The sequence below is a fragment of the Teleopsis dalmanni genome, chromosome 1 (assembly GCF_002237135.1).
Source record: "Teleopsis dalmanni isolate 2A chromosome 1, ASM223713v2, whole genome shotgun sequence".
Taxonomy (NCBI): Eukaryota; Metazoa; Arthropoda; class Insecta; order Diptera; family Diopsidae; genus Teleopsis; species Teleopsis dalmanni.
In genome coordinates, this window is record NC_051846.1 from 170,989,020 (window position 1) to 171,052,054 (window position 63,035).

At 28.2% G+C, this 63,035-nt stretch overlaps 2 protein-coding genes across 2 annotated transcripts; both read right to left on the reverse strand.

Annotated features, from left to right (window-relative positions):
• Window positions 1-466: 466 nt before the first annotated feature.
• LOC119666705 lies at window positions 467-3,744 on the reverse strand. The gene is made up of 7 exons (XM_038075986.1): window positions 3,537-3,744; window positions 3,361-3,482; window positions 3,192-3,302; window positions 2,892-3,104; window positions 1,284-1,616; window positions 994-1,168; window positions 467-933 (listed from the first exon to the last, which is right to left on the reverse strand). The coding sequence occupies exons 1-7, from the start codon at window positions 3,700-3,702 to the stop codon at window positions 467-469; spliced, it is 1,587 nt and encodes a 528-aa protein (XP_037931914.1). The 5' UTR covers window positions 3,703-3,744.
• Window positions 3,745-9,634: 5,890 nt separating this feature from the next.
• LOC119666706 lies at window positions 9,635-50,550 on the reverse strand. Its single transcript, XM_038075989.1, has 8 exons — window positions 50,462-50,550; window positions 49,912-50,112; window positions 48,494-48,630; window positions 44,227-44,396; window positions 41,188-41,335; window positions 36,270-36,799; window positions 35,786-35,962; window positions 9,635-10,813 (listed from the first exon to the last, which is right to left on the reverse strand). The coding sequence occupies exons 1-8, from the start codon at window positions 50,548-50,550 to the stop codon at window positions 9,752-9,754; spliced, it is 2,514 nt and encodes an 837-aa protein (XP_037931917.1). The 3' UTR covers window positions 9,635-9,751.
• Window positions 50,551-63,035: the final 12,485 nt, after the last annotated feature.

A 63,035-nucleotide genomic window follows, 5' to 3' on the forward strand; every position in this document is an offset into this window, starting at 1 on the left:
AATCATAAATTGTACTTTCTGTAGCTGTACAGAATACTGCAATACCTTTTAAAGTTGGTTACCTTATTTCATCCTATCGAAAATCCAACCGTTTGTCTTAATTTCTCAAATCAGATTTCTTCTAAAGTAGTTAGTTGAATATACTTTATGCCTGCTGGGGTCTTCTGAAATTGCGCACATTATGTGTTACAACAACAACAACAAGAGTAAATGAAAAATAAATCATATTAAAGATAACTAAAATTCCGCTATGTTGCTAAAGCAAAATTATATAGTAAGAGTCATATATAAAAGTAATAAAAATATTTATTATACAAAAGAATGAAAGAAGTAATTATTTTACATTAAATGGTAGTTTAAAAAATATGAAGGAATTCGAATACTATGAAATTAAGAATATTTAACGTTAGGAGTATCTGTACTTCACTTGATGTTCAAGTAAAAATCTTCAAGAAAATAGTTTCTGTCACTCCAAATATTTTAATAATTTGGATAATTTATCCGATTTAGCATCAAGATCATTTTCAATATTGTAAAAATATTGTTGTAAGAAAATCCAAGGATTTTCGCATGCTGGAGGATATCGTAGCTTGAAGACTTGATAAATTTTGAAACAAATATCAAGCGATACCAGAAAATAATCAAATTTATATAAACTGTCGTTAAAATAAATATAAAATGATTCCAATTGTTGTATATTGGAGCCAATAACCATTAAAAATGGTTGGATGGTTAATCCAGACGAAAAATACTTATTTTTAATATCAAGTATTCGTTTTTTATAGTCATTAATGTTCAATAAAAACATAATAAAACTTTCTTGTGAATCATCAATTGTTGCTTTCTTAGTTCTACTGCCATTTTGACTTCTAAATCTCTGAGTCGGCGGAAGAATTCCACAAAGCAGTAAGGTAATGAAGACATTTGCGGTATCTGTTAAAATAAATGAGTTAACTCAAACGTCATAAAAATTTTATTTAATGTTAATTTTACCATAGGAAATAATGGACTTGTTACCTTCTTCTTTGAGTAATTGCATAAACATTTTACAATTGCTATTATATACATTTTTTTTATAATATTCTTTAATTTTAATACTAAAATGACACCATTTAGAAAATAATTGGTCACTTTTTCCCGGATGAAGCATACCAAAATCACTTTGAATCTACAAAAAAAAAAAAATAAAAATAAAGAATTATACTTAAAGGAACAAAATTGAAAAACATATATTATTATATATCTCGTTATTATATATCTCTTTCGAAATTATAAACTCTTACCAAACTAACCGCTTTAGGAGTAGCGTAGATTGCCCAATTACCGAAAATTTTATCTGAAAAATTTAATTCTGCTAAATGCTTTCCACGGCATTGAAATGTTTCACGGCCAGTATCTTTCTCTTCGTTCCATGAATGATCGGATTTTCTTAAAGACTCCTTAGAGGCATTGCGTAAACTGTTATCTTTAATTTTGATGCTCATTTCAGACATATGTATGAATTTGTTCGATTTCTGCACGTTTAGTTTCATTTTCTTACTTCTCATATTTGAGTATTTAAGGTACAACTTTCCAGATGGATTTCTTTTACTGCTGCGAGAAATATAATAGTAATCCTAGAAAAATGATCAAGAATTTATAAATATATATAATTTTTCTTAAATAATAACTGCCATTAATGACTGCTATATTTATTTACTCAATGTATTCAATTGATTTAAAAAAAGGATTGTGAGAAAAATTACTTATTAAATTAGATGTATATGAATTTTTGTATATATATATAGTATTCGCAGCTCTAACATGCACGAATAGCTTGAAGATTTTTGAACATTTAAAGTTTTCGAAATAAGTTTTCGAAATCGAAGAACGAATTCACCAATACATCTTATTAATTTTAGTTTTGCTCATGATGATGTTGAGCTCAATTCATGACTCGAGGTTTGGACACCAAATTAAAATTGATGAAATATAATAACAAAAAATTTGATTTTGGTTTTGTCTTATGAATGACCTTATGTCTTTAAAGACTACTTAGAAACAATTAACTCTTACTCTTATGTTGTTGTTGTTGTAGCCTGCAAGGATTTATAAAGTAAATAAAATGAAAGGAATCACAAAGACGAATATATCAATCAGGATGTGGATGAGTAATAGTAGTGTGAGAGGATCATTTAGGAGTAAGAATATATTAGGGATAATGGCGAAGGGCGAATAAATCTACTAACTTTAATGGTGTAAATACAGAAATCGGGGTACAGTTGGGGTTTACATTTATGTATGATAAGTATCTTGATCTCAATTGAGCTAGGACAATTCTGCTATACAGGGAAGGTGTCGTTCTTTTTGGGAGATATTAGTTAAGGGCTCAATTGAGAACTCCGTCGCAGTGTAACCATCGTATAGAAGAGGAAATTGCAGCTGTGTAGATCGTTGTTAATTCACTTTTATATTCGACCACACAAATGTTAACACTATTGCAATAGGTATCAATTTAATCATGATATGAAAAAAGGGATACACATATCTCAACTTCAGTCTTGAAAGAGTACTCTGAGCTATATATGTTTTGATATAAAGTTTGAAATCAAAACAAAATAAAGTTAAATTTTTTTGTCTATTTTTTCAGTTGGGATCCTCTTACCGTTGAGAGCTATTATTAAAAAATGTTTGAGTCTCTGAAATCTTGTATAACAATATAATATTTAAAACAGTCAGTTACAGTTGTAATTATGCTATCATCGATCAGTTTCGTTATTATATGAGGGATAGATAAATACTCAAATATTATTTAAAAATTTTTTTGAAAAAAGGATATTTCCCTTATTGGTGAGTGAGTTCACAGTTAGCTTCATCTATAGTTATACAATTATACTATTAATAATAATTACCCTATACATTGTTTCAGTTTTGAAAACTGACACTATTTCATCAATTAAGGCTGCATAGTCTTGTGGTTTTAAGTTGATGTCATGTGTAATTAAATCCTCCACTATAATCTTGATTAATGTCTCTCTTTTTTTATAATTTAATCCTTGGTTCTCACAATAGGATAAAATAAGTGCTTTACCTTCTGGACTGTTGTTAAGTAAATCTCTTAAAGGCTGTAGGACAACAAAAAATAAATAATAATTTTAATGCTTTTAGTTTAATGTCGGTGGTGAAACCATGCGAAGGAATAAAATACTGACCTTACTCAATATGTCTCGTAATGGTGTAGAGGATATAGCTGTGCTTAACGAAAATGAAGTAGAAGTTTCACTACTTGTATTCTCATTCATCCCATCATTGTTTGACTGATACTAAATTGTGACAAAAAAAAATTTGTAAATTTAATTAATCTTGTACAAATAGACCTACTTCTCCATTTTTCCAGGAGAGCAATTTTTCCCTGAATTCCATACGTAAGCCAAGAGGTGGTATTGCTTCTTTCATATCATCATAATTCATGTATTTTAAACTACGATAAGTCACCTTTGCAGCTGAAGTGCAGAGTGTGATGAAGAAAAAATAATGGGTATATATAAACGTCTTACCTTTTAGATAGCGTAAGACTTCAACTAAATTAAATTTTTGGAGTAAAACAAGCAGCTGCTTCTCATCATCATCATGAGAGGATGTGCAGACGTCATCATTAATTATTTGATTGTCAGCCTGCTGTTTACTTAGTCCACTTTGTAAATATTTATTTGCGCTATTCATAATGTATATGAATGATCTTCTGTAAAAAAACAAATTGTTTCTCTTTAGTCTTTTCTTCTAATGTAATTTACAAAGACAAATTTTTGACACGGCAAAAACGAAAATTTGAACGAACAATTTTGTTCAAACGTTCGTGCCGGCTCATTCAAAAATTACAAGGTTACCATATTTTTTATAAATATAGACATTCAAAATTTAAGACAATAAATAAATATAATGTGATACGTTCATTTTATTATTACTTATTCTACATATAATGTATTTACTTAATAATTAATATGTTAAGAGCAAAGAAAAAATTATTTTAAAGAGACTTCAAATCCCGCAAAAGGTTATTAAAATTTTAACATGTAGCAAACTTATCATCATTATTATTAGTGGCGCAGCGATCCTAGTTGAATCTTGGCCTCCCTTTGATAGTTCCTCCACATATCTCTGTCGTTTGTAATCATTCTTCAGTTTCTTCTTTCAAGTTGTTGCGCTGTTCGGTCCACATTGTCTATCCAGCGTAAACTCAGAGGTCCTCGAATGCTCATTCTTCATTCATTCTGTCCAGCGCATTGTAATTGCTTTAGTTTTACTCTCTTGCTTATTGCTGGTTATCCTAGCTCTTTTTTGTGACATTCGTTATTAAATCTCAGCCCGATAGGTGCCGTCTTCTTCTCTAATTGGACCAATCTTACGTTCGAAGATATCTAGCTTATTTTCATCAAAATAAGTCCCTGGACCATTCATTAAGATTGGAGATGCCTTGGAGTTAGCGTTTTATATATTCTTAATTTTGATTTTTTAGTAAGCATATTTGAACCTAGTGCTTTATATAGTCTACCAAAGCTTTTATTTGCTGCTTTTATTCTTTCATTTATTTTCTGATTGCAGTTATTGGTTGGGTTAATTACTGGTCTAAGATATTTGAAGGATTCATCTTGCTCGAAACTGTTATCACCTAGTTGAATTAGCTGATTTGAGGATTGACGATGACTTAAGCATTTCGTTTTTCCATTTCATCTACATATATTTTAATTTATATTATCGGATTTAAATTTCTTTTATTTTCTTACCTGAAATAATTTTTGACTAGAGCAAAAAGATAAATAAGTAAGAAGTAATATAAATGATTCTTATGACAAAAGCATTTCTATCAAACACTATATAATACGGTCTTTGTTTCTGTTAAATAAATTTCAATATAAAGTACAAAATGGCAAAGACCGTATGTGTACGGTATATGTTAAAAATTTGTTGAAATTCGCACGAAAGCTATTAAAAGCTTTAGAGCTTGTGTATCTCCGAACTTAGATTTTATGGTAAAAAAGTTGCTAAAAAAAGCTGCATAAATTAAATATTTTGACTTTAAAATTTTTTTGATTTATTAAATGAATTTATTTTAATTGCGTTTATGAAAATTGTTTCATATTGTCATATCTTATTTTAGTTTCATCTATATATGTATTCAGCTTTCTAGTTGTTATAAACTGTTCTAAAATGTTGACCATTCACAATAGCATAAACACACAATTTTTTGATTTAAGCTTTACCTAGTCGGTACGTACGGTAAAAACTTAAGCGAACTTAAGCCAAACCGAAATGCACAACGAACGATATCTAAGTATTTCGCTTTAACTAATTGAACTATTACTGTTGTGACTGTTTTTTAAAATTTTAAATAAAAAGTCATTTTCGTTCGTTTCTGTATATATTCGAATTGTGATATTGACTTGAATTTCAAACAGAGTATGTCGAAGAAATCGAGCGATCAAAATTACAATCGCTATCATGATTACTTATGTTGTGTGAATAAACTATAAGTTAATTATAATAAGTCCAATTGTATTTGTTTTAATATGATAGAATTTTCACGAAAAGAGCAAATTTGATATGGGAAATCCGATTAAAATTAAATATTGCAAAATTGAAATGAACATTTGTTCATATATCTATTGCTCATGTATTTCACTTAAATACAATAATATGTATATATACAGATAAATATATACAATGTTTGTTATTGCATGAATATTCGTTAATATTGCAAAGAATTATGCATTGTGACAATTGACTTGACTCAGTGACTTGTAACTCGAGACATTTTCAAAATCCATCTTACCGCCTTGACTAGATAATTGTTTATCACTTCATCAGACTAAGCAATAATTGACCTCAGATCTGCATACCTCCCCGAGGAGCCTGTAACCATTCTGAGATTTGATAACGCGGTGTTGGTAAGTCTGTCAGTTTTCGCAAATAATTTCAGGGTTCTATCCTTTATGTATTTTTTGATTGAATCAATCTTGAGATCCCTGAGGATGTCATTTGTTCTAATGTATCATGGTACTTTAAAAAGTCTTCTCAGAGCCTGGCTTTGTGCAATTTCTAGCTGGCGAATAGTAGTGTTTGAAGCTCTGCTAAACGCTACACATCCATATAGAAGTGACGGACGAATTATTTAGTTATATATCAGTCTCCTGTTCTTAGCATTGAGATTTTTATTTCTGAATAGCGGTTGGAGGTAAAACCACTTTTCACAGCATTAATCCTACTATGAAACCCTTCTAAGTAAAATCCCTATACAGGGCTCTGTTGTCTCTGCTACAATTATTGGATATATTCCAAAATGGACTCACGCAAGCATTTTGCATAAATGCATGTATGAATCAGAAATATATATTTAATATATATATATAATAAATTTCTCTGATATTAAGGTATTTGCTTTTTTCATATAAAACGAGGAAAATAGCATAAAAACTTTGTTGTTGTTGTTACGAATATTCAGTCATTAGTTTACTCATTTAATAGACTATTATTAGTATTAGTTAAACCACTTTATTCTTATATATATATATTTTAATTAAGTAGACATTTACTTCTTACTTATTTAAGTCCACATTTATTCAACTTATTTATTTATTATAACTTAAAAACAGTTTTTAATAGTACAATAATCGTTAAAGTGCTTAATAATATCAACATGCACGCCAAAAAATACCTTTTTTATTTTTTGATTGTTTACGTACTAAACAGCGATATATTTGTTTTAATTGAGTCCAGCTCTATACAAACATATATTTATATTTTTATATATATATCTACATTATTTATATTGTATATATTAATTACAATTAAGCTAAAATTATAAAAATGCATCACAAGAAATTTACAGAACAGTTTTTCATAATAATAGTTACATATATTTTCAGTTTCACATATCAAGCAAATCTAATATAAATAACATTTTTCTTTATAAGTTATGATTTTATTGTAGTTTACTAATTTAATTTTATTTTATTATATTATATATAATTGTTCTAATATATTTTAATTATTTTATTATATTACTAAAATATATTAATTCAAATTTTTTATATCATATATTTTTACTTTATTATTGTATTTAAATAAATTTATTTTTATTTTATTTTATTTTTATTAGTATATTTTTATTTTACCTTATGATATAAGATTTTTTTAATATTAGCTTAAATATTTATATCAATACTTAGGACGTGTGCGAGTTAGGCTAAGTTGATGCTAAACCAAATGGGAGATTTTTTTTGGGATTTTTTGCACTGCACACATTTAGCCATTTATCAACACGTATCGACACATCACTACATTATCGGAACAACTTAGAATTTTCCTCATTTATAACGCAACTAAGGGCGTGTGCGAGTTAGGCTAAGTTGATGCTAAACCAAATGGGAGATTTTTTGGGATTTTTTATACTGCACATATTTAGCCATTTATCAACACATCACTACATTATCGGCTCAACTTAGAATTTCCCTCATTTAGAACGCAACTTAGCCTAACTCGCACACGTTCTTAGACTTAATCGCACACGTCCTTATATAGTATTTATAAAAACATGTAAATTTATGTTCTCAATATTTGCATTAAGTTTGTAATAAATGCCTTATAGAAAGAATTTAAAACTGATTGTGAAAAATTTTAAATTATTAAAATATATAGAAGAATTAAATAATTTCTAATTTTTTTGCTGTGACATTTATTTATTTAAAATACAACAAAAAAACTGTGCTATGTTCCAGAACCATGAAGTATTTATCACTACGTTTATGCCAGAATCAAAAGGTCTTTAAACATTTTTAAAATCGGTTTTGATCTCGCGTAGAAACCTTTCATATGTCAATTCATATAAAACAGCTGTTCAGGGTAATTTCAGGGTAATTTTGTTAGCAAAGAAAATCTTCTTTACTTGTTATAGTATGTTTCCACCAGTATTGTATGTTAGACCAGTTAACTTACTTAAGATTGCTTGAATTACTTGAATCTCCAGTAAGTTAACTGGACTAACAAAGCCAGTGAAAACATACTATTAGTCAGCCAAAATATTTAGAGTGCTATTAATGGATCTCGAGTGTTATCAATCGGGATTTTCGTTCGAAATTTACCAATCGAAAAAGAAAACTGCATTAAAAATGAAAAATTGAAAAAGCTCTTGTGGATGATTTACCAATTGAAAACGGCAAAAAACGATGTTTGTTTTTAAGCATTGCGTAAACATCTTAAAAATAGTTTTATAGTATGTTTCCACTGCTTACATGTTAAGTTTAACGTACTAAGCAAGTTTCACCTAAAAGCAATTTTACATGAAATAAGTATGTTAATGTAAACGACAAAACCTTAAAATTACTTAAGCAACTTATTAAGTAAGCTGTGGAAACATGGTAATAAAACAGATTATAATACTCACGTTAATATTGGACGGTATTTGGTTATAGATTTTTAAGCACTAGGATTTCACCAAGGACATATTTGATACAGTTTTTATAAAATTATATGTAAATTTATTTATAAGAAGTATTGTAGAATAGAATTCATATAATTCAATTACTAAATAAAATTAACAACAATTAAAACTTTAAAAATGCATTCAGTAAGAAATTGATATTCAGTTTATGAGGATATTTTGAAGCTTTTATCTACAAAATATTATTAACAAATTTTTTGATTTTTTTTATAACAATTACATATTATAATGTAATATATGGTATATAATATTATACAATAATCAACGTACACCTCTACATATTAACATACATCTTAAAATATAAATTTTGTTATGTATATAATATACCTATTTCTTTATAATCATAAATAAAGTGTTATACATATGTATTATTTAGTACATTTTGTATTGTATATATAAATATGCATATATACATATATATGAACATGAATCTGTAGTTTAGTTAGTAGGAATACTGTAATTCATATCCTGCATACCGCAGGCTTAGTTATTTAATTTTTTTTTGCACAACTTATGCAGTTGCTATGGATATTCATGTATTTTCAATTAGACTTAGACGCATATTTAATTTCAAAACCTTTATTTTAACAATGCTTAGATATGTGCTGAATGTTTTAGTAAAACCTTTTAATTAGTAGTCAGTATTGAAACCTTAGTAATTAGACAAATAACATCTTTTTTTTGCCTTAGTATAATATTTGCCTATTATACTTATATATACATAAGCACACGAATTAGTTTTATAAGCCATTCAAAATAAAATATCATAGAATTCTATGTTTTCGTTCTAAACTACGATGCATTAAAACCGTTTTTATATTTGTTTTATTTTAAATCAGTTCTAATTTGGAACAAAACAATAACCATTTCAAATAATATGATTTATATTTTGTGAATAAAATTATTTATCTTAATTTATCTATAATTAATTTTTCTACTTTAATTACTTCTAATTTACATAAATTCAACAAATATATAGATATTATACTTTATATTTATAAATTTTTTTTGTTATTATTTGCGCCTTTTGAAATTTTTATTATTTCATTTATTTTTATTCAATATTTCAATATTTTTTACTTTGTTTCCTGTTGAGGTTTTGAACTATTTTATAATAAACTTTTACCGTGACAAGATTTCATTTATGGTATTACGGAATCTTTACTAGGTTACTATAAGTGTTTGAGTCTGAAAATCTAATTGTGGTAACAATTGTTTCCTGAAAAATATTTAATTAATTTTTCTTTTATGAAAAATATGTTTAATAAATGAGAATCACACATTATTGACTTCCTCAAGTATATTTGCATCATCAGCAACACTATCTTCGTTCATATTATGCACCTGTGCTGCAGCAACAACCACTTCCGCATCCGCAGATAGATTACCATTCGTCTCTGTCTCAACCGCAGCTGTTGTGTGTACCTGTACTATGTGTACATTTTCCATTTCTAAACTACTTGAAAAATGTGAGTCCTGTTTCTCAAGACTTGTTTCAGCAGTGGTTGGGTTTGTAATTTCATCCAATTCTTCCGCTTGCAGCTGATTTTCAGTTTCTTCATCCAAATCTTTTGCAATAGTTTCACTACGAACCAGTCGTCGTTTGTTGGTTGAGTTTTTATGTACACCACCAACAGCAGCCGCTGTTGTTGGTACTGGTATAGTGAAATCATCATCAATCGATTCAATAGGATCTAATGTGTGCGTTGTTTTATATTCACGATCTATTGTAGTTTTGCTGAGAAGTTTGTTTTTATTACCATTCTTTCGATTAAGTGGCACATCATCTAATGCTAATTTCTCTATTTTCATATCACTTAATTTATGCGCATAATGGTGACTCTCATCAACATGCACCAACATGAAAGGTAATTTCAACGACAATTCACCTCCCATGCCGCTGAGTGTAAGTTTTACTTTTACATAGTATGAAACATATATGGCAAATACATTGCGATCATCAGCTACATTTCCACTACCCGTGTTATGGTGCCCATGTACTTGAGATTGTATAGCATGTGGTATACCAACTGCTGGACTTGGACATGGATTTGGTGAATGTCCAGGTGGTAAAAATAAATTTGGTGAACGTACTGCTGAAGCTGCTATGGCACCTGTAATCTCATCGGGTTCCGTGCTGCGTTGTAAAGTATCTTCAAGCGCAATCCAATTTTTTGTTGGACCTCGCTGAGGTTTTAATATGACTGTTGCATTTAAAGTAGCTCCTGGCGCTACTGTGCGATCTACTGTGGGTGAATGTGAGTCAGAATCGGCAACGACATTTTTAAATTTACCATTATTGAACATGCACACATCTACGTGTTGAATGGCACAGACCTATGGAACATAATAAAAGGTTTTAATTAATTAAAAACCATTGACAGAATATTGCAAATATTGTTTATAAGGGTTTCTTCTAGTCAATATATATTATATGATTCGTATTAAAATATGAGCATCTCAATGACATGCTAGAACTGAATATATCGAAAATAGATAATAAGAAGTGGGTTTCCAATTCATATTTGATTTTATTATTTTAAAAATAGTTTATTATTTAAATATATTCATTATAATATTTTTTTGTTGTGGTTCCAACATTACAAGAAGAATAGTTTTTTAGACATCAGTTAATCCAAAAATGAGAGGTATTTATTAGAATAAAATGATTGTTACATATAAAAGATATAGTTTTAAGTATTTGAGGACAAAAATCAAACAAATAGTAGGTAAGATATTTTCAATGTTTCATTTTTATAAATAAAATATATAATTTATATGCAAAAATATATAAATAAGATTATATATCAAATATATATTTGATGTCATTGTATAATATCAATTATTAATTAGCAAAAAATATTAACATTTCAGTTGGATATTAACTGAAATGTAAACAAACAAAAGCTCTCCTAGAACTTCCATGCAACTTTCTGACACATTAAAGGTCTTTCACATGTATACATTAACTTATGCCAAAGGAAACGATCAAATCTTAATTTGATTAACATAAATGGATTTAGCTGCAGTGGAAACATGTAATATAAGCTTTGACATTCATTTAAAATTTCTAATCTCATGTAAGTTTCAAAGATTTAATTTCTTCCTGTTACTCTCCAAATTTTTTTTATATATGCTTAAATGTTTATTGATATATTTCGTATTTCGATCAATGATTAGTGCTGTTGATCTTCTATAATATTTGAATTCACCATAATAGATTCGGTTCATACTAACATTATATTTAGTAACATTACAAAGAGGTTCAGTGTCCAGCGTACTATATCTTTTTGACAGCCTCGTAAAAATAAATACTTATGTCATATGTAGAATGTAATTGGTAATTATTGACGCACTTGTAAGAGTGATAGCTGTATGAAGTTCAAGGAGGATAACCTTCAATTAACTAATGGCGTTTTTGATTGGTAAATCTGGATTCAATCTAGATTTACTCTTGATTTGTGATATTTTGTTGTTCAATTGAAAACTTTTATAGTAATTTAAGATTTTTTTAGTCGTGTTAGTAGATATTTTCATTTTTCACAAATACATATGTATATCGATTTAAATTACAAATTATCTGTTAAATCATATAAAACAGCTGTAATCTTGTTACTCTGGCAAAATATTTAGTGTGTTATAAATTAATCGTGAATGTTACACATTTTGTCCCAGATTTACGAATCGAAAATAAAATTGCATTAAAAGTGCATTAAAAGAACTTCTCGATTGAAAAAATTACCCCGGATTTATCAATCGAAAACGCCATAAGAAAGTCATTTTGATTACATATTTTTTGTAATTGTGGGAAGAAAATTAGAACCAATCAGAGACATTGCTATATACAAGTATCTGGCTAAGTATCTATTGGACACATCGCTGAGTGTATTAAAAAATGTAGCGAACTAAAGAATAGTGATCTTCTGGGTGAAACTACTTTCTTATTCCTTGTTACACCATTGATGCTATTTGTAATATTGCCAAATTGATTAATTAGGTGTTCAGTTTTTCTAGATCTACTATAATCGTGCTGTATTAGAACTAGTGACAGTCAATGCTAACATGCTTTTTGAATTAACGTAAAATTGATTCAACCAGTGTGGAGTTGTAGGTGGTTCACTATTATCGCATGTTAGTATAACTACAACATTTTGTGTGATTGTACCAGTTTCCATTCCACCTGCACTACGTCCATGCTTTCTGGCTTAGATAACTCAAATCTTCTCGCTCATATCTATATCCACTGTTTACTGGAATGAAGATTCCACATTGCTGTGGAAATCTTCTCCAATCATTCCTAACAGGTGTTTTCAGTTGGTTCAAGTCTCACACTGTGGTTTTCAATGCTTTACACTTACCGGAGGAAAAAAAATAAAAAATTCTGTCAGTTTTCTAATAACCCTTGACCACCTTTATCAACTCACTCATCATATTTGCAATTTTATATGTGCAAACATTAGTATCTAATTTGATTTTATAATATTTTAATATATGAAACCAAAACTACTTATAGGATATTTAAATTATTTTGGGTGAAATTGCTGAATCATTTCAAATATTATATTTTAATATGAAACAATTTCATTATGAAATAAGGATACTCACATATCATCGTACGTACACATATGTGTGAACATTTGTATATTGAATTCCTGTCAGGTAAATTCTGTTAGTTGAACCTTTTCTAATAAAAGCAATAAATTCTGAAGATTTTTCGAGGGCAGGTTAAAAGGTTTTATATTCTGCATTATTAAGTATGTGCTTTAGTTTTCTTTATGTGTTGTTTTATGGTCGATTTAGGCATGTTTACGAGATTATTAAGAGCACTTTAAGTGGTCCTTCATATAAAATTCTGATGTTATTTTTATGCTTACTTGAGTAGGTTTTAATATCTCAACTGCATTTTGACTGACTTCATTTGCTCACAATGTGCGTATTGTTTTCCTCTACCTCCTGCCTTTGTAAAGTTTTTTATCATCTTCACATTAGGCATTGTCAAGGATATTTCAAGTACACTTTCTAAGGTAGCTTCGGTAAGCAATTTCCCTTCACAATTTATCTCACAAATAAATGTATAAACTCCTCTTACGCTTAACGCGATGTTTATAATGCATGAGTTTTATGACACAATGTCACAAATACATTCACATAAATTCACACACAAATACTATACATACAAATTTACATATAATTGATACACCAGAATTTGGCTACAGTAAATTGGGCTCGATTTCCGAAACATTGATTTCAACTAACATTTTGAATATATTTCAAGAATTGTATTGTGTGATTTGCCTTGCCATTGTGTGTATGTGTATGTGTATGTGTGCGTGTATCTGTGTGACATTAGCTTTCGAATTGGCAATCTGAACAATTTTATGTAAGTCAAGCCACAAATCAAACAAAATCAAATCAAACCAAAATCATAAAAGTATTTTATGTACATAAGTACGAGAATGTGTGCATATATATATATATATATATATATATATATACATATATATGGACACGGGTACAAGGATACGATATTTTCCCTTTCTTCACAGGTTGGTTTGCTTTTTATGCGATTTTGCGATGTTAGCGGAGCTCTGCTTTATGACTTCCATTCGTTTTTTATTACTTGACGTCCTTTCCTATTGTTGTTTAGGGATCCATCTATTTTTCCTCATTTATGCATGTATATTTTTTTAGTTTAATGTTAGTTATGCCATTTACGACCAAAATACAGTAATCGAATACAATCAAGTTTGGCAAGTCAATAAATCTGATTACGATTATTAGTTGCGTACAAGAAAATTGCAACAAATTGACCAAAGTCTCATTATTTTTACAATAATAGTAGACAATTAGGAGCAAAATACTTTCTTTTTCTATTCTTAAATATTTAAAGCAGTGGTTCCCAACTGGTCGTCTACCTGTCGTTAATGGTCCGTAAATCAAATTTAACATTATGGATATAGTATAGTTTGTCCATTGAGACCTCACTTATTAGAAAACAATTACAAAAAATTTCCAACTATGTAATTATATATCTATTTTATAAGCTATATAATGTACCTATGCACTTATACAATTCATAATACATTACACCACAGATACATAAAGTATCTTAAAACATTCATACAGTATATTATTCTTAAACTTTGTGCTCCCTATTAAACAGAAAAATATCATAGTGGTACTTGGTCAAAAAAAGGTTGGGAGTTAATGATTTAAAGGAATAAATATTTCATTAATATTATAACAAAAAACTTGACATTTATTTATCTCCACTTTGATATTAATTTCCTTATAGTATATAATAAACTTTCTTTATTCATATAAAGCACAGTTATATCTTCTGCTCAAAAAGTACTCGGATTTTGTAAATAAAACATGCAACTTTAAATTTTATTCCAAATTTTATTTTATCTCCCTTATCTCCTTATCGATACACATATGCCAACGCTTAACCCAATCTTCCATACACTTATCGTAGGTCCGTGAAGGTATGGCATTTAGTTCCTTCAGCGAATTCTCTTTTACCGATTCAATCGACTCAAAACGCTTACCACGAACGGGCAATATGAGTTTCGGGAACAGGAAAAAGTCGCACCGATCCAGATCTGACGAATATGGTGCCTGAGCGATGACTGTGGTGCCGTGTTTGGTCAAAAAATCGCGTACAACAAGAATTTTCCATAGTACAAATCGCTAAATGCACTTGAGGTAGTCTCACATTAACATCTGCTGTAAATAAACTAATTGGCGCTCAAATTTGTACCATATGTCAATAAAGGGTGTACCAACATAACAAAAAAATTTTTGAAAAAGTTCTATTACTTAAGGAATAGTTAACAAACAACAAAATCCGGATACTTTTTGAGCAGAAAGTAGTTGTTATAGTTGTTGGTCGAAAGACTGCTCTACATCCCAATTGCCTACTGAGCCCATAGTAGCACCTATTGGCAATAGTTAACAAATTCATCGTCTGATCTTCACGTTAGCATCAGTATGGTTCTTTACGACAATGTCAAGATAACGTATATGCGATTTTTGACAGTTTCGAGAGTATAGTCGCTTTAAGTCAATTAGAGGTAATAAAACTTCTTAAGAACTGCAATGTAGATTTACTATTTCCTATAAGTTATTTGTATATTTAAAGGCATATTTCAAGGTTGTTGCAGTCTATATTCATCAAGGAGTGTTCTTGCAAGGAGTGTGGTAGCAAAAGGGTGAAAAATCGCTAATTGAGATACATGGAAAGTCTTAAGTCTTTGTTTATCCATACATAACATTGAAAAATCAATCATTGTTTATGAATCGGTTGTGGGCACGATTGATGGTAACGCATGTAGCCTAGTCGTGTTACCAGTCTATAAACAATACCACTTAACATTGGATTTAATGGAATATATCCATAGGTGTTGGTTCGTTTTTAAGTTTCATTTATACTGAAAGTAAAAATTTTCATTATTTAAACAGCTACTGAGACAAGAGTGAGCCTCGTAGACTAGACTCGTAAACACTCAGAATAATAATAAAAAAACTTTATCATTTCTGGGATATGGAATTCATTTTAAACGTCAAAGGATTAAAAGCAGTCAATGTCATAAACTACATGTAATGGAAATATAAAAACCCGCCTGTCATTTTTTTCTCATCTTTAAGTCTACTGAAGTTTGAAAATCGGTGTACGGAATAAAACTTATCTTAAGCAGTAGTGTTTTCTTTTTTTAACAGTATGAGTTGGCAAGTTTTCGTGGTGCTAAAATAATTAAAGCAGTTCCTATTTTTATAGTTTTACAACAATTTTTGATATTTTTGTTGGAAGATTTAAATATACTATTAAAAAGTTAACGTCTGCCCAGTCTTCAAAAGAAGTTACAGCTACCAGATTTTCCTCTGGTGAATTAAATTCATATCACAATTATTTTTGTTCATCACTTCTGTTTCCGGGCTCTAACGGGTAGATTACTAAATTCTGGATTCGATACCATTGACTATGCTACAGTTTTGTTTAAGGTGATGAACTCTCCGTTTTCAAATTATTATAAAAAATGTTTAGCAAAACGTACACGCGTCTCTTTGAGCTTCAGACAAAACATATCAGTAAACAAACATTTCCCACTTATGCAAACAATTTACTTTAATTGCATTAGTTATTCAATTTAATTAGTGAAATTTCTTAATTATATGGAAGTTAAGGTAAATAAAATAGTATGATTTTAATGATCAAAAAATAATTTAGCCATATGTTATTTACATTATTAACTAATTAATAGAACTAATACATCAGACAACCATAGTTTTGTGATATAAAAGAGTGAGTCGATTTTTTAATTTTTATTAGAAACTCAATTGACTTCAAAACTCAGCTTAGAACTCAACGCAAAAATGAAAATTAAATTTGAAATTTTATTAGTGATTGTGAGTTTCTTTTTGATCAATGTAATGTCTTGGGTACAAGGCATTCCTATTGGACAAAATTTTAATTCTATGTTAAAGCCACCATCGCGATTATCAACAATAATAGTACCAAGAGCAGGACCAGGAACAGGGCAAACAACACCAACAGGACCAACAAATCCAACAACAACAATAACATCAACAGGCTCAATACCAACAGCAACAGGAACAATAACAACATCACCAACAGCACCAACATCTCAACAGTAATAGAAGAAATAGAAGAGGTATTATAAACACCAGAAATTAAAGTTTCTGAAATATCGACAAGGAATGAATATTGGATCACCGACTTAACTTCTAAATATTTTTTGAAACTATATAAAATTAATTTTAATTTGAAAATCATAAATTGTATGTGAACAAAATATATTTTTTTGAGTTCACTTTTTAATGTAAATTCTATTTTTATTTCTTTCTATTCTGTTCGAAATGTTAAACAATGACATACCTACCTTTTATGATAATTTCATAAAAAAATAAAGATAAATTTTGAATATTGCATTTTTAAAGAAACTCAGAAGTATTAGATGCAGTCATTATTATACTCGTTATAGCAAACAATTGTCGATCATCACTGGGATTAAAGTTTCACTGAAACTCTAAAGGTAGATGAACTAAGTAACCACAATCGAACGGTAACAAAAAATAAAAACTAAAAATATTATTTTATCTAAGTATTTTGGTAAAACATATATAATAATAGTTGTGAATATGTTGAAGTCTGAAGAAACAAGTTAAACAATTTTTAGTTTATTTTGCAATTACTTTTCTAAAACAGTATCCTACGCTGAAGAAAATATTTAGATATTCCAACTTTAAAACTTGCAAATATTTTTCCAATGTTTTGATAATGGGACTATAAAAGCGTATTGTGCACTAACGAATTCGCCTTCGAGTCCCTAGTATTTGTATTTGGAGAAGACATTTGCAGTGTGTCCTTTATTGAAAGCGAATGCAACATTCATAAATTTGTGTCTGTGACATATTTTTCGTCATCACTTACATTATCTACTGATTTGACATTTAACATAACGAAATTTGTTAAATATTGTGTTTTCGTTATTTGTACGTACGTTACTGGCACTGCAACCAATACAGAAAAGTTCCTGAATCAATAAACATCATGCTGGACGCGGAAATTACAAATTTTGTGTTACCTCTTAATTATACTCCGTACATAAGGTCATGTCCTTCGCTTTAAGGTGTGTTAGATAACAGAATCTAATCGTATACGAGTATGAATCTGTTATTATTGACCCAAATTTAGTAGATATAATTTATATATTAAAGAGCTTTTGGTAATATTTATTTAAGTGATACTTAAAAAATATTAAATGTTAATAAAAATAAAATTTTTATTTTATATAATCTAAAAATCAGTTAAACAATATTGCCTGAAGTTATTTAAATGAAAGAATATTGAATTTAAAGCGAAAAAGAATATTTTTTTTGGATCATAACTAAGTTCAAAGGCTTGTTATGAATCGTAAAATGAGTTATGTAAATATATAAAATTCAAATAATAAACAATAAGTAAACGTCATTCCTCTTTCCTTTCCTCCTTCTCCTCTTCCGACTCTTCTTTTGAATCCTTAAATATTTTAAGTATGTAGCATAAATACTCTTTTTTATGGTTAAAATTTCATAAAGCAGTAGCTTTTTCTATTGCTATGCAAAAAATCCAAATATTTTTTATTGGAGCCCCTAGAGAAAAAGGACACATTTGTGTTAAAACTTTTATATCTTTTGTTTCTATTGTTAACCATGATGCCTCATGCCCGTATAAGTGCAGTGTTGGAAAGTGCCAAAGTGGGGAGCTGAAGTGAAGTTGTTGCCGCTTGTTATGTTGTATGTGGACCTTGGCCTTTATGACATGATTTTTTTATGTTTTCATGGTATTGATGTAGAGAATTGGCAGTTTATTTGAATTTTAAAAATATAACGACCTTTTTTTAAAATTGTTTCTAAACTTTGTTGTTATTGTTGTTGTTGTTTTTGGTGTTTTTTTTCGTATACTCGTGCATAAGTTTTATCTCTGTTAAATAGCAAATGACTTGGTAGCAAAGTTTTTATGTGCCTAAAAATATGCTATTGTGTGTAAAAAAAATTTAGTGAAAATCAATAAAAATTGACGAGTCCTTCGCAAACATTGTAAATAAATTTTAAATCTCTTTTTTGTTTCAATTACTCTTAAAAAGAAATATCTTTCTTGTTTGTTATATACAATGCTTAAGTGAAACAGTGAATATTTATTTTATTTTTACGCTGATTAGAACTATGTAAATTGACAGTTAATAAAAAAAAAAAACAAAAAGAAAAGTTCCTTAAATTGTTTGCTCAATGCATGGGCCTGTGAAATTTCATAAAATTGATTAACTGACGTAAGTACACAGCATATTAGATCCTTAAATATGTAGATTGAGAATAAATTGGCCTCATTAGTAGTTTATTTCATAAAATATTACATACACAATATGAACTTTTGTATCTAAAAATTATGTTGTGGCTTCTTTCATTAAATCACAATGAATATATATGGCAGCCTTATTAAAGCTAAAATACAAGTTTGCTCTCCTTGAAGTTGATTTACGATAGCTTGGAAATATACCGTAAATTATGCTACAATTGCTCCAGCATCCATAACAGTATTGTATAGTTTTATGGTCTATATAAAAGTTTAGCATAACAAAATATTTTATTTTATTTTATTAAAGAAATTATTTTTCTCTTTTTGTATGAAAAAAAAAACTAAACAATTTAAAGCCTTCGGAAAGTATTTTTGAAAAAGTAGTCTTACGAATGCTTTTGATGTTAGAAATGAAATCTATTTAAATATTTTTATGCAATTTTTATTGTTTGTTTTAAAGTAGCTCATGTGTACTGAAATAATGAACGAGAGCCTGGAAAATGCATGCAGTTAGTCTGTTGAGCTCTGCTTTTTACTGTTTCAGAAGAAGAAAATTTTTAATAATTTATTATGCTACTCGAAAATATTAAAATATAAGCCATAATAAAATCTATTAGAGAAAATTTATAAATCTACTCAGGAAAATAAAATCCAAGTCTGAAAGCAAAGAATATAACCCATAAAGAAGTTTTTTGCGAAATTAATAAATCTTTTAAATTTTCTAAATCTACTCAAAGAAAAAATTTTTTTTTATTATGTGGAAGCTATTTGAGCCAGCGCACTTGAGCACTTTTACTTTCTATTAGCTCGAGATATCTTCAAAATGCCTCTTTACGATTTTACTGGATTATTGTTTATATCTTCATCAGACTAAGCAATAATTAACCTCAAAACTGCATACCTCCGCGAAGAGCCTGTAACCATTCTGACGCAGTTTTGGTAAGTCAGTCAGTTTTTGCAAATAATTTCAGGGCTCTATCCTTATGTGTTTTTTGATCGGATCAATCTTGCGGTCTCTGAGGATGTCATTTGTCCTAATGTATCATGGTACCTTGAAAAGTCTTCTCAGAGCCTGTCTTTGTGCAATTTCTAGCTGGGGAATAGTAGTGTTTGAGGCTTTGCTAAATCCTATACATCCATATAGAAGTGATGGTCGAAGTATTTGGTTATACCTATAACAGCTTCTTGTTCTTAGCATTGAGATTTTCATTTTCATTTCATTTCATTTCTGAATAGCGGTTGGAGGTGATGAAGAATTTTGGCATAGCTAATTCTTTTTAGTTGAATATGTTTAAGTCATGTGAATCGTTTGTCCAACGTGATGCCGAGATATTTAACGCTATCCTCACAGTTTCTTACTATATCTCCCACTCTCACTTTCGACGGATTCTGTCTCCACTTACGCGTTATAAACAGAGCTTTAGATTTTTCATTATTGATTTTTATTTTCCATTTCTGGAAATACTAACGAATGAGGTTTATATGCTCTTGAAGTGTGTTGGGTATGTTGAGAGCACATTTATCTGAGTATAGCATACACTTATCGTCAGCATATAAAGCCAGAGTCGAGGGACCTAACATTGGAATATCAGATGTATAAATATTGTAAAGAGTGGAGAAAATGGCTTTCACTTTAATTGTTATTATGGTTGATTGCAGTGGCAGGCCATTAAATAACTAAACCCATCCTGTCGAATTTAGATAATTTAATAGGTATCCCGTCTTTACCGATAAAAAGACTGATAAACTTAATTGTTGTTTTAAAAGTAATTATCAAATGAATACATCACATTTAAAAAGGTATTAAAATAAAAAAAGGAAAATATGGATTACCTGTAAAATGAGCAACTTTTTTCACTACGCTATATGTTAATATAGCAGATATTTTAATATCTATGAACGACAGATTTGCAGGTTCTTCTGGCTAAATGTAATTTCTAACGCCGACTTGCTGCTAAATACAATCTCCAAATCCATCAAACAAGAAATAAAGAAAGGAAAGTGGAATTGGACAGAACATACTCTGAGAAAACCAAGCAACGACATAGCGAAAATGGCATTAGAATGGAACCCACCAGAGTCCCAGAGGATTATAACCTGGTTACGATCGGTAATAGCAAAATGTTGTGACATAATCTCTTAGTAGGAAATAAAAAAAATAGCACAAGACTGACGAAGTTGGAGGGAGTTTGTTGCTGCTCTATGGTACGCAAGAAGCTGTATATAATTTTATGTACTTGTGTTTAGCTATATACTATGCTACTATAAGGTGTAGATTTCAGTATCAACATGAAACTGAAGTTCAAACTCAAACGTTGCTTCGTACTGTGATATTTTAGGAAGCGATATAAAATCATTCATTCCTGCAAGCTGTAGGCAACGGGTGTAAGGTAATTTCATGTCTTGTTTCACATAGGCCTACGAGTGACATATAAGTTAATGCAGTTTCGTTTTTAGTCGCTTGGTATAGTTAAGGACATTACCATATTTATGTATAGGTGTATTTTATGTCAGGAGTCCAAGATGTAATGTCGTGCCCGTATACTGAACGGTTCATTTAAAGAATTCTGCGGGCGGTTATACTCGTATTATGTGCACATGGATATTATTAGTTCAATGCTTCGTCTCACATCGTTTCTCACATTAATCACTTGTCACAGCATTTTTGTTAAATATTATTACGGTTAAGGTTCGCCTGTCACAGCATTTTTGGTAGATATTATCACGGATAAGGTTGCTCCAGCATACATCGATGGTTGGGTGGCAATTTTCTGTTTTTTATGTACAATTATTGCCACTTTGGGTGGACTTGGTTTTTCAAATTTTTCATCTTCCGAAAGAAAATGAGGCAATTAAAATTAAACATTTCTGTATAACAGTGTGTTGTTCTAAAACGAATGGCATAGTGGATCATTTTTATTGTATTTTGAAGCCAGCTTTTAGGTGTTAAGCTGCAAATAGCTGTAAACAGTATCTATCTTTTGCACTGCTAGAATTGAAAACAATGCTTAAGTTAGATGTTATTGCTTGCACTTGCGAGATATTATTTGGCAATCTACTATATGCCATAGGTCGGCTCATTTCGGGATTAAACTAGAACCTTTGTTTAGGCGAAGTGAAAATAATTATCTTTAATGAAATAGCTAAGGCTATTGAAGCTACTATAATCCTCAAAGTAATATATTTTTAGATATTTCAATCTTTTATAAGATGCTTAAATTTTAACATAAACTTTATATAATAAACTTGAAGATAAACTTCAAGAGCATGATTTTTTGAAATATTTATTTAATTAGTATATATTGACCATTCCTTTGCCCTATAAATTTATATTATTAATAAAATAAATGAATTCGAAAATGGCTTTTTAGCCTTGAAATATGCTTTTTTATTCTAAAATTAATATATAATATGGAAATTTTAATTTTAAAAGGATATTTTAAAATTCCAGTGTAATTTTCAAAGGCGATTGCAATAATTTCAAAATAATTTCTCAATTTAACTGTAAGGATGTTCTAGGAAATTATTTAAAAAAATAATGCGATTATTATGAATAAATTTCAACTTTATGATTTTTGTAATAAATTGCAATCACGTTCTTTATAAGATTAAATGAAATGGTTTGTATATTTTTATTATAAAATAACAAAAGTATTAAAAATGATAAGGTCAGTAAAAAGTCAAATCTTTATAATAATATAATGTTTTTTTATATATTTAAAATATAGCTTCTAAGAGGATAAGTATCAAATCGGATTTAAAGTTACTGCCACAGAAAATATGCTTCATTCAGAAATTGAATTTTTTAACCAGAACATATACTTTGTTGAAAAAATTAAGTTACAAAATATGGTATATACACCTCTACCCTCATATATGTTATACGATATGTTACTCTTATATATACCATAATATACTTGATATGGAATTTTACTATTTATGCTCTGTAGATTTTAATATAGAAGTGTGTGTTTGTAAATATCCTCTTGAAAACTGCTGGATCTCAACACAAATTGCATATAATCCGGTTGCAATAAAATGTTGTGGAGTTGCATGCATGGTAATTGTGTTCTATGCTCTACTGAATTTAGTGCTTTTACCTATTTTAAATACCCTTCACACATATTTTAAATAAGGTATATTATATTTTTAGAAAAGGTAGACTCTTATATGTTAAATTTGTCTTTGGGTTAAGTATCATTTAAGGTTACTACAATCCACTAAAATATTAAGAACTTTTTATTTTGTTTATTATATTTATATTATATTATTTTATTTATTATATTCAATTAATTATTTTGTTCTATTATAATAAACAGATCTATTACATAACTTTTTGCCAAAATATAAAAAATGACTGTACTAAATCATTTTAAATACGGAACGACATAACTCTACACGTCACCACTGCATGAGACTAATTCGTAATTTTTACGAGATTTGTAGGTCTATCAAAAGTATTGACATGATTATATACTGATATTCTAAGAAATCTCATTAATTTTATATAAAATAAAACTAATTATAAATTTGGAAAAAATTACCTTAAAACCTCATGTTAGGAAAGTAATCCTAATAAGAATAACTCTCTTATTTTTTATTTGAATCAAAATTTTGGATAATACTATCTAAGGCCTTTTATTAGAAAAGAGTTCTTAAAAGAAAAAATTCCTGATTTCTCATTTGAATCATAAATTCGGCTAAGACTTTGTTAAGACCTTATATTAGAAAAAAGAATTCTAAAAAGAAAATGGCCGACGTTCTTTTGGTACATCTTTAAATAAAACCTAATAAGTTATAATTTATTGAATATTAATGTAAAGCAAACTTTTGAGAATAGTGACCATTAAAATTTATGATTTCTTGCCATTTTTGAATAGGTTCATAATTCTATCGGTACAGAGCTTCTGTGATATATCGGCGAAAAACTTGGGCAAGTGATTTTGAGCGACTTTTCGGTTGGCCAACTTTTTACCATTAAGACAGTTTTGCAGAGACAGACACAAATGATAGTCAGATGAAGCAAGGTTCAGAATATGCAGTGGATGTACTAAAACTTTTCAAACCAAGTTCCACCAATTTGTTCTGACTCATTCCACTTATAATTCCTCTATACATTTAACATAACTTTGTTGACCATCAATCAAGGCTTTAAAGTCGTTTTCGGCGGGTCGCTGACATTTGATATTGATCAATGCTTGATTTAAATACTGCTTTAGTAATCTTATATGCAAATATATATTTACACATGTCATTTAATCCATTTCTGAGTTCTAATACAAACAATTGTTTACAGTGATAGTCACTACTATCGTATTGACGTTAAAATCAAATTTAATATTGAATTATAATAGAAATAATATGAATAAAAAAATATATTCAATTTCCAGTCTTGCTGATGCGAATCGTAGGGTAACATTAGCATGACTTTCTCCGTATTACGTTCCTAGATTAGTTTCTACGTATATGAAAGAAATAAACTCAATTAAAATAATTAAACAATTAAAAATAAAAAATAAAATAAATTATTTCAATTAATCTTTAGCTGGTTTATGATTTCGTTCTAATATATAACACGTCCAATGAGTTTGTTAATAAACTTCACAGCGAAATAACAAAACTTCAGAAATGTAATAACACTTTGGGTCAGTTGGCAAATGAACGCTGACTCTGAGATTCAAATTAGGCAGGGCACGAGTTCAACTTCTGGTATTTGTAGTCTCAAAAAATTATTTACAAATAATTAAATACAAGGAATAACTCCAAGACAAGATGATGGGTATTTGGTAATACTTAGACAGTTGTATGGTCTGCGAAAAATTCAATTAATTAAAATAATATAAAAATAATTTTTGTTGTTGTAATTTACTACTGTTCGAAACCTCTCAGTTTAATACCACAGTTTATGTTAAAGTAAAAATAGTCATTACTGTCACATTGACGTTACAATCAAATTTAATATAAATAATTTTTGTGAAAAATGTTTCAATAAATCTGTATGGTGGGTATTAATACTTTGATGAAGCCAAATGTTAAAGGTTTTTAAATTTTTTATAGCATTACCACACTTTATTGTTAATAAAAACAAAAATATATTTTTTTTTTGCTTGTACGGTAAAAAAGTTATTTTTTTCTGGTTACTGGTTAAAAGCGTAATTTTATTTTACTTTCTGGTTAAAAAAGTTATTGCAAATGGTTCAACAGCCTTAGGAGGTATCAAAATGGCATTTAAGTTTATATAAGCAAATGTGTGGTTACCTGGTACTACGACGAAAGTACTACGAAAGGTAATTTATGTATGTACATTTAACTTAAAGAAACTTTGGAAAGTTATTTTTAGAAGAAAGATAATTTTTTGAGTTTTCCAAATTTTTCAGGATTTTTACGTTACTTATGAAATCTAGAATAATGATAAAAGATACATAAAGTAATATATATCAAGTATTTTTACAGATTTAATGTAAAACAAATTTACGAGAAGAGATAAACTAAGAAAAATGATGGAGAATTAATTTTTTTATATTTTAACTTTAAGTAAAAAATATATAAAATTGAGTTGTTGGTAGAAAAATACTTTCACATCACCTTTTATTTGCTTTACAGTGCGGTTCTTAAGCCTGTTATAAATCAAAATATTGCTTCAGACTTTTACGAAAAAAAACTGAATTTCGATAAGGTGGATTAAATTATATTAAGAATAATTAATGCCAATTCATTTAAGTAATAAAGGCTCGGCGTTAGGATAAATTATTTCCGTCTAAACAAAACCAAATTACATTTTTTATTCTAGTATTTTTTTTTTTGGTAGGTAAGAGGTGGAATGCCGATCATCGCCAGAATGATGTGTCCGACTTCCGACTTTGTAGTATACACACTAAGATAGCCTTCTTTTTCTACGGGATTTCTCCTCCGGAACAGCTTTCGCATAACTTTAAAGTGTTTATTTCAGTATTACTAGGTATATGAAAAATTATTATACACAGTTATGTATTTGACATAAAAAATCAATAAAATATTGTCTTACAATAAAATATTGTAAAACCAATCGTCTAATTTGGTAGACAAAACCTGTCGCTCAAATACAAAAATTCGAAAAGAGATATCTACTAGAACTCGGTATCTCCAGAATTTGACAAGATGATTAGAAGAAGTGTATATGATTACTAAAGTATATTAAATATGATTTTTAATAAGCCATTTCTCAAGTTTGATCAGATCCCACAAAAAATAGATGGCTGGAACGAACTCAAAATTAAATATTATTAATTAATTAATTAATTAATTAATAGAAAAAGATAAGATAAATAAGATAAAGCATATTTTATATACACATTTAATAAACATTTTTTTTACTAAGAGCAACATTGGAGCCTCTTGCTAGTACATCAATAAGATGTTAACGTCTAATTTGTATGAAACTACTCTTAAGAGCGAATATTAGACTTAGGTATGTTCCGAGAATATATAAAACATAAGCAAATAGTGGCGTATATTTTATATATGTTTTCTTTAAAGTAAAAGTGTCGAGCTATTGCGAAGTTTTTAATCGTATTTCTTTTCCATTTGATAAACTTCTGTCCATTTCCACTTTTTTCAAAACTTATTCGGTTGGGATCAAATCAAAATATTTTCAATGGATAACAATAAAATCTAGAAAGTACTGGACGATAAATTTATCTATTAGATTTATCATATAAATTAAAACTTTTTAGAGTAAGGCGCCTTAAATTTCAGTTATTTTTATTGACAAATAATTTTTTAAAGACAGTTTTTATAATGAAATAGTTTTTTTTCTTATCAAACGAAACCATTTTAAATTTATAAAATGTAATAAAAATGGTAAAATTTCTCCGAAATGTTTAACAACTGTTTACATTGTATTTCCTTTTATGTTCAATTGTTACTTTTGCTCTGAAACTGGAAAAAATTTAGCAATCATTGGCTTTATTTGATGCCTATTTCTTGATAGCAGTTTTGTCGAAACAATTTCCTGTTACACGCACAGCTGAGTATGATAAACACGTCCATATCAATTCTTAATAGAAATGGTGCTCTACAGTGTAAGAAGTTTGGTCTCTTAATGTTAGGGTTCCAGTTACTTGTAGGGTTATTATATTTTGGTTAGACTGTACAAATATTAATTTTTTTTAATAACAGGAAGTAATATAATCATTTAAGTAATATATACAAAAACAAGACAAAAAGAACGTGGTATACATATTATAAGGTTATTAAATACGTTCGCAGAATGGTATCCAATAAAGGGATTAGTAGTTATAAAAATGACTTTATTATGCAGTGCAGTGTCTTAATGACTTATTACACTAATTTCAAATATTTAATTTAAGGCTGCTAACGGGTTTTTTTACAAGTCATTATAGACTAAAATACCATCTTCATAAACCACAACTATCTGTTAATTCGGAATGCAGATTATGCCTCGAAGATGAGGAAACTACCATGCATATTCTTTGTGAATGCTCAGCTTTAATATCGCTTAGAAGAAACTTGTTTTATATGGAACTTCTGTCATCACAACAGATTAAGAACTCTTCTCTAGATTTAGTTCTAGACTTTATTCACAAAGCATTAAGGGGCTTTGTGTAATCAATAGTGAAACTGGTACAATAGGACTATTCTGGCCGCAGTACCAGCTTTTGGGCGATTTCACGCTTAAACTTTTAATAATAATAATAATCTCAAAGATTTTTTCAATTTACTGATCTCATCCTGTAGTAGTTTTCCGGAAGGCCTGTAAAGCAGCCTTGTGTGGTATCTATTACGATCTAAATGAAAATCCTTTTCCAAACAAATAATTATTGATTCTAGTTACTTAATCGATAAAAATATTTTGCTTAGACCACAAACATATAATTTTTCACAGTAAATGACTTAATATTAGCATACAAATAAAGTAAAAAAATGATATATATATTCAAAAAGTTCATTGCTTTGTAAGTATGAAAATTAAATCAGTGAGGTCTTTATTAACTTTAATGCACTTATTTCAATGAAACGCTATTTTATGGATCCCATCTCTGTAGTAGTTTACTGAGAAATCAGAAGAATACCATTATGTAGGAGCTATTACAACTTCGTTTGATAAAAATCATTTTCCAACGAAAGAGATTATTGGGATATAAAAAGAACCAGAACCCAGATGAAACTAAATCTGGCTGGTTATTGTAACAATCTCATCAGTTACTAATGATTTTTTGAGTAAGGACATTGTTTCGGTACAAAATGATTTTTTTTCTGTTAATCGAATTGTTAAAGAAGACCCAACTAAATCCATTTTTTAATTCATGAATTTTTGAGCCATGTTAGTAGTATGTTTGTTTTGGCGGAAAATCATTGTTTTGTTTCTCTAAACCGCAACCTTCTGCATACAATTAATAGGTTGCGATATTAATCTAATTTTTTTTTTTAATTAAAAGAAATCTACAAATCTACATTCCATATGCATCTCAAAAAACTAATGTTAACATCTTATAGCCCGAATTCTGTTCACCGAATTCGTTTCCACATCGAATTGTTGAATGCTCATCACTTTTTACCCTTTTGTTTTGCTTTCAAATCATGGTGGTACACTCAAGTCGCCTCCGTTGTATCGAAATGATGTCTTAATCCCATTTTATCCATTTTGAAATGTACCAGATGAGACTGATAAAGACGCATTCGAATGTTTTTCGTTGCATTGTTAGCGAATGTGGCAACTATTGTATACAATTGGTGACATACCCATGATGAAATGTTGCACAAAACTCTTTTTATTTTTTTTAAATGTTTGCAGATGTTATCAACGAGGATACATACTAATTTTTTTTTATTGCATTGTTAGGGTTTGCTGCATCCACTGTGCACATATGGTGCCATATCCAACTCTAATCTGTTGTGATGAAATGGTGCACATATTACTTTTATACTTCTAAAATGTTCCACATGCTATTAACGAAGATGCATTCAAATGTGCTTTTATTGAATTGCTAGTGAATACTGCATCCATTCTACATACAGCTCTATGAATCTTGAAATTTGTTAGAAAATATCGCTTACTGTGCACAATGAATGTCAAGAGTTTACACTAACATAAGAGGCTCTTGTCCAGTCGATGGTGATACAATAAGTAATGTTTGTCTTTACACATTATGAACCATGTGAGCCTCATGATAAGTTCTGATCTTAAGATTGATTAATTTGGTATTATTAATTCAGACCATTAATTTATTTTTAAAATAAATTAAAATTAAAAAATTAAATATTGAAAATATATTAAAAATACTAACTTTTTAGATTGTAACATATTTAATTTTTTAAATTAAAAATGTTTAATTTTTTATATTAAAATTACTTAACTTTTTATATTATATTAAAAATACTAAATTTTTTATATTACAAATATTTTATTTTCATCTTAAAAATATTTTATTTTTTATATTGAACAAATTTTTTTTATTAGAAATATTTAATTTTTTATGCTAAAATTTTTTTTTATATTAAATAAATTAATTTATTGTATTAGAAATATTTAATTTTTTTATTAAAAATTTTTTTTTTATATTAAATAAATTTAACTTATTATATTAAAAATATTTAATTTTTTATATTAAATTATTTTGTTTTTTTTATATTAAAACTATTTCATTTTTTACATTAAAAATATATTATTTTTTATATTAAAAACATTTAGTTTTTTTCATTAACAACATTTTATTGTTTATATTAATTGAAATACAATTTTTATATTAAAAATATTTCAATTTTTATATTAAAAACACTTAATTTTTAATATTATAATATATTTAATTTTATGCATTAAACAACTTCAACTTTTTATATTAAAAATATTTAATTATTTATATTAAAAATATTTAATTTTTCATAATAAAAATGCTTGATTTTTTATAACAAAAATATTTTTTTGTTTGTATTAAAAACATTTTATTTTTTATACTAAAAATATTTAATTTTATGTATTAAACAATTAAATTTTTTATATTAAAAATATTCCATTTTTTACATTTACAATATTTTATATATTATATTAAAAATATTTGATGCTTTTTATTATATTTAATTTTTTTATATTAAATTTTTTTTTGTTTATTAAAAACATTCAATTTTTAATATAAATATTTATTATTTTATTTAAACGATATTTAATATTTTATATTAAAAATATTGAATTTTTTATATTAAGAATATCTTATTTCAAAAGTATTTATACATTAAAAATACTTGATTTTTAATATCAAAAACACTTAATTAGTGTTTCAAAAATATTTAATTTTTATATTAAATATACTTATTTTATATTAAAATATTAATTTTTATATTAAAACATTAAATTTTTATATTAAAAAATTTAATTTTTTATATTCAAAATATTTAATTCTTTATATTAAAATATTTAATTTTTTATTAAAATATTTTATTTTTATATTAAACATTTTTATTTTTATATTAAAAATATTTAATTCTTATATTAAATATTTAATTTTTTATATAAAATATTAATTTTATATTAAAAACATTTAATTTTTTATATTAAAATATTTTATTTTTAATTAAAAATATTTTATTTTTTAAATTAAAAAAATTTTATTTTTTATTTAAAACATTTTATTTTTTTATAATAAAATATTTTATTCTTTATATTAAAAATATTTAATTTTAATAATAATAATATTTAATTTATTTATTAATTTATTAATTTATAAATAATTAATTTTTTATATTAAAAATATTTGATTTATTATATATTAAAAATATTATGAAATTTTTTATTTATTTTCTAGTGGTTCTAAAAGCATAAATTAATTCAATTTATCAATAAATGACATACATCAATCAAAGAACAATATTTGCAATTTAATAAGTTTAATCAAGATTTCAAATACAGATTATAAAAAATTATAATCATATCCTTGAGAAATAAAACTGTTCATATAAATAATATTAGAGTAAGTGATACCCTAACCTTGTGCACATGTACGAGTAGACCATTCAAAATCGCATTAAGGTAACAAACATTATCAAGATGTATTGGAAAATTGCTATTCAATTTCGAATTTAAGTGGCTCTTCTCCAGTGTACCAAGACAACTTCCTATTCTTCCCCAGGCAGGAAGTTAGTTCATTTATTCGACTTTCGTAGCAATTGTGCTGTGTAGGTATTATATTTCGTGTCGTTCGTGTGTGTGAGATAAAACACGCAGACACAGTCTGTTGCACAAACAAAATACGTGTAAAAATGTACAAAATTTGCTTTAACACGCATAGATACAAATTCAATGACAGAAGTAGGAGTACAACACAAGGTTATATATATATTCGTTGTCATGCCAGTGGCCATTTCTTAAAATTAAACTATTAAGTATTGTAAAGAATACGTAAGGTTGTGTTCGCTAAGAGCATCAAAGACAACGAAAACATCTCCGGCATCACGGACATACTCATAAAAATGCATTATTAATCTGTTCCATGCTATACCAACCAACAATAAAAAGGTTCAAGAATTCATTGCCAACAAATAAAATCTGTTGTCATTTCTTATTTATTTTTTGCTTTCGAGGAATGCTTTATTATTTTTTAGTAAAAATTTAATATTTTCTATAATAACAAAATAAATAGTTCGTAGAAGAATTTCTTTAACTGAACAAAAAGGGCAGACAATTTAATTTATATTGTTAATATAATATATAAAAATTGAAATAATAATATATATTAAAAGAAATGATAGTGGTGGTAATTTTATAAGGTATTCAGATATTTTTTTACAAAATTTATATATTTATATATATTTATATATTTATAATAGAAAGGTAGTTTCAAAAAATGTGTTTATTGTAGTAGCTTATAGTATCTAGTATAGTATATAGTATAGTAGTAGCATATAAGTATTTTTATAATATTATTATTATACGTGAGTATAAATCTCACGTGGAACAACTTTCTTAATAAAACCAACATACCTATAAAAGCAAAATGGAATCTATTTCTAACAATAAGTAGAAGAATACAAACATATTGTACTCAAGTATGGAGTTGCACTCTCTTCGAAGAGGTGCATAAACTCCAATTACACTTCTTAAAGAAAATATTGAGAATGCGACAATTTACACCAACATATGTATATCTTAATCTTAGAGACTGGGGCGAAAGATGGACATTTATATATGTTATATATGTTACACCTCAATTACATTTTCAAAACCATGACCAAAAAATTGTTAAATCTTAACCTTTCTTGGGTGCAGGTTCTAAATGAGCGGGGAAATAATAGAGGTATAAATTGGAATCAACAAACAGCATCGCGAAATCTTTGGAAGGCAAATAATGAACTGCTGTTGACATTTCTGAAAACTGATTTGAGAGACTATATATTTGTCTCTATATATCTATATATCTATATCTCAACAAACTAACCGAATTTATAAAGACTTAACACCATCACTAGGAAAGAAATATATAGCTGACTTTACACATATTACAAATATCACCTGGATACTCAAGAAGTAGCACGAAACAGCTAAACGGAAACAGATTTGAGGTATATACGAGTAGGTCTGTAATTTAGATGAGACTGAATATATTGTACACTTTCTTGGCCGTTGTCCTATTCTACAAAAGTTTCGATTAGATTTCTTTAGTAAAGCTAGTCTATGTATGTAAACATACATACATAATATTAATATTATCATATATTATTACATATAAGAAATATTTAACTTAACCACTCTAGTTTGTTAAGTTCGTTTCTCACCATACATACCTACATCCTGCAAATTTTAAGAGTATAAATAAGTTATTATAGCAAAAACAAAGGTTCGTTTCAATTAAATTCTGAGCCGCTCGACCACAATTTTATATATTGAAGTGGAATCTAATCACGGAAAACTAACTTAAATAGTTCCAATCATTTTTAGAAAATACAATTAAGAACTAAACAGCGAAAAAAAATCACTTATTCAAAATTAATATAATTAACCGTTTGACTTTGAATCAATTATATAGTTAATCATAGATCTGAAACTAACCCACGATGGTTTGTGTAAAGTTTATTACATGCCTCACTTGCGAATTGTTGCAGAGCTGCAGATCGTGACAGTTAAGTTAAAGCTTAGCGATGATATTAGAAGAAGTTCCAGTTATATATAAATATCAAACTATTGTATTATTATTATCACCAATTTATAATATGAAATTCTATAGAGGTGAACTGTTAAAAGATTGTTTCTGAAAAAGTTTTAACTTTTTTGTAGCTCATCTATGTTGCAGTTTATATACCAGAAGTAACAATTGAGGTTGTACTTAAACATAAACTTACGTGGAAAGAATGACTGTATATTACTTTCATTTGGCGAGGAGTTTTGAATTTACATCGGGTCCTGGGATACAAAGATCAGCAGAGGTATTGGTAGGCTTCGCTTCTTACCAAGAGGTAAGTTATGCCAATTATTTAAATTGGTATCGGCGGAATTTCCAATAGGACGTTTATCATCGCATAATCATGATACGTGTGATTTTAGAATACCGAGGGAGGTGACCACATTAAACAACTCTGGGTTCTGTCTACCATCCCTCTACCATCTCTGTCTACTTATATGTTAATATCAATAGAAATTTTTTAATATTTTAATTGTTTTTGGATAAACATTTTAAAAGTTTGTACATACCATTGTTTGTTAACACTAGAACTAGTTCAAGTAAACTAACGAGTAGTTAGTTGTTTTTTGATGTCAACACATTTTTCTGTTAAGAGATTTTTAAAACCTTCACTTTAATTTAAATCACCATAAGATCATGTGGCTTCTCGCGATAACGGTGTAGGTATAGACCTGTGGTATTGAGAAACCTTCTAGTTTTTTTTTAACATACCTTATACCCGCAACTGTTGAGGTGTTAAGATATCGTTGATATCGACATTACTATCGTATCAATTAATTACTATTTTAATGAATTGAAATTAAGTATAGGGACTTTTTACAAGTATGGAAATAGACAGTTAAAGTTGACAAATAGACGAAACTGATATAGTGGATTATATATGCAGGTAGTTGAATAGGAGAAAATTTTGAATTTATTTCAATTAGCTCAATTCTCGTAATTTTGGGTACAATTTTAGGCATATTGGAACCAAACGGACACTTAGACTGATGTAACTTATTGTCCAATTGATATTGTGTAGCTTCTTACAAAATATATTCAACACCACAGTGTTCTAAATGCACATATCAAAATAATGCGGTGATAAACGTTCCATTGGAAATCATACTACTGGTACCAAATAAAGTTACACCTATATTTGGATATAATTTACTACATGTTGAAAAGCGAAACCCATCTAAGGCTCAGCTGTTGTTTAGATCACAGCAATTTTCTTTTTCTGTTTTGCGGCAAGGAGTGTAATGCCTACGCACTGATAACAATCCGACGCCGTGAAAAATGGGATCCCAACTCGCACGGACTAAAACTATTCCCCCTGATTCAAGAGACCTTGTTCATGGTGCACATGAGTTTATATTTTTATAATCTTTTTTTAGTTAAATGTTTAAACAGATATATATAGAATCACTTTTATTAAAATCTCATATTTACTATTATATATATTTATTTATTTATTATTATACTCGTATATTTATTTACTATAAGCTTATAACTTACAGCCATGCCTAGTATAGTCTTCCGCGGGAGTTTGTATTTTTATATAAGTTTTCATAAATATCTATAATGCATTGTATTTATGTTAAAAAAGATATTTGCATATTTAGATAAAAAAAAATATGCTAGTAAATAATAAATAATTGGTTACTAATGAAGCACATATGTATAGGATTTTAAAATTTTAACCGTACTATAGTTCAATTTTTTAATGTTCTTTTTTCAGTTTTAATTTTTAAGGTTAAAGATGATAATTTAACTTTATTTATTTTAGGAAATTAAATATTAATTTCATTCAAATACATACATACTTAATATAAAAGGATGACGAAAATTACAGCTGGTCTATTTTTGCAATACTATCTTTCCACAATACGTACTATGGTAGAAAAGGTTAATCATTAAAGTTTTAATATGTATGCTCGTAAATACCTTCCTACTAACGTACTGTAATCCAATAATCGAATTAATATAAAAAATTAATGATAACATTATTAAAAACTTTAGAAGCGTAATGTTCAAGTAGAACTTAAGTAAAATTCTCTGACAGCTACAAGGATTGTGAACAATTTGTAGTTTAGCTCTCGAAGCACTCCTAAGAGTATGCACTTAATTTTTTACTTATAAAACACTACACTACAGTTTGAATGTACACACTTAGATGGTTTACTTTAGGAAGGATTAACTTTGCCCAACTTGAAAATAACAAAACGTAAAGGAAAAGAAGCGTAAAGTCGTAGGTTGGTAGTATGCTCGGAGAATTTAGTATTGAAAAGTGGAAGTACTTACCCGGACTTTGCGAACCGTTTTGCGGCTATCGTTACGTATGTTCACAGTAACGGATATATCCTCACCGTGCGTATACCACGCTTTGTCCAAGTTTGCGCGCAAACCGACGCGACCATCTTGTAACAGGAAGGGCTTATCAACTGCGCCTTGTGGTCCACCACCTGTACAGGTATCGTACTGTTCGTGAACAAGCAACAGCCACAATGTTAACCGGAAGCAATGTGAAAGTGGAACAAATATAAAAAAGGAAACGGAAATGTTATTAGCCTTTTTTTTATTTGTATTATATGTAGGAATGCTTGAAAAATGTTTTTTAATATCAAATTGGAGTTTTTATGAGCGAAACACTTTTAAAAAGTATATAAATATTAAAATTTTTTATTGAATTTTATTTAATTTTGATTTTAATGATTTTAGTTTATTTCTTTTTTATTTGCTCTTTCTTAATTTATATTTTATTATTTTGTCAGTCTGTGTCTCTTACCTCTTGGAATGATTTGCTGTAATTATAAAATGGATCATTGGGACACTTCTCAATTTCACTTTTACTGCGCCCAAAGCGGCCACTAAAACGAAATGATTTCGGTGATAAGCGAAGCTTAGGAAACGAATCACCGCGTTCCGATTTACGTGCTTTGACATTAGAGTGGGCCAAACGATTATCGCCAGCACAGCTGCTGGCACCACTTACAGTACTAACGCCGGCGCCACTACTATTGCTGTTAGTAATATCTACCGTAGCGGAAGTACTAGCTATGCTGTCAGTATTGCCGCAAGCAGTTGAGGCGGTTATTTGTGCTGTATCGTGCTGTGCACTTGATGGTTGCTGTGCGATTGGTGCGGTTGTTGGAGATGTTAAAGCTGCCGTCATCGGTGGTGATGCGGCTTGACTGTTGATGAGTGCTGCAAAGTTTTCCGGTCCGTTGGTATGATGAAAAACATCAGTGCGATAAATAACGCGTACGCCCATTTTAACGGAAGCGCGACGATGAAATTTTTCATCAGTTTTGTCAGCTAAAGAAAACATTTGAAATAAACATATATTAAATGTGTACATGTAAACATCAAATAAAAAATAATGTTTATTAAATTCAACAAATTACATTGGATATTTAAGAAAACATATACGAAAGGAAGCAGACACATACATATATACAAGAATTTTTAAAGGAAACGTAATCTCTCAAGTTTGTCCCGCTTGCCTTGTGCTTATATATTACTTTGTCAACCTAATCAAAAGCACACAAGTAAATTGCGAACATGTAATTTCAATAACTGAATTTGCTTAAATTGCTCACAATTTCTTTTGGTCCTTTTTATATTGTCAGACATTTTGCTTTATGCTTTAAATAAAATTGTATTTCCTGTTCCGGCTTCCATGAAATTCCACACAGGATAAAAACGCATATGAAATTTTTTTATTTTCTTCCATGTGTGTCGATTTTTTGCTTTTGCTTTGGTTGAATTCAAATTTCCTGCTGGTGACCTTTTCATTAACATAATAAGTAAGTAACTCATTTCATGCTACCAACAAGTACGAAGGACCTGAATTTGGTCTAATATAACAAGGATACTTCATTTGCTTTTTTTTTTAATCAGTAATTTACTTTCTTCACATATTTGCTGTACAATTTTGTTAATTGCGCCTTGTTTGAGTTTCCTGGCAGCATCGTTTATGCGCTTCAATGTGTTGGTGATTTTGTATGTGTGAGTAAGGAAGTGAAGAATTAGTACGGTCCTAAGTCAGCGTCAGTGCTGCATAAGGTGAATCACTGAGTTTCCTTTAATAATTTACGAGCTGCATGAACAGCTTGACTGTTCACTTGACTGTCGCAGCATACAGAGGATGTCCTTAGACGTATGCAACAGTTTATGTATAATACATAAAAGATATTCCACATACGTACACATTCGGTTTTGGGTTTTCAGATATAAATTTATGATTCATATACATTGTACAGGTTATTTCCTTAACGAATTTCATAAAATTATTTATTTGAATAATTTATAACCATACTCATATCAAAGATTAAAATGTATATACTACTAAAAGGCAACTGAAAATGCTATAATTCCATTGTTCCATTTAAGAAGATAATGTGAGTTTATTCAAAAAGTTTTAAACAGAAACCATATGCGGTCCCATTTAATTATATTTTCAACATTATGGAGTTCAATGTTAGGAGCCTTTAAGTTTCAGTAAAAATATTAAAATAAACAAATTAGCTGTGTTATGTTAAGGCCATTTGAAAGACTACTTACATTAACTTAACTACTTTCAATACTTTTTAGAAAACTTGATTAATAACTCAACAGAGAGGACAATAGGAACCGTGTTATTCTGAATTCATAATATAGCTACATCAAGGTACTTTGAGTATTCCACTCTTATCGTAAAAAGATCCTTAAAAATTTCAGAGACGAAAACCAAGGTACAAATAGATCGTAAAATAGATTTAAAACCACAGTGTTCTAAATGCACATATCAAAATAATGCAGTGATAAACTTTTTGTTGGAAATCATACTACTGGTACGAAATAAAGTTATATATTTGGATATAATTTACTACATGTTGAAGAGCGAAATCCAATCTAAGCGTCAGCTGTTGTTTAGATCACAGTAATTTTTTTCTTGTTTTTTTTTTCTGTTTTGTGGCAAGGAGTGTAATGCCTACGCACTGCCAACAATCCGGCGACCTGAAAAGTGCGTTCCTAACCCGCACGGACTGAAACTATTCCTCCCGGTTCCTAGGGATCTTGTTCTATCCGGCGACTACGGAAGTATTACTTCGAGCTGGGGTCTCTATTAGTCATTTAAGATTTTCATCGGTATGATCTGCGTTCAGACCCCGTTACTGCTTCAGGTGATTAATCTTAACCTACATCTTGGTGTGATACATCTACTTGATCTAGTTATTTTCTATCGAGATCTACTTTTTTCAACTTCAGGATCTTTTCAGCAAATATTGCTATGCAATCTTAGTTTGTTCTGTTTTCGGTTATTATTTCTATCACCGTCCTTGGAAAGAAAACATCAACTTGCGCTGCTACCGCTTCTCGTTTGGGCAGCTACTTATTGCACTCAAAGAATTTATATTCTGCGGTATTATTCTCAGTTCCGCAATATATGCAATTTGGTGACTCTATTTTGCGTATGCGATAGACGTAGCTATTCATTTATCCATGACTAGACTGGAATTTAGCGAGGTAGTAGTTAACTTGCGCTGCTACCGCTTCTCGTTCGGGCAGCCACTTATTGCACTCAAAGAATGTGTGTTCTGCGGTACCATTCTCAGTTCCGTAATATATGCAATTTGGTGATTCTACTTTGCGTATGCGATAGACGTAGCTATTGATATATCCATGACTAGACTGGAATTTAGCGAGGTAGTAGTTAACCTCGCCGAAGTCCTTTGCTGGCCAGTTTTTTAGCTCGGAAATGAGCCTTGCAGTCTATCGTTCACGACTATCTGAGTTCAAACAATGCTGCCATACTGTAATGGTTCCCGCCTTGTCGTTCCCGATGTGTTTTGTCTATCAACATGCCTTTCGCTTTTGAGCCTGCAAGTCAGTGGGAATTTTACCACTAATCATCAGCATCCTTGCTTCGGAAACGTTGCGGTACGAGATCACAGCAAAGCCCATCTTGAAGCAAAGCCCATCTAAGCTTCTGTTGTTTTTAAGATCACAGTACGTTGAGCATTATTAAGTGTTCAGGAAAGAGTAAATTCGTCGAAAAAGATCAGATTTCTAGAAAGAACGAATACTGAACGAATTTCTGGAAAAATCGTTGAGTTATTATTATTAGTAATTTTTTTCAGGGTTGTATCACTTTCGTATCACTTTTAAAATACGCTAAATGCTTTTTTTTGATATATGTTTTTCGTTGTATTGTGTACAATATGATATATAAAAATTGTGAACATTAAAAATTAATTAAATTAAATAAAAGAAAAATATATTTAATATATTAAAATTAATTTATTTATTTATATATTTCAATTTATTAGTAAATGAAATGTTCATGTGATATTAATGGATGACTGAAATTTTGCAACAGTGAACTTTCACAACAGATTGATTTTTAATTTGGCTACATTGAAATTTAACACGTCAAATTTTTGACGAGTAAAATTTAACTCTGAAAATTTTAAGAGCATTGTTATTGCTTTATATGCTTTCTTTCGTAAGTTGCGAGTAATTTTTTGCTACTCTGAAAGAATAAATTACGGCTCTTATAACATAAAAGTTTTTCTAGTTAAATTGATGTTGAAAAAACAACTCAAACTGAAGATATTTTCACGTGTAGAAGAGAAACATTTCTTTTGAGAATTCAATTCTAATATTAATAATGCAAAAGGAAAGTTTTCAATAATTAAATTCAAATGAATTAAATGCAGGATTTTTAAAAAACATTTCCATGCTACTGCAGATACAAAATGTTCCAGGAAAGTGATTTCCTTTTTATGGTATTTGCTTGCTTCAAGACAACACGTTTCAAACATAGTTGCTTCGTACTCGTATTAAACTCACTGAACGCCATTCAAATAGAATAAAACCACTTCGATATCAATCCGAGTAAATCGTAAAAGTAAGCACTACATCGGAATTCCTTTATATTTGAATTTACGTAATCCTTTCGATACACAAGGAGGTATAAATAAAAAGGCTATAAACAATTTTTAAATTACATAAAAGCAAGAAAAGCATCGATGTAAAGTAGATTTTAATCTGACAGTTTCTTTAACGTTGTTTCGCCCTCGAAAAGGTTGTTGTTGCTTACGTGCTAAATGTGTCAGTGTCGTAGCTACGAAATTATTATAATTCATAAGAAAAAAATTTAAAAATCCTGGCAGGATATATAGGTATCTGTTGCAGCACAACGTGAGCGTAGAAGAAAAAAAAAAAACTAAAAACAATAAAAATACACAAGAGCTTAGTAGGGAAAAATGCTAACAACAAAAAGTTCTTTTTTTTTTTTATTTTTTTTTTATTTTTTTTATTTTTTTTTTGCTTGAAAATAAGTCATAAGCAGGATATTGAATATCTTCTAGCGTTTTTACGTTGAGACCGGATGTATCCATAAACAGGTGAAAATAATTGAAGTGGAGCGCAGTTGATAAAGCACAATGCAATAGGGGAAGGGGAACATATTCCGACAAATAACAGTTCAAAATTGATTGAGTCAAAATTTGATTTGCCATACACAGGAAATTTATTTATGTTAAGTTTATAAATTATATATGTAAATACTATGTTTTTTTGTATATAAGCAAATGCATGATTCTATGTATAAATTTTTTTATAATATTTTTGTTACAAAAATTTTTTAATTTAATTAAAATTTGCTTCCATTACTATATTTAAAAAAATTTTTTTCCTGAAACACAAAAGCTACTCACCTATAAAGCATCTGACATCATAACTAGTACCAATCGGTGCTCCATAGTAACGTTTTGCTGGCACTAATTGCACACTAGGTGGCGCTTGGGATGTCAGACTCAGTGTAAATGGATGTGCACCATCACCCAAACGTTTAACAAGTGCTTCCTAGAAAGAATTCAAATAGCAAATATAATTATATTTCTATAAATGAATTTTATAATTCATTAACAAAATTTACTTAAAACAAAACAATTTTAATACAGTGCGTACTAGAAAATAAGTAAATTAATTTAATTATAATTTTTTTCTTATGCTGATTGCTGTTTTTAAATTTAAATTAAAAAAAATAAAAAACAAAAACAAAAATATTTATTCAATTAAAATTTTGTCAAAAAGAAAACACTATTCAAAATGTTATGGACCTGAGTGTTCTTGCCACTTGAATATTTAAGGGCAGTTATAGGTCCTTATTTGGGTGAGATAGTAGCAAGTCCTTTTGCATTTGAAATTATTTTTAACGATGAAAATTATGTTAGGAAACGAATTTAATTTAATGAGTAAATAGAAATGTTGAAGTAACAGAAAAATGTCTGAAATTAATGTGATGGAAATGTCATTAGATAAAATTAAATGAATATTTTTTATGCATATTTATTGATATTTAAATAATATGAAGATGAATTTCATTCTTTAATGAAGTTGTTGGATAATTTGTTATTTATTAATTGTTTATTTCTTGAAATTTTTAATTTCATATAGTAGATTATTCAATAAGTATGTATAATAAGACATGTAGGTGAATAATTGAGAAGCTGAAGTCATTCCTCGTAATAAACCTTAGGATTATAATCATGCAAATGTATAAAAGTAGATAGTTGTTTCGTTGAATTGAAATGATATTACTTATCATTATAACCTCCATCTATACACTTATTCCAATGATACTCCAATTAATGGAGGTCAGATCTGAAGTGTTTTTATAAAATTTTTCTAAATTACACCTCAATGCCGTTCATGCAGTAAAATTATTTTTTTGAGTTGCGAGAAGTGTGAAAAGTCAGAGAGAGCTAGGTTTAACTATCCATCCATACACTTTTTCCAAAGATACTCCAATTAATGGAGGTTAGATCTGAAGTGTTATTATATTTTTCATTCAACCTTTGAATGAAAAATATAATGTTTGTATTATAGGACATATTTAAAAGTTACTACTCTATTTTCACTTCATAATTCAGATTAAAGTTAAATAGTCATAAAGATGGTGATTAACAGTCTCATTTTTTTTTAAAATACAGTATTTATAGTTATAGTATAAATTATTATCAAAAATTTAAGTGTTCCGTTCAGATTTAATATGGGTTATTAATTACTTATTGACTGCTTATTGTGTCCTATGTAATCCATTAGTTTGTATTCACCCTTCTCAAAGAAAAATTTATTGACATTTTGGTATTGTTTTTTCAAATATGGTTGTTGAGCAATTAATGTTAGATGAGTGCATAAACTGACTTGGCAGATGGCAAAACACTAAAATCTTAATCATAGCATACAATTCTATCCTATTATATTCTATATACTATTGTATCGATAATCCATCCATCCTTTTCTAACCTACCTATTTTTAAAATTATAAATATAATATTAAAATAAAAATAATACCTAAAACAGCAGGTATAGTTGTGAAAATAAAAAGTCTAAAAATAAAATAAAATAAAAAATAATAAAATTGTTGATTAAGAATTTTATGTCCCATAATAAGAAATTTATTTTGAATGGAAAAATGTGGTATATTTTTTGAAAAAAAAGAAAATGTTCACTAAATTTGCAAATCCAAAAGAAATTTTTTAAACAAGTAAGTTTATGGTGTAATCATAAAACTGTTTTTGATATCGCCGAATAACCATTATCGGTTTAAAAAAAATCTGTTGGTTTAATTTTATGTATATAATTTTGGACTTCAAATATCAGAAATTAAACCCTGTCAACTGTGGTACATCGTGTTAACACACAAAGTCGATTAAGTCGATAAAATTCTGGCAAAGATTTTATTTTGTAAAAAATCTTTATAATCTTTAATTCTTTGAAAAAATATTCTCAATTAATCCGTATGAAGGGTATTCGGTAAGGGTTCGGATTCGGAGAAACATGTATTTAAGATCTTTCTCTTTAAAAATATTTAACTAAATATTCAACTAACATGTTTGTATAACTTGCTTGTTATAAGCATTACTTAATTTAATGAATTTGTGTGTAAAAAACCTCATCTTATTTAGTTTACAAAATCTTTATTTTTGAAACATTTACTAGTATTTACTAAAATGTACAAGTGAATCTCCTTCGACAGCAAGTTCTGCTGTCCTGATTTAAAACTAACCACAAGGGAGACATTTGAAATAGTTCGCTTTGAGTTAAATGAACTGCAAATGAGTGTGTTTTACGCTTGCTTTGCTAAGCAAAGCTACTCATTCTCAAGTGTTTGTGTTTGTGCTGGTGTTAGTATTAGTGTTGGCGTTGTTTACTAACTTTTCATATTTACACTTGCTTTTGTTACTTCATTGGCAAATTATCACCTGAAATAAGCTTTTCAATTTTATTGAGAACATCAACTTATGTTGCGTGTTGGCGTTGTTGTTCTTGTGCATTTGTCTTCTCATGTGAACGGAAACAAATCAAATACACAACCACAGCCTTGTATGCATGAGTATGTAAGATTCTAGTTGGGTGAGTTGGTATTGTGTTAAAGTTTAAATCACAATGCAATAGTATTAGTTTTCTATTTTCACACCTATACAGAATACGTTTACGTAAAATATAAATAAATAAAAAAATTATAAATATTTTATTCCAACTTAGAGATTTTAAGCGATCGATAAAATTAAATGAACTCAAATGCAAATAAGTCAAATGCAAAAGCACAATTCAAATTTAATTTAAAATGTAGACTGAATAATATATTTATTTATTACTTTGACATAAATTGTAAAAAGAAAAAATTCCACAAACAAAAACAAATACAAATGGAAATAAATTGTCATTATTGAATCTCTTCAACTTACTTGCAACGGACTCAAGGACTCTCGTGCAGGTTCTTCGTTGCGTGGCCATATTTGATGTAACGACATAATGGCCTCATTACAAAAGCGCAGACCCATTACCTCCTCATCCTCACGACCATAACTGTCAAAATATAAGAAAAAAATAGAAAAATGTAAGAAATTCTTAGGCACTGCGAAAAATGTTTGAAAAATTAGAATTTTAATTGCTGTGAAAATGATTCGCTTTTCGCTTCTAATGTTTTTTAAAATGAATAAAAAAATGAATATTTAATGTTGCATAAATATAAAGAATTGTTTAATATAAAGAATTGTATAATGAATGGCTAGAATAAATATATAACTAAAATATATAAAGTATTTTTATTTTTCAAGTGTGAAATTGTTTAATAATATCTTTACTGATTGCTTAAATCTTATTGAAAAATCAAAGAGAATGAAATAAAATAAAAAAATTGAAAAAAAAAAAAACTAACAATAAAAAAGAAAAATCTTCAATATTATTTACTAAAGTAATTAAATTAGATATTAAAAATGTTTTTGCTTTGTATTGGACAAAGCTTCAGATTGGATTCCCACTTTGTGTTAAGTTTTGATTGTTGTTTTAAATGTTTTTTCCCCCATTATTTTTTTTAAATTAATATAATTCAATTAGTATTGTAATGCATGGTTTATTTAATACAATCACTTCCACAAATAATAAGTATAAGTTTCAAGAATATTTGATACGTACTTTTTTTCAATGAATCACAATAAATTATTTTAACAAAAACAACAAGAGCTAATATAAGAACTTATATACAATAAGAATAATGCCACGACAACAATAATTCAATTAGCTCAACTATTGCAGCAATATTTCAATTCGCTCAACTATTGCAGCAATATTTCAATTCGCTCAACTATTGCAGCAGTAGGTCAATTCGCTTAACAATTGCAGCAATAGTTCAATTCGCTTAACTATTGCAGCAATAGTTCAATTCGTTTAACTATTGCAGCAATAGTTCAATCGGTCAACTATTGCAGCAATAGTTCAATTGATCAAGTATTGCAGCAATAGTTTAATCGGTCAACTATTGCAGCTATAGTTCAATCGGACAACTATTGCAGCAATAGTTCAATCGGTCAACTATTGCAGCAATAGTTCAATTGGACAACTATTGCAGCAATAGTTCAATGGGTTAACTATTGCAGCAATAGTTCAATGGGTTAACTATTGCAGCAATAGTTCAATGGGTTAACTATTGCAGCAATAGTTCAATGGGTTAACTATTGCAGCAATAGTTCAATCGGTCAAGTATTACAGCAATAATTTTATTAACTCGACTATTACAGCATTGATTCAATCAGTTCAACTATTAAATGGTAACATTCTAGAGAGCCACTCTTAGATAAAAATGAAAAATAAAGCATGGATTGATAAAAATCATCGAATCATAAATTACACTCAATTATAATAGACGGAGTAATTAAAATTGGTGATTGAGTTTCTAGATTACAAGATTCTAGATTACTATTAGTAGTGACTCATGAGTTCAAGGTAAAAATAGGTTCATTGAATTTGACTGTTTATATTTTACCGTCTATATGTTTGTGATGAAAAATATTTGCTACATTTCGTTGACTTTAATGATTAGATGATTAAATTGCAAGAAAGTTATCAATTTTTGAAGTGAATCATCACTAAAATATAAAAAAATAGCTATCTACACCAGGAACAAATGAAAAAGATCAAGATTTAAAAAACATAAGCTATCAACAAGCATTGTGTAACCCGATATGCATTAAAAAAGATTATTGTTGTCAGTAAATTGTTTTTTTGAGTTTCTCCTATGATCAATAGTAAGATGTACTATCATTAATCAGACAAATTGAGTTATTTGCTCAAACCAAAAGACTAGAATTGATCATTAAAAAAGATATAGTCTTACACCTATATAATGCAAGATTTCATACAAGTTTGCTTAGAGGTTTCACAATTTGTATGTAATGTACATATTACCGCAACTATGATATTTTAAAAATTCAATATCTTTAGATTTTCACTTATTTCTGTTTCAACAAAAATATTTTTTGAATGGCAACCCTTTAATTTTGACCGGAAATAACAAAAATTTTTTGTAACAGTTTTTTGTTAAGTGAAATTATACGAAGGTGAAGTCATGCTACTACCAGAAAGATAGCAAAAGGTATTGACCAAAATACCTTTTGACCAAATTCAGTGAAATATTTGTATAACAAAACAAAGCAAATTATTTTTTCCACGAAAAAAAAGGTATTTAGTTGAAAATTTGGAATATCTCAATATCTATTTTTTTTTACCAATTTGGGTTCAGTTTAAACGAAACATAGAACATTTTTCCCAATTCTTAGTATTGTGTTTTGTTTAAAAATTGATATGGTATCAATATAATCCCTATTGTACAATTCTTTTATTTCAAATAAAATATTTTATATTTTATTATAGCGTATAGTTTCTTTTTATTTCAATGAAAATTGTGGTAAATTTTTATTAAACAAATTTTACGTACCTTAATTGGACTACAAACAAACTTTTGTCAATTTATTTCATGAAATTGTATCTACACACTCGTATCTACACACTCGTATCTCACAGTCATTATCAAAACAAACACTTCTGATGATTGTTGCAAGACTCACAGTTCAACCATTTAGCAAAAACCAAAAAAAAAAAAACCATTGAGAAGCAATTTTGCCTAGTGGGCAATAAATTCTTCGAAAATGTATTTGCTATGCCAGCACAAAGGGTTGTGCATTGAAAATTTTGAGTACATGCAATTGATGGGGCAGTTTCAGTTTGAAACCATTCATAATGGTTACTTTGATTCAGAATTGTAGTTGTCAGTATGAGGATATGTAATTAAAAATTCATAGGGAAAGTTAACAACTTAAACTATTTTGAAAAGAAAGTTACGAAATTAAATTTTAAGATACTTCAAGAACAGAATTTCAAAAATCTTAAGTGATTATCGAATTAATTTCAAAACCGAATAGAATTTCTGATAGGCAATTAAATCTCTTGCATATCAGCATAATGAACCCAATTAAATTTTTGCTTCCACCTTCATTTATTGAAAATAATTGGAGTGTGATGATATTGAGTCTGAAATTCGATAGATACAATACAATAGATATAATTGCAGTGCTATTTGTGATGTAACAATAGGTCAATAGAGCGATTTGTGTTTGATTAAAATGTTACTTAACTTAAATGCAAACAAATGCATTAAGAGGATATCTTCGGTTGATATGTATAAGTATTATTTTAATTAGAATATTAGCTAATTAAAACGTTTTAAATGAAATTCAATTAAAATTGATTTTATGATTATATAACATAGATGAAGTTCAGATGCGTGCAAATCTGCTAATTAGTTTTGACGTAAGGTAACTTAATACAATAGCTAACTAATTACATTTGAAATATGTTTTTCTACATTTATATTTGCTTATTATAGTATTGAGTAGGCAAAATAATAGGTGAATATTATCTTTTTATATAATTTACTCCAGCAAAAAATATGCGAACAAAAAAGTCAAGTACGGCTTTGGATCAGTTGGTTAAGGTGCGCTGATTCTGAGCTTCACATTTGGCAGGACCCGAGTTCGATTCCTGGTACTTGCAGTCTCAAAAAATTAATTATTTACGAATAATTAAATACAAGAATTATTTCCAAGACCACTGATGAAGGGTATTTGGCAATACTCGAAACAGCTGTATGGTCAGCCAAAAATTCAATTAATTAAAATAATTTAAAAAATAAATTTTTGTTGTTGTTTCACTTCTGTTCGAAAACCTCTTTATATAATTTACTTATTTAATGTAAGAAAAAATAATTGAATTTTATTAAAATTTACATTTTATGTAATTTGCATTAAAGGTTATATATGGAAATCTGATATTTTTTCTCAACAGTTCTTTAAAAAGTGACGTATTATTTAAGTCATTAAAATATAAATTACTTCAATTATTTTCTATGGTTTTTCTTTCAAGTGCCAGGTTATATTTCGAACTCATACTAAATGTACCGACAAAAGGCAATTGAACCGATGAGGATTTTAACACATTTTTAATTTATTTGAGTTGAGTTTTATACTGCATTGAGTAGATATGATTTTGTATTATGGTTTGATATTGTGAGTAGCAGCTTTACTGTTAGAATATATTTAATTCTAAGAAAGCATGTGTGGCTTTCTACTCTTGTAAAGGGATGTTTGAATAAAAATGGGAGATTTGTCCCGATATTACACACTGGATGTATACGGCCATTGTACGTCCAATTCTCACGTCTGGCGCTGTCGTTTGGTGGTCGGCTCTGAGTAAGAGCTATAACATTGATTAATTCAACAGAATTCAGAGGACGCCATCTGTTGGTATCACAGGAGCTTTTAGGATGACCCCATATTCATTGTTAGCCAGACAGTATTCAAAACCCTTGAATCTTTTATAACAAAATAAGAAATAGTAAAGGAATGTAGAGAATAAATCGACGACCTAAATAGGTTGGTTGATATTACTCTTGGCTGATAATTTGGCCCGCTCTAGTGCTTTCCTGGGTGTGTCACTGGCGGTAAGGGTTTATATTATCCTAGAGACTATTAAGAGAAATACTTTGCTCTAGTTTCTGCAACTTGCCAATAATAAATGGAAAGCACTTAAATCATGTGAAACTTCCAGGTTAACATGGCCCACCTATAATAAAAATAGATCCTCGGAACCCATCAAAAGAGAACGCGTGAACACTGCATGACTTAATGTAGTTCTTTCTGATCATTGGTGTTTAGGAACCCAGATACTGTGCATTCCCTATAATCCACACTACAGAAGTTGTAGAAACATGGAGGAAAAAAAAATCCATAATACATTTTCTATGTAAATGCCTGGCTTCAGCGTCTAGAAGATATAGGTTCTTAGGAAGATACTTCTTTGATAGTTTCTCAGACTGTTCATTGGGGAAGACGAAAGAGCTATTAAATTATCTAAATTCAGCGGGACGGATTTAGCACCACTCTTCTATTTTAGGGTTCCTTGAGAGGAATATGGTAGCATACGGCAAAAAATCGCTAATTGAGGTACGTGGAAGTTATCTAATGGCCTGCCACTATAACCAACCAATCAACCGTATTCAATACTGGTAATAAGTGTAGATTCCTTTCTAAATTCAGTCAACAAGCTTTTTTGATACCAAAAATAGAATATTGAAATACACTGGACGAACTCGAATTTATATGAATTGTGGGTAATATTATTCATATAAAATTGAATAATTGTGTTTAAACCACTTTCAGATAGAACAATGTTATATAGTTAAGCAAGTATTAATAATTATATATATATATATATTATAAATTTCTATGTACTACAATATATTTAAATTGAAGTAAAATAAATCTAAAATACTACTTTTACATACTACTACTACATTTATTAGTAAGTAGTAACTCTGTATGAATAAAGAATTAAGTTATATTGTTGAACTGAATTATGAAATACAATAGTTGTTATCAACCAACCGGTTGATGAATACACAACCGATACACAATATAGGAAAAAGTTATTCAGATAATAAAAATGAACTTTACAGCATGACGAAAGTTAACTTATAAAATAATTAAATATAATTTTTGGAAAAATACTACAAAACTAGAAACAAAATTATAACTTACCGAAACGTCAAAGTCAGCTGTGCATACACACGATAACCTTGTATAGCTTTTGGATCAACGAAAACAATACCACGTAGTATGGATGGACTGCTGCCCGATAGTGTTATCTCGCGTGTCGGTAGATAAAGTGTAATCACACAATTCGGTGAAGTTTTTTTATATACACGTTGTGTGCCAAATTCATCTTTACTTGTTGTTAACCTAGAATATTAAAAAAATGGGTGAATATTCGTACATTAAAAAAAAATAAAACTAAAATTTAACGAAGCTGCTAATGATAATTGTTTACATCATGTAAATAAAATATTACACCCACAACAAAATACCCGTAGCCTAGAATATCGAAGCTACATAAGCACATTACATTTTTGGGCTGCACCTAATTTCACTTAATATTACTCCTTCCTTTCGTGCCGAGTCCAACAATACTGACTGACGTCAATATATTTTTATTACTGTTACGTACCACGCTCAGCAATTTCAGTGTAATAGGAAATTACTCACATAATTAATTGCATACTTTCAGGTAAAACACAGATACCATGTTTACAAATCGATGCATTCGAATGGGCAATAGCGTTTGTTTTTAGTACTTGGTAATGTGAATTCAGATGATTTGTAGTCCCATCCCAACACCATGTTATTGTACTTGACTTTAATTGCTGTATCTGCTAAATTTGTACATTATTTGTCTGCTATATCATCGTTAATTGCAACATTAAAAGAGTTTGTAGACATTTTAAGTGATATTAAGGATAAACACACAATATTGGGATTAATTTATGGCATTAGGATAAAGGCTCATCATAAAAAAGTTATTGTTTACACACTTACAGCAATTAGAACTGTTTTAAATGAAATGTAATTGATATGCTATGATTGTACATTCAGCTGAAATGAAAATTGTTGACTTTTGTAATATAATATATGCCATCATATATCATCATTTACATTTTTAAAAAGTTGAAATTATAGTTATTTTGACATATCTTTAATAGTTGTCTAGTCAGCTCATAATCATTTTTTATTAATTTATTTGAATTTTTTTTATTTTGAACTTTAATGATTTTTTTAAATATTTTAATATACTTTTTTTACATCCCATTTTTCTTCTCTTCTCAATTCTCACTTTTTTTATAAATTTTTCTGGTCTATATACTTTACTTAAATTAAAAATTTAGTTTAGAGTTTATGTTATTTTATGTCTTATGTACTACAACTATTTTCTGATTTTACTTATAATCCAAAACTTTTTTCTCTTTTCTCTTTGTAATAATTTTTTACAAATATTCTTTAAACATAATTTTTTTTTAAAGAATAAAATATTTTTGAATAAAGTATTCGTGTTGCTGTAAAGCTAGACTTTCTTTGTATGGTGACTTCAATAAAATTAAAAATAAATTTTTGTGTTTGTCCTTTATTTCTTTCTTTGTTATTCAAAACCCCTCTGAATAAAATATATTAAGAAATTTTCTTTATGCTGGAACTTAAAAAAATTATAGCACCAATGCCATTGCAAAATCTATGAACAAACAACATTTTTACAACAACAGCGATATTGTCTTGTGTATTATTTTTTTTGTGTTTTTTCTTTACAAGGCATGACACTTGGTGATATGGTAATTAATACCATGATTCTGAATAAGAAATAGCAGGGTAAGAAGCGGTTCTTGGCAACTCTATTCTCTCAAATAATTTTTTATCTAAAATGACTTTCATCACAATTGGATTTTTGGTATTTCTGTTCTCTCTAATATGTTTTTTTGTAAAATGAGTTTCATCATTTTCATCGAAGAAATTATAACTGCCGTAGTATCCAGCAAGTCGCTGCGAAAGTGATTATTGGACTTACGGTTCAAGTTATCACTTTAACCAATCTCTGTATGACCTTATTGTACAGCCTATTATGTCTAAAATTTATTGAACTGTATTGTGTAAAATAAAGAGTCATTTATTGTCAGAGAATACTTTAATACTTTATTATTATTAATACTAATTACTTAATATATGAACATTTTTAAATGATTGCTTCGGAACATAAATATTTTTGTGAAGGTCTACTAACTAGAATATATTTAGTATTTAATTTTTTAGTAAATGTTATTGAACATTATTCTTAATTTAATTTTTTCTTAAGTAAAAATAAAATATAAATCAAAAATATGTAACATTTCGATATAAATGAAATATCAAATAATGTGCCTTTCATTCGAATGAGTTACAAATTAAATAAATAAACACAAAGAAGACTTCCACCATCATGACAGGTTACATGTTAAGATGCTGCAAAGTGTTTTCTGACTTAGAAAATATTTTTATTAAAAGTAAGACAGCATAACTCATTGTGGCTTTTCTAGTAGATATGAGTAACATCAAAAATGGCAATAAGCAGCATCACCTAAGTTAGTTTCTTATGTTCATTGCTTCAACCTTAAACTGTCGGTTTAAACCCATCCTGTTGACCAACACTACAGTTGTGGACATTTTTTGAACTGAAGTTAAGAAGGTGACATTATTTGGTTCATAATAGTTCAATTATTGTGAGTGGTTTCTTAAAAGTAATTACTTTAAATTGATATTAAATTGTAATAAATGAAACAAATGTCTTAGATAAAATCCAATAGATATTACAAACACTTTTATAATAATATCTATAAAAATTTTATTATCTTTTGTTGCTTATTATAGAACCGTAAATTAATTTCGTTTTCTATAGAAATTGTTTTAATTTTTATTTTTATTTTTAACATTAATAATATTTTAGGAAAATATGATTTTTTTAATTATTATAAAATAAAATGTCTTATAATAGGATGAATTTTTTTTTTTATTTTTTTTTTTTTGTGGTGAAGAGGTGGAATGCTTTATGTACCATCAGATCGACCGTTTTCGAAATGGTGTGCCCCCTACCTGTCCACTACCACTACCTCTTCGGCGAGAATAATTCCATCTCGGCACCGCTTACACATTACTTTGAGGAGGGTCTCTTTTATGTTGGCATTTCAAGCCATGCTCTTGTGAATATGACCACCAGTAAGTGGTTTAAGAAAATGTATCACAAAAAGATGTTCAGTTTAAAAGATATTCAGTTTTTTTATAGAATATATAATGTTTTTAATTCAGTTAAGAACAAATATCTAATAATACGATGAGTATAACCAGTAGGTGTTTATAAGAAATTATATTGTAAAAAACATAAAAGTGGTGCTTAGAGATATATAAATTGTATATTATTTTTAATTAAAGAATAATTAAATGTCAATAAATATATTTGGTAGGTGGATAAATAAATTTGTTGTAAACAATTTAAAGATATATATACGTACATATTCATTGTATATATATTGCATCCAACTGAAGAGGAAGAATAAATGCTTATAATATAATAAGTGTGACTAGTAGGTGGTTTTAAGGAAATCTATTGCAAAAAAACTGACTGTCTTAAAAGACATTGTATTGCAAACACAGCTTCTTATAGGATATAAATTGTACGACGAGTATAACCAGTGGGTGTTTGTAAGGATATTTATTTTAAAATACCGGAGTGGGCTTTAATATATATGTATTGTATACTATTGTTAATTAAAGGAAGAATATTTTGTTTAATGTTTATCATATTATTAGACATTTATTCTTACTTCAATCAAAAACATTATATATATATATATATATCTATATGTATATATATACATTATATATATTGTTTATAATTGCGGTAAGAAAAAATGTCTAATAATATAATGATAAGTACCTATGACCAGTAGGTGTTTTTAAGGAAGTATATTGTACAAAACCTAATTTAAACCTGAATAAGGAAGTATTTTCTCATTCTTTAGAAAATGTTATTTTTAATTTTTTATTAACAATGTTGTGTAAAGTTGTTACTTAATCAAAAGTGAATGAAACATTTTTCTCTGAATAATTTTTCTGGAATTTTCTTTATGTTGCTTTGATGTCAGTACTTGAAATGGATTCCAAGATCAGAAAGAAGCGCTTTTTATGCTATTTAAGTATTTTTAGCTTTTAATGTTTGTCAAAAATTTTTGTCATTTTTATAAAACATAAAGTAGTAGTAAAAATTCCTTCCCACTGTTCTAATGTATATTTGTCACGTTACATTACCGACAGCTGTGCACCAAAGTAAAGCCTTGAGTCTGTCGTTAAATAAAAATAAAGCAAAGCTGAAACCTTCACTGCGTACAGCTAAGTAACTCTACGGAACATTCCCAATTAAAGTGTTCATTTTGGATTTCTGCAAAAGAACATGAAATTTTTGTGGTATACGAATATATGGTTATACGGGTACACGGGGTATATACGGGCGTTACACCCATTTGACCTGTATAAAGTGCGCGCCATCAATGCCGTGTTTGAATTGTTACATTAAAATTGACTTTCAAATGACAAAGTCATGTGTGAAAGCGTCAGTAAATGCTGCAGAAAATTAAGCGTTGGTGTATTTCACTTAGGCTTACAATTTGGCAGAATTTTTAATATAAATTACGCTTTTATTTATGAGCATAAAACACAAACGTAAAAAATTTTCACGCTGAATTTCGTTATTTCATAAATTATAATGTGAGTTGAAATAGCATATTTTAACTTAAAAATATGAAAATATATTACGTGTTTATTTTTTTATTTTTTCTCCATTTTCAACACATTTTTAACGCATTTCTCGGGATTTTTTAAATTGCTACGTAAGTAATTTTTCATTTATTTAAACAAGCAAATAACAAAAATATGAGGAAGTCAAAATATTTTTCTTGTAATAATACTTCACGTGCAATTATTTAAAAGTTTTTCATTTGTTTATTTAAAAAAAATATAAAATAAATGTAAAACTTTGTAATAAACATATTTTTCATTATTAATACAAAACCACAATTTCAGTTTCAGCTCCTTAAAGTATGCAACGAATAAAGAGCAACGAGCAATGTGCAAATTAAATGAACTTGTAGGTTAAACAGTGTGAGGAGTGTGTTTACATGAGTCTTGCATGGGTCTTACTTCTGTGGGTCTTGCATTGTATATCGTTTTATAAAACTCTGCCAAGCTTTACTTTTGTTCTGATTACGTGTGTGTTCATTTGGGCTCTGCTTGGTGTATTTTTTTTTTATACTTCACTTCTTTTCTTGTTTTGCATATTTTGTTTTGTATTTTTTTTTCACATTACCATTGTGCCTTGATTTTGTGCTTTACGCGCCTTACAAAATTTTTATGCAGATATCAACACATTCTCGAGTGCCTCTTTGTACCGCCATTGCTGTTCTGTGCCAATACCAGCAGACTTTTCTAATGGAAATATATTGATATACGAGTCCTACGTACTCCTTACAGATTATGGTGATGAAGGTAGCGTATTATATTAATGCGGGTTCACACATATCCATACGTGTTTAGCATATTGCATTGGGTGTAGTGAATACAATAACGAATTCCCTATAAAGGTTTTGTCTGGTGGATGTGGGAACTTTTTTTATTAGCAAAAAGTTTTGATTGGAATTGAAATATTTATATTAAAAAATTCTGATTCACAAAGTTAAATTGTAGCAAAAATGCCAAATGGTTGATTAACTTCAGTTGAACTGTATTTTTTTGTGAACATTTGTAAAGATTAATGCATTTGATTGATTTAATATATATATATATTTTATAATATACTTGTTCTTTTGACATTATTAGCAATTATGTTTAAAGTTTAAATTTTGAAATAAAAGTTATAAATTTTTTTCAAGCTACATCAGCTTTTGACGGCTTTAATATATATGTTTTTTTATAATATGCCTGTTCTTTTGACATTATTAGCCATTATGTTTAGTTTAAATTTTTAAATAAGAATTATAAAGAGGTTGTTCTAAAGGTATCGAACTACAACAACAAGAAATCTTTTTTATATTATTTCAAATAATTGAATTTTTCGCTGATCATACATCTATTTTAAGTATTGCCAAATACTCATCATCAGTGGTCTTGGAAATAATTCTTGTATTTAATTATTCGTAAATAATTTTTTTTGAGACTGCAAGTATCAGAAATCTAACTCAAGTCCTGCCAAAAAAACTGCCAGACTTACCAACACCGCATTATCGAATTTTAGAATGGTTACAGGCTCTTCGGGGATGGATGCAGCTCCAAGGTCAATTATTGCTTATTCTGATGAAGTGATGAACAATAATCCAGTCAAGGCGTAAAAAAGGGTTTTGAAGAAATCTCGCAGTTAATAGAGAGTAGAAGTGCTCAAGTGCACTGACTCAACTAACTTTAACATAATAATAAGCGTATAAAAATATATATTTTTAAAAATGTACTAAATATATAAAAATATATAAATTTATATATATATTTATTATCTTATAATTTATTGCTTTAAAAACCAAAATTTTTTATTTATTACTTTTATTTTCGGAACGAGTTAATTTGTCAATTATTCAAATAATGCACAACTTTTAAAATATTTTTTTTATTTTTTGTATTATTATTATATTTCACCCATATCTCGGCTTTAGTCTAGTCCAGATGTCCATAGAAATATTGCTTTTTAAAACAATAAATTATAAAATATAATATTAATAAAATATTAATTATATTATAATTTTTAATTATTCATTTACATTTATCACGTATGAAATAAATAATGAACTTAAATCTGTGACGTCAGTTTAGATGCTCATTTTAAATAAACAAATAAAAACAGTTAATTCGGTCAGCATAAAAAATTATTGATATATTTTAAGTCCAGTTTGGTTTATGACGCGACGTTAATCGGTTCGGTTTTTGATAATGGTTTTAATGTGTGGTGTTCATTCAAGTAAAATTAATAAAAATGTTAGATCAAATTAAATGAAAATGTGTGCAATATACACACATCAAATTCTTTCTTTAAAAAAAGTAAAAATTAATTAAAAATACTGTATAGGTAGGCATAATTCGAAATGTTTAATGTTTTATTATTGTTTTCAAGTGCTAAGTGAACTCCAATGTAAATATACAGAGTGTTATGTTTCATACATACATATTTATGTGCGCATAAATTAATAAATAAAGACTAAATAGACTTTATACAGTCTATACCATATAAAAATAATGCATAAAATTTGTTATTGTTTTACGCATTTTTTTTAAATTATTTTTATAAATAAATAAAAATATATCAAATAAATTTGCTATTAATAACTACATTTTACAAAACTAAAGTCAATTAAATTTTAATAAAAATATATCAAAAAATTTTACTATTAAAAATTACATATTACAAAACTAAAGTAAATTAAATTTCAATAGAAATATAGCAAACAATTTTGCTATTAATAACTATATTTTATAAAACTAAAGTAAATTAAATTACAAAAAAAATATAGCAAACAAATTTGTTATGAATATTTATATTTACCAAAACTAAAGTAAATTAAATTACAATAAAAATAAAGTAAATAAATTTTTTTACTATTTATGTCTATATATCACAAAAATAAATTATACACAATTAGAATAAAAAAATATACCAATAAATTTGCTATAAATACAAGCATTCCTAAAAGACAAATTAAATAATATTACAAAAAAAATATAGCAAACAAATTAAGTAATAAATTATGGCTCAAGTTTTTTTTATTGGCAAAAAAAAAAGACAAAACAAATTGAAAACTGTAATAATACAAGTAGTGCGAAAGACGTTAGGAGGGCACAACCATATCAGAGTTGCCTTTGGTACGACCATATATTAATGAGAAAACAATTTTAATCCGTTTTTTTTTCATTATTAAAATTAGTATTCAAAACTTTTTTTTAAATAAAAGTGCGAAAAAATGTTTAACCGAATAAGTTAATTTAATTGTGTTTAAAACTTATTTAAATTAAATTATATTTTAATATATTGCAAAAATTGTACATCTTTTTCAAATCATTCATTTAACATTTTTGTTGAATTTTGTCAAACACAAGAAGGTAAGTAATTTTTTTGTCTTTCTGTTTCCATTCCATGTCATTTCAATTTATGCTCTCATAAACTATAAATAAAAAACGTTTCATCCCGCGAATTGTCATGTTTTAGCAAATGAATATGTGCTTCTTCTTATATGTTTATTTCATTTTGACATTGACGTTATTCCTTCGAAATTTTTAACAAAAGCGGTAAATGCTGTTTTTTTATTTGTTCATTTATGCTGCACTTTGCTTTCTTTTGGGAAGCGTAAAATATTTGTCCGCTTTAGTTAAGTGAATTGATTTTATTAATTTTTTTTATTAGCGATTGTCACAATTTCTTGTGATGCGCAAAACACCAAAGGCTTTATGTTTGGGAGTGATAGGATTTAAATCATAATTGATATAAATTCAATAAGGTTGGGTAATTTATGTTTATTATATGCTATTTTTGCTATGTATCGACATACGAATATGTTGTCAAAAAATATTTTTTATTATAAAAATAAAAATTATATGAGCGCTAATGTAAACGTCAAAATGATTTAAAAGGTATATACAACATTAATTTTTTATTTAATTACATTAAGTACAATTTTTTTTAAAAACATATGTTTTTAATTGAATTTTAATGATTTAAAATATGATAAAATAAAAATACAATTAAGTTTTTTTATTAAATAGTAATGAATTATCACAATCATACAGCTGTTTCGAGTATTGCAAAATCTGCATCATTAGTGGTTTTTAGAAATTATACATTAGTTTATTAGCCTTCTTTAACACAGTGATACTGGAGATGTATTATCATTGGCCAGACTCTCGCCTTAATAAATGTTTCTGGCTAGTTTTAGCTTGACCTTGCTTCTACCCATCATTACGAGAATTTGTGGATTTAAAACGGCTTTCATACCTATTTGAGGAGGACTCGTTTTTCCCTCCACTTCAACTAACTCAACTAATTATTACTCCGTATATAATTTTTATTAAACTACAAGTGTCAGATTTAAATATAAAATAAATTTTTGTTGTTGCAATTCATTACTATTTAACACGAAAAGTTCTCTATATAGATATTAGTGAAATTTGTTTTGAAGTTGTAAAAACTTTTTAATAATATTTTATAAAATAATCCGTTTATTTGTCGATGGTCTTTTTCTATCTGATGAATGTATTTAAAGTATTGTTTAAAACAGACTTTTAAATTGTATTAATTCGTTAAAATTGTACACAAATAAATTTAATTTTTCTATTTTTGTAGCTCTAAAACTGTAGAGTTTTTTTACTTTTTTTATTTAATCTATTTTATATACATTTATTCAGAAAATTTACTCACAGTTTTACTGGTGTGTTCATAGTTTTAAATTAAATGCAGAATTTTGACGCAATCCACTTTTGGAATCCACAGCATGCGTCACATTTTTACTAACCCGCGGTGTCAATTTTGCAAGGATTTTGTTTGTGCTAGGGAGTTGTGCTTTTAGGATTACTCTACTTTGCTCAGAATTTCAGTAACGCATTTGAGGTATTCACACAGCAATGCAATACTTGTGAATACCAAACCAGTGTTAATTAATCGTGTGCAGTGTGACGTAGGCGTTTAACTTTTGTTGCAGATTCACATGCTTTGACACTTGAGAATGTATTTTTTAATGCAGTTAAAATAAAAGTTAAAATAAAAGATTAAAATTTTCTGCATTCTACATTAAGTGAAAAATTATTTTTGGAATATTAAATTGAAGTTCATTTATTTTTATCCAATTAATTTGGAGTGGTAATTAAAATTCATTGTTCTTAAAAGTGCAAAGCAATTAAGGATTACATGCCCGGTGGTTATGCTGGATGAGTTGATTGTAATTTAATTTGGCAAATATATATTGATATATTGAATATTTATAATATTGAATAAATTATTGTGCTATTATTAACTATATTAAATTAATAATATTATATACAATTTTTGTTAATTTAATTCTTGCATATATATTAACAAGTAGATTAAAAAGGATTGCACAAGGATAAATATGAGGATATAATCATCATTATATACTTATTAAAGTTCTTTGCTAGGAAGTAATAACAACGGAAGAAGTAATAATTTATAGATAATAAATCTGGAGCATATAGTGGGTTTGGTTATATAGCAAAGTGTAAGAGTTTTGATAAGTTATCAAACATTACCCTCGTCAAACACTTTTCTTGGTTATTGATCTGATTTTTTTTATTTGAGCAAATGCTTTAATTATTTATAACAGCTCATTTCAGAATTAATATTGATGTTGTCTGCACCAGAGAACTGCGACGGGTCATAATTAGACTCAGAGTACACTTATACAAACCAAGTATAAATGCGTATAAAAGTTTTTCTTATACGCCATAAATCAACCATTTTTTGATAATTGTTGATGGGGGTTCGAACTGGGAGAGACTCTTCATCATATTCTTTACAAGACTAAAATATTTATGTGGTATGTCATTGCAACTATTAGAAAACTGTATATCGTTTTTCATCATCCCATTTTGCAGCATAATGTTTGCGGAATGCTTTGGTGTTTCAGATATTCCCAATGTTCGTAAAGTATTCCGTTTAGACTTGTAAGTCAGATGATTCATATTTTTGCTTGCGATATTGCTGGTGCCCGACTACTTTGGAAATATACGTCATAATATCTTATGTAGTTAAAAAACTGTTTGGCTTTATATGGCAGATGCCAATGGTTTATACGCTGGCGGCTTCATTGATCCTTATTTCTTTCGAAATGAGCAAAGAGCTACCGTTACGATGAATGGCGAGCTCTATCAAGCCATGTTGACTGAATTTTTGTTAACAATTTCCAAAAACTAATGTGTTAAACATCAACGATATATGCTACCAACAAGACGGCGCAACTTGCCATACAGTGCCATACAACTTAACAATCGATTTAGTACGTAATCAATTTGGTAACTGGGCCCCTTGTTCATGCGACTTAACAGTTATCGATTTACGATTTTTTCTATGTTAAGTCATTGATTTATGCTGACAAACTAGTAACTCTTGAAACTTTGAAAAAATGCTGGCAATCTTCACCCCACGATTGATTGCATACGGTCACTTTTATTGCAAAGAATAGTTAAAAATGGATTGATCGAATGGACTCTGTAACTCGTAGCTACGGTAGACATATGCGACCATCTATTTGCGACCATCGGGTCTATTGTGCCCACTTCTGGGTTTAGAGTAGGTCCTTAAGCCCTGTTGCGTCAATAAAAAGTAGTATAGAACCTACTTTATAGAGTTTTATTGCTTCTTCCGTAAGAATATACATTCCTAGGAGCCTGTTGCGTATGTGCATTAGCGCAGGGCATTTTAACAGCGCATGTGTGGCCGACTCCTCATTCTCTTCACAGAATCTACAGTTTGCATCCGTAAGTGTACTCAGTTTTGTAAGGTGGTGTTTTAGATTGTTCGTATTTAGAAACGATTTAAATAATTTAACTAAATTTTGTATTTGCAAAAATTCTTCTATAAATTAAATATGTTTTTATATTTTATACTAAAATAAAATAAGGAATATTAAATAATTCATACATAAGGAATATTAAATAATTCATACATATAATTTAAAATAGCTTCTAGTTATATAATTAAAGAACTATCTAATAGGTTTGTAATGCATACGGTAAATACAGAAAGTTTTCGTAATTAAAGTTTAATTACCGCTTGAGGGTATCTACGAAAAACTGAAACTTAATATAATAAATTCACGTATGTTTTCTTTTTGCCATAAAACTTAGCAAATAAAATTTAATTATGTATGCGAAACTATTTAGAAAGTATCTCATATGGTGTGAGAAAATTTTTCCGTTTACATGTTAATAACTTGTCTACTTTTTGCAATTTCAACTCATTCTAAGCAGAAAGATATTAAGGCTTCAATATTTCTGAGATAAATGAACTGCGAAAAGAGTTGACGTTGCCCTAAGTAAAAATCTTAAACTTAGGATTTTACAAGAAAATAACCTTGTGTTCTGAAATAGAATTTTAACTCTGTTGTTGGGAAGCAAGTTTACTGTAATTAATTAAAGAATGTTATTGTGATTTTACATTGAATTAATACCAACAAGATTAGCTCAATTTATTTTATATCTATTATTTTTGCCTTGCTTCTATCTGGAAGTTTCAGTTCTCATGTTTTGTTTGCGCTGTGGTAGGAGCAGAAGACGAGATTGAGATACTTTATACTTAAACAAACTGTTAATGGATTTCCCATGGATTTCTTATGGATTTCAATGAAAACAATATAAATGCTGAAAATCTCATCACAACTAAAAACTGTGTTAATCTGATTATCACTTCATATTGTGTGTGGAATTGAATTTGTTATTTGCTGCCGCAGTAGTGGGTAAATAATTTAATTGCTACTTGATTGTATCTTCCTCCTGCGATAGCTACTGTGTGCCTGTGGCTCCATTGTGTGGTGCTTTTTTCTATTTGTTTTGTTCTCGTTTAATGAGTCTATGAGTCTAAAGTGTTTCTATATCAAGTGATGCGAAGGTTGTAAATCCTAATTGAAATTAATTGAGTAGAGTATAAAATCTCATTAAATTGTGACCTTAGTGTTTTGTTTTTGTTTTTGTTTTGTTTGTGCGAAGGCAGCTGAGCTTTTTTAATTTGATTTCATATCCTTAGTGCGTCATTATGAACATGTTTAACATTAAATTAAAGTGCTAGCTAGCAATGTCAACCTTGTGCACAGTATGTGTAATCTATACAGTTTTGTAATTAATCGAGCATCACAAACGTAAACAACAACCATTTGTAATCAACAAACAATGTTGTATTCTATTTGTATTATGTTGCAGCTATTTTGAGTAGTTAAACTTGAAGGAAGATTGAGTTCGAAAGTAAGTAAGACAGGAAGGCTAATCGACGCCTGACATCTGCTCTATTCTCGTTGTTTGCATAATTTATGCTGGCCTTAGATGCAAATTACTCAAATTAAATTTACTATTTAATGCTACTTACAAAGTAATTAAAACATTAGTTATATGATTCATATGAATAACAATTGCTCACTCTACAAGTAGTTAAATTAAATTCATTTGAATACGCTTAAAATTATTAAGCATTGAAGTAAGAGACTTATTGTGTTTCCATTGTTGTGTATTCAAATACAAAATGAATCTAGTAATATCGAATAGATATGTTTAGGAAAAGG

Bases quoted from the DNA above. Each gene is read 5' to 3' on its own strand.
- LOC119666705 (XM_038075986.1), bottom strand. From the start codon at position 3,702: ATGAATAGCGCAAATAAATATTTACAAAGTGGACTAAGTAAACAGCAG. The intron at 3,303-3,360 runs GTAGGTCTATTT...GTCACAATTTAG, and splicing joins TCTCCTGGAAAAATGGAGAA to TATCAGTCAAACAATGATGG. The intron at 3,105-3,191 runs GTCAGTATTTTA...GTTGTCCTACAG, and splicing joins TACGAGACATATTGAGTAAG to CCTTTAAGAGATTTACTTAA.
- LOC119666706 (XM_038075989.1), bottom strand. From the start codon at position 50,550: ATGGTGTTGGGATGGGACTACAAATCATCTGAATTCACATTACCAAGT. The intron at 44,397-48,493 runs GTAATATCGGGA...CATTTTTCGCAG, and splicing joins TGGCCGTATACATCCAGTGT to TGCCTAAGAATTTCTTACAT. The intron at 35,963-36,269 runs GTAAGAGACACA...GTTCACGAACAG, and splicing joins ACAGCAAATCATTCCAAGAG to TACGATACCTGTACAGGTGG.